Below are 60,240 nucleotides of genomic sequence, written 5' to 3'. Positions count from 1 at the left end.
TCCTTCCCTTTTCCCTCTCCTCTTCCTTCTCTCCTTCCATGGCTACTTCTTCAAGGTACTCATCATTTTGCAGTAATGTGTATTCCGGTACTACCAAAGACTACCTGGAACATGGGTTTTTCGTTGAAGTAGGGGTTCATAAGTATGTCAAGTAAACATTTAGTATACCTTAATTAGGCTTTTAAGATAGTTCAAGTAGGGGTTTAAGATACCTCAACTAGCCATTTTAGTATACCTCAATGTGCTGGATAATTTGTAATGTATTACCATCACCATTTCTAGTGAACATAGCAAACAATAATACTAAATAGTAAACATACAATAAAACTTAATTGCCTACTCGAGATACCTTTAGTGACTAATTTAATTGAAGTGTCCTTAATGCCAACATGTGATATTCTTAATGACTACTTGAAGTGTCCTGAACGCCAATTTGTGATATCTTTAATGGCAAAGTGTCTTTAATGCCAACTTGAAATATCATTAATATCTATTTGAATTCTCCTTAATGTCAATTTGCGATAACCTTAATACCTACTTGAAGTCTAATATTCTTTCATGACTACTTGAAGTGTCTTTAGTGTCAACGTGAGATATCCTTAATGACTATTTGACGTGTTCTTTATACCAAGTTTAGATATCCTTAATACCTTCTTGATAACTCTTTAATGTCAATTTGAGATATGCTATTTGACAACTTCATGTATCTTTAATACCAACTTAAGTTATCATATTAATGTCTACTGAAGTTTTCTTTTTATTGCTTACTATATATACCAACTTGAGTAATTTTATGATTGATTTACTATGTCAAGAAATATTAGATGAATTAAAAGAGGCGTAAGGACAATGCGCAAATTACACTACTCGGAGCTCTATAACGTTTTGAAACTAATCATATCGATTACTTAACTGTCCGAATTACCATGACGCAGATGAGTTACGGAGAAATGCTTGAAATATCTTGTACCAAATTGTTTATGGGTAAGGGAGAAATGTATCGATTATTCAACAGAAAAAATTGATTATATATATTCAAAGGCTTTATAAAATTTATATTGATGTTATCTTATTTAATAATATTTTATAGTGTTTTGAACAACCCGAAGGAATTGAGTGTGGCTATTATGTGATAAGATTCATGTAATAAATTATTAAATGATATTGTGATAGCGACAACTTACTCAGTGAGTTTAATTTTTGATTTTTTTAATTATTATAGTTCATATTCATCAAACAATTCTAAAATATATTATGTTTTTATAAGCGTTGTATTGTCCTACTGGATATGATGATGATAATAATATTGTCCTACTAAAAAGCTTTATTCGATAGTAAATATTATGGAGATATGTGTGATGCGGGTTAATTGCATCAATAGCGAATCTAGAAAGCGAGATTGAAGTAGAACTAAATTTGATACATTTTTTAACTTTGTTTATATAGATTATTGTTGTATAATTGGAGCATTGAAGTATTAGAGTATAATTGGGGATATTATTGTTCTTCATGTGTATAGTTGTGTATTATTGGCTACATATAAATATAAAGTAATAAAAAATGTGCTTCTTGTGTCCGTTCTTTAATAACCTACGCTAAATACCTACACAAGGCTTCAGATATAGGCAGGTTTGTGGCATTAGTTTTTAAGGGTTTGATGTCCCGAGAGCCCTTTCTTTCCTCTAGTTACTAGTGGAAAAAAATCTTATTTGCTGTGGTTTTTTGGCCATAACATGCTGCGGTTTTGGCCCCAAACATTAGTGATAGCAGCAGATGGCCTATTGTAAATGCTGCAGTTTAATATCGCAGCAGAAAAGTGAACCATATGCTGCGGGCCTCCCTAAAACCGCAACATATAGTGCATGTCTATATGCTGCGGGCTTCCACAAAACCGCAGCATATAGTTTTGCACTATATGCTGCGATTTTGTGGAGGCCTGCAGCATATATATATATATATATATATATATATATATATATATATATATATATATATATATATATATATATATATATATATATATATATATATATATATATATATTTGTTTGTTTTTTTCGGTTAATACTAATAAATAATCTAATAATGTACAATGTAAACAATGATTAATCCAATAATCCAATGATAATCACTAATTATCACCAATAATATCTTTGTAAACTCTCGATCATATATATAATAATATGTACATATACAAATTAAAGTCCTAAATCTAAACTAATTACATTATTAACCAAAAACAAAAATTAGCAAGATACGCGGCAATCTTGTCTTTCAATTGGCGCATTTCTCCATCTCTCAAAGGGCGTGTTTCCCTTGGAATGTCGTATAAAACCTATAATATAATATTAAATTAAATGATACATAAACATTATTAGATTTTACCAATAGTAAATATATAATATTATAATTTAAGAATGTAACAAATACTTACGGCGTCAATATTTTCGACTCCAACCTCTTTCATGGATTGTAAGATATCGTCCATGTATTTGAGAGTATAGTAGCCGCAATCAACGGTATTATCAGCTTGTCGAAAGCACTAAGAGAAAATAGATGTTAGTGCCAAAAAAGCTTAGAAACCCATAAAATCGCAACTTAGCACGTAATTTCTGGAATATGACTATTACTTTCAATTCTAAACACTTCAACACAATAATATATACCAAATAGTGTTGTGTGCCAAGTTTTGTGCAAAACAAACCAAGTTTGAGCTACTTTATGCGCGAAAGTCAAAAAAAAGCTTAAAAACCCATAAAATCACAACTTAGCACGTAATTTCTAGCATATGACTATTATTTTCAATTCTAACCACTTCAACACAATAATATATATCAAATAGTGTTGTGTGCCAAGTTTCGTGCAAAACAAACCAAGTTTGAGCTACTTTATGCGCGAAAGTGCCAAAAAAGATTTAAAACCCATAAAATCGCAACTTAGCACGTAATTTCTAGCATATGACTATTATTTTCAATTCTAACCACTTCAACACAATAATATATACCAAATAGTGTTGTGTGCCAAGTTTCGTGCAAAACAAACCATGTTTGAACTACTTTATGCGCGAAAGTGCCAAAAAAGCTTAAAAACCCATAAAACGCCTTCACTCCCACATCTTTCTCAAATCCTCAACGAGAGGTGCAAGATATACATCTATGTCATTGCCAGGTTGTTTAGGACCCGAGATAAGAAGCGAAAGCATAATGTACTAACGCTTCATACACAACCAAGGTGGCAAATTATAGATCACTAACAGTACCGGCCAAGTACTATGTTGAGAACTAAGATTGTCGAATGGGTTCATTCCATCCATATACAGTCCGAGCCTTAAATTACGAACCTCATCCCCAAAAGTCTTATGCAACCTATCAATACTCTTCCACTCCGGAGAATCAGATGGATGTGTGAGCAAGTGACCTTTCTTCACCCTATCTGCATGCCACCTCAAATTTAACGCATTTTTCTTTATAGAAAACAAGCGCTTGAATCTAGGTATTATTGGAAGATACCACAATACCTTAGCCGGTGGCCCTTTAGCATCCCGAGCCCCTTTACGCTTGTAGCGCGATAACCCACACCTAGGACACTCTTCTAAGTTCTCGTTTTCATTCCGATACAATACACAATCATTCGGACACGTATGAATCTTCTGGTACTCTAAGCCGAAAGGACACATGAGCTTTTTGGCATAATATGTCGACTTTGGAAGTTCATTTCCCTCAGGAAGCATCTCACTTAACGCTTCTAATAACATTGTGAAACTAGCGTCACTCCAATTGAACTTTGACTTAATGTTGAAAATTGTCAACACTGCTGTTAGTTTGGTGAACTTTGCACATCCAGGGTACAAAGGCTTTTGAGAAGCCTCTGTCAACAAGTCAAAAACACGAGGACGTTTTCCTAACTCATCCTCAACTCCTTCCATCATCTCATCAACACGATCCACATCCTCATCGACATTCTCTTCATCTGTCTCATACCCATCAACATGATCCACTACATCCTCATTGACATCAGCCACATTATTGACGTCCTCAACAACACTTTTCTCTTTGTAAACTCCCTACTCACCATGCCAAACCCAAATATGATATTGAGGCCTAAACCCACGTCGAAGTATGTGCTCCCTAAGGATATGAACACTATCTACCTTTGATACATTGCCACAAGTGACATATGGGCAATAAAAACCAACTCCCCCCGTCCTAACTTGATGTTCAACAGCGATACTACAAAATTCTAATACGCCATCAATAAATTCTGACGATTCAATGCTTCCATACATCCAAGAACGATCTTTTGTCATCTTAATTAGTGTGATTAATTAATTCAAAACAAAATTAATGCACAACTTTTAACATATATAATTAACCCAAATTAACCCTATTTAACCCTTTATAACCAAAAACATATTTTAATGACAAAACATATATAACCAAAAAAAAGCCATTTTCTTTAATCAAATACACATAAATCAAAATAATAAGAAACTAATAATATACAACTAAACACATAAGTAAATTATTCACATTCAAATATACAACTACATATATACATAAGTAAATTATTCACATTCAATCTACCCTAAAAATTCTAATTAATTAAAATTATTCACATTCAAATATTCAAGTACATACACAAGTAAATTAGACACATTCAAATATAAAATACATACCTTGGTAATGAGATATGATAATTTTGTTTCTACAATAAGATTATGTAACCTACAATGAAAAACAAAATCAAAATTAGTATAAAAAAGACTAAATCCTTATTAAAACACAATGAAGCTATTATTGAAGAAGTTAAACAAAGACTGAAAAATTTATACCTTGAAAAAGAACAAGACTAGCCCTAATTTCGTGGCTTTTGAAGGAAAAGCAACAATGGTGGGTTGAAGAACTTAAACAAAGATGGAGAAGGAAATTCGTGCAATGGGTGGTTATTGAAGCAACAAATTTCAACAACACGGGAACTTGAAGAACTTAAACAGAGTTGTGGAGTTTGGAAGATGATAAACGAAATGAAGAGAAAACACAGTAGAGTCGTATGATTTGAAGAACTTGAAGAACTTGAAGAGATTTTTCGTGGGTTTTTGAAGAAATTTTCTGAAATTGAAGAGCTTGAATAAGAACACAGTCGTCGTCGTGGGTTTAAGGAATACAACAATTATTTGAGGGTTTTAAGCAATTGAACGTTGAAGCGCGGGTTTTAAATTTTTTGGACTGACTATTTGCCGCGGGCTAGCAAAAACCGCATCATATAAGTGCTTATATGCTTCGGGCTTATTAAAACCGCAGCATATAAGTGCTTATATGCTGCGGGCATCAGGTGAACCGCAGCATTTGTATTATATATTTTTTTTTCTATTTAATGTTGCGTCTAAGGAAAACCGCAGCAAATGACACGCAACAAATACGTTTTTTTCCACTAGTGAGTTTAGTCAACCAACAAGCGACAACAAGTCATTTAATATCGACGTCAAAAGGGATAATATGTATTATTGTTGTTAAAACACCTAGTTTTAATCTTAAAACACTTAATTTGGATCTTTAAACACCTATTTATATTATTCACTTTTTATTTTTTAATATTAAAATAATTACTTTCATACTTAGAAAAGAATTGCAAAACACAAAATTAAACTTCAATATACTTGTTAAAACATCAACTTTGAATGTAAAAATTATAACTTTACACTTGAAACATTATAAACAACTTATTTAGTCCAACACTTTTACACTTAAAACTTTCAATTTACACTTAAAAATATCGAGGTTTTTTACTTAGAATTCCCACTTTGGTCGTAAAACCTTTACGTTGGTACTTAAAAACTCAACGTAATTGTTCAAATTTCTAGTTGTTAAAACCTTTTACTATATATACTTATTAAATACCCACTCCAAGCTTAAAACACATAATTAATGCAAATGTTATATTATTCACTTTCTACTATTAATATTACAAATATTACTTTCTTTCTAAAAAATCACTTTGTTTGATAAGAACACATTTTAATATTGGTCTTGAAATTACCATACCATCATACCCAGTTTCCATATAGTGGTAGGGTCTGAATAAGCGACAACAAGGGCTCTTGATTCTTAAAACGTACGTTGCTTGGATTGTCTGTTATTAGTTCAGGTGTTTCTCTTAGAATGCATGGCTTTTGGTTCAGCTTGTGAATGTTTAATGTTATTCTTTCCTATAAAGGACGCTAAAATGTTAATGTCAAGAAACTTCAGTTGAATTTGTTTATAACGAGAAGGACAAGTTGAAGTTGTACACGGTATTCTGTTAAATGAAGGTTGAATATATTCAACTGGCATTTGCAAAACGAGCAGACTTAGTTACTTGTCTGGGGGCGTCTCCCAGAAAGCCCATCTAACGATTAAGTCAATGATCCGAAAGTGAAGTTAAATAATGAATGCGAAAATTATTGATGTGAAAGTTCTGCAAAAACTTACTTCATGCAATACAGGAAAATTTGAAACAAATAAGCAAAAAATTATAAAAAATTCACATTATAGCAAAAGATAAGCAGTTTTTTCCCAAACCTAAGGTTTGACATGTTCACACTTAGTAACAGCGAACAAAGGCAGAGGGTTCAAAAAAGTCAAAGAGTCTATTCGCTGTTACTAACAGCAAACAAAGCTAAAACCTGGTCAAACAAGGTCAAAGCTCTGTTCGCTGTTAGTAACAGCAAACAAAGCTTTGACCTTGTTTGACCAGGTCCAGTTTGTTCGCTGTTACTAACAACGAACTAAGGCTTGACTTTTTCTTTTGGCTATTCTTTGTTGTTTTTGCTCAAACTAGCCGTTGTAGCTTTGAAATATAGCCATTGAGTGAAGATCTATAAATACATTACCCTTGTTCTATTCTATCCATCCTATTGCTTTTGAAGTTAAGTTGAGGTATGTTCTTGTAAATTATGTTTATTTTGATATGTTCATTTATAATCTTTATATTAAGTTATTTATTAATTTCAAATTAATGTTTTTATTTAAATTTAGTTATATATGTCAAAGCATCATTCAATGGAAGAAAACTGTCATTGTGGTCATAAAGTTAAATACGGTCGCGATTAGAGCGATTTTGATCCTGGACGTCAATATGTTGCATGTCCAATATTCAAAAATGAAGGTTTGGGATGCACCTACTTTAGGTGGGTTGATCCGGAGGGCACAAAATGGCAAAAAGACATCATTATTAAGCTTGACAAAGAGAATGAGGAGCTTAGAAACGAGATACATAACTTGAGAAGGGAAGCAACTGATAAGACGCGTAGGATTGAAGAAACCGAGAGGATATTGAAAAAGTTTAATATGCGTTCTTAAGTTGTAATGGTTTTATTTCATGAATGATCGATGTATTTGTAATCATTATTAATAAAACTATGTTGAATTATCGGCATCGTCTATTTGCAATGAATTCATCAACACAAGTCATAACAAGTCCAATCATGGATGATTTTTCGCCAAAAGTCCGAGCATGGATGAAACTATATACTAATGAGGCTTATCAACTTTGATTCATATTTAAAATATAATAAAAACGATAAACATATATACATACATTACAAACTATGTACAAATGTCAAAATGTCAAAATCCTACAAATGTTTAATATACACAAATGTTCAATGTATTACAAAATATATACTAATCCTCATCCTCCTTCTGCACCCTCTCTAACTGTGATGGCCTCTTACGCCTCCTACTATCGTAGGAGGCGTTCGTGTGTCGCTCGAGAAGTGGAGGTGATTGGTATTACAATTGCCCAACCTGCGAGGTCCCCGAACCATGTTCGGGGTAGGACAAGTCTCCTCTAAATGAACGTCCTGAGGAGGAGATGAGACTTGGACCTCACCGGCAGGAGGTGAAGCCTCTTCAGCCACTTCCTGTATGAAGTGCTGGAACTGCGTGCCAAGATGCATGCCCTGCGCAATCTCTCGTATGGGCTGCTCATGGCTCGATTGGATCACCGCTGCCACACCTTGTGCCAGCAATCAAATATTAGTTAAGTTAATATTACGTTATGAAAGTTGTAGTTGTAACCAATTAAACATGAAAGGATAATTACAAATTGGGTCATCACTGGCACGGCAGGAGCATACTGGGACACAGCTACGAAACCTCATCGTGTCATCCATCGCCAAGTGATGGAGAGGAACCACAACATGTAATCAGCACTGATAGATGCACCAGCAGCATCGATCGGCGCACCCTCAGCTAGCAACTCCAGTCTATGATCCCAACGGGCGATGTGGCGCCCGTTGATCTCGCTCGAGTGCTTGGGAGCTTGACCCTTACGCGAAGTGAGGTGCAACTTTACCTCAGTGTCGCAAGGTGGTGGGATACCTTGTACCATCCCGATTGTAGAAGCATATTAGTGGCACAGAAGCCCTCCACACCCCTGTCTATATCCCTGAATGCTGAGGCAAGGCAACATATGCCTCAGCGAGATGCGGGTCCCAAAGAAACTAAAAGTTAATAAGACATCAGTAAATGACTTTAGTTAGTGATAATAATAAGTGTATAGAGTGAAGCAGTTACCTGGTCAGCGCGTAATAGATCCAAATGATCCTGATGGAAACCGACGTTAGATCCAATATGAGTCCTAGTGCGCCGGGCAAAAGACCAACTGGATCCATACGGGAGCTCTTGGTCGGGAGTAGGTGGTGGAGCAATAACACCACGGCTAACCATTCTCATTTGTTGCCCAATGAAAATGTGCTCGTACGCCCAAAGCTATGGAATGTTTATATAAGTCAGTAATTGTAATTAATTTGAACATATAAAGAAATAAAAATTTAAACTTAGAATTACCTAGAGAATAATCAATGTCCCGGATATTTCCTTCACAGTCTTTCTTGAGGCAGTGCATAGCCTTCTGTAAAGGTAAAATAGGGCACCAGACCCCCAATTATACCCCGCAATACGCTCCCATGGCACATCAAGTAACGTCAAGTACATAATATGTACTTAGCTACTAGTCTTGTCGGCAAACAAGACAGCACCAATCAAATACAAGAGATACAACAGTGCCCTCATCAGCACCCTTAGGCAGATCCGAGAATGTACGTGCCAGCCAGGTGCACTTCAAACCGCTCCCTTGAACTGCGTCATTAGGGGGTCGCACCCCTAGAATTCTCTCTACTATAGTTGGCTAGCTAGAAATTTGGCATCCGCTAGTGGACAAGGCAACACCCTCAATAGGAAGCCGTCTCAGGACTGCTACATCTAATAGGGTGACAGTGGCCTCACCCAAAGGCAGATGGAAGGTGTGCGTCTCTTGACGCCAGTGCTCTATTAGAGCTGTGACCATCGCACGATTGACTCTATCGTATGCGACGAGGTGGAAGTCATACAACCTCACTCGCTGCAAGAATGGAATGATCCGTGCGTCTATCTCCCACAGGGTAGAGTCGGGATGCCTAGTGTATATTTAGTCTGTGTCTGAGACCTGTAACCGGAAAAGTTTCATTAAAAACCAAACATGAAATCAAAGCAATCAATTCATCATATCCAACTAACCAGGGCATCTCATAATACATTGCTCTGATAATCGTCCTGCATATACAGGACGCTAGGATTGTGGGATCTTGGAGCTATTGGATCCATCTGTAGCACTGTTGCAATGAAGAATAGTAAGTAACGATGTAAGTGTATGTTTGTGTTTATGAGTAAGTGTATGTTTATGTTTATGTTTATGTTTATAATAATAATAATAATAATAATAATAATAATAATAATAATAATAATAATAATAATAATAATAATAATAATAATAATAATAATAATAATAATATAGTGTTACTTGGATGTGCAAGTTCTAGTGTTGTGACCTTAGCTTCCACAATGCCAACAAGTAGTACGTTTCCTTCTTCCTTCATCCATTTCGTTAGCAATTCTCTTAGAATTAGGCCTTCCCTTACCACATATTTGATCAGGATCGTGTCTAACCTCCACACTAGAGTACTGATGCCATGACCTCTTATCAATCATTGGCATGAAACATGTTTCATATGTGTTTGCGTAACTCTGTGAGGTGTAGCAAGGGTCTACAAAATGCTCATAAGATAGGTGTCTTTTGATGCATACGGCAAGGACATGTGAACAAGGTAAGTGATATATTTCTAATTTGTTACATGTGCATTTCCTTTGTGTCAAGTCAATTGTTTGAATCTTGCCCCCTTAGAAATATCACCTACTTCACCAATCCAAAAAAGAGCCTCTAATTTCGCAGCCATAATTTCCCTCAAGCCCTCAACCACCTTAGTGTGTTGTCTTTGCTCAGCAGTCCTACCAAATAACTTCTTAAGTTGAACATTACCCATAGCACGGTGAAAGTTACTAACCAAATGACGTAAGCATATCTATGATGGGCATATGGTGGTTGCCATTCCGTCTCCTCCACGATCGCTAAAATGCCCGCATGTCTATCAGAGATATTACACAATCTCATCTTCTATGTTACATGCTTCCGAATACACGCCATAAACCAAGACCACGCAACTATGCATTCCTTCTCAACCAAGGCAAATGCAAGTGGAAAGATACCCTTATCACCATCCTACGCAATCGCAGTCAATAAGGTATGACGGTACTTACTATATAAGTGTGTACCGTCAATGGCGATAAGAGGTTTACAAAGCTTAAAGCCCTTTATGCTAGGTCTAAAGGCCCAAAAGACACGTTGAAAGGTTCTAATATTAGGATGTACATACACACCCGCGTCATTGTCTTCCTTGAAGAACCACTCAAGTACTGTGCCCGGGTTTGATTGTTGCAATGCTTTCAAAAAGCGTGGAAGAAGAGAGTATGAATCCTCCCATGTACCATAGATTGACAATAGGGCTTGTTGCTTAGCACACCCTGTTAGCTTGTACTTGACCTTTATCCCAAATCAATCTTTCACCATCTGTCGAACGAAAGACACCTTAATCAAAGGGTCTTTGGAAACACAATTCCTAATCACAGAGGACGTCAAGTGAATATGTCCAGCTGACACAGTGCCACTACCCAACACACAATTCTCATGCTTTCCATTGTACTTTGGAATAAACCATGAGGTTGAATAAGGATTTAGCCTACTCCTTAGTTTCCAAGAACATCCCCTCTTACACTTCAATAATAAAGAAGTTTGGTTAAAAGTCTCTGTTCTATACTCTACATTCCTACGAATATGATAGACTCTAACAATTTCCAACAAAGCTTCCTTACTATCAAAAATTCATACCCTTTTCAAACTCCCAATTTTTGGTGTAGGTGATATCACAAACCCAAGTCCTCCAAGAGTTGTCCTCTACATATTCATCCAGAGGTGGACATAAGGCATAAGGTGTAGGAGAAACGATTGTAGGAATGTTGCCTAGGTTCATGTCATTAGCTAGGGCATCCTCATCCACATCCACATCATCCTCAGAAGGATCATCATCAAGCTCATTACTCTCATTACCATCATCCCAAGGTACCAACTCAGTACTTTCTCCTAAATTAACAGTCGCATTATTTGGGACTTGAGTTTTAGGGGGTTTGGAAGGAGTAGAAGATGGGGAAGGAACAAAGGGATTTTGAGTTTCTTGAGTTAAAATAAGTATAGGCGTAGAAGGATTGGAAGTAACATTCACAACTTGATTGCCTAGGGGTACCACTTCTACGTATAACTCCAAAGAGGAAATAGATGTAGCCTTTGAATGCTCTCACATAGCATATATAGAATCATCATCCTCAATAGGAAAAGCTAACAATTGATCACTCATGTCGTACTTAAAACTTAAATTAACAGTACTTCGTGTGGTGTCAATTCCAATCTTAGAACATACAAGAAGGTTAAACTCATTTAAATCCATGTTCGAGTTGCATGCAAACAGTTTACGTTTACCCCAACATACGTAACCTTGTTACCACTTGTATGAATGGAACCATTCCAAAAACATGCAATAGTCACACGAAATGATGACATTTCTACATGAATACATACAAAATCAACTTCATCACCAATTACGTTCACGAATATACATAATTAATTAACTACATTTATATAATTATTTAAACTAAATCAATTAATTACATATATTCAATATACAAAACAAAATCAACATATATACATAATTAACTCCCTACATTTACATAAACTAAATCAATATAATCAACAAGTAACTAAGTACATTATTATTAATTCAAATAAGTTGTGATGAAATAACTAAGTAAAAAATCACCAATTAAATTCAATATATTATCCACAACAACAAACTAAAGTTAATGAACCATAATCAAAAAATGAATAAATAAGTAAAAAATAACTAATACATTACCGTAATCAGCTTAAATTGAACTAAATAAGTAGTGATTCCACAAGCAATCCCCTGCATTTGAAACAAATAATGAAGATTACCAAAAAAACCCTAATTTTCGTATGAAAAAAACAAAAAAACAAAAAAACAACGAAATTTATTCCTTAGAAAACTCAAAGTACATGCTAGACCACTTTACTAATGTTGGATTGGAAGAGGGAAGGATTAATTGAAGGTTTGAAGGTATTTTAATGGAGGAAAGGGAGAGAGTTTTTGTCAACTTTTGTTTAGGGTTTAATTGAATTGGGAGAAAATGAGGAAGAAAGGAGGATCTGCTGAATTTAGCTCAAGTCTGTTCATTGTTAGTAACAACAAACAAGGACTAAAGGTTAAAAATAGTCAAAGTCCTTGTTCGCTGTTAGTAACAGCGAACAGACTCTTTGACTATTTTTGACCTCCAGTCTTTGCTCGCTGTTACTAACAGCGAACATCCCCAAACTATAGCTTTGGGAAAAACTGCTTACTTTGGGAATTATTTTCAAAAAATCATTCAAATTGAAAATGTGGTATTGGGTGGTAATAAAAAATTTTAAAAAAAAACCTTTTTTTTTTAAGATCAAAGTTTATTACCATGGAAATGACATGATACATATCATAAAAGTTTACACTATAAAGCATATCCGTTACCAACAATTAGTAGTGATAACCAAACATACCGTTATCGTTTAGTATCCTATGAGTGTATTTAAGAATTTTTAAGTCTTTATTTAAGGTTCTTATGAAAAAGGATTAAGGTGGAGAGAGAAAATATATAAACCGGAAAAATTAGAATAGGGGTATAGAATACAAGTCAGGAGATATGAGTTAATCTATAGAGTGGTTGGAGAGGATAAATAATGTAAATAGATGAATGGTGAGATAAGCTAAATATGTGAAGTTCATGTCTCTAATAAGTAATGTAACAAACTAGTTGGAATGGAGTAAAATAATAAGTCTAGTAAATTTATGGGGATAGAGAGAAAGTATATTGGTTGCATAGTTTGTGAATACTATTGTTCAGAAAAAAAGTTTGTAAATACTACTAAAACGAGGTGGGGCAAGGTATAACTATTAATAGGGTCTTATTTGGATTTTTTAATAACCTGTCTTGACCCAACTCTTTAAAACTCATTTTGCCCATCCCGTTTGCACTTGTTAAATTTTGGTTCAGATCGAGAGATATACTCCTTCTATCCCTCTCTATTAACACACTTTTTATTATAGACCGTTCCATTAACATTGCACCATTTTCATTTTAGAAATGTTAAGGCTATTTTTTTAAAAATTTTATCACAAACTTACTATTTCTCTCTATTTTAACCTCTCATTTCTCCACTTATTTTATGTTTTTTATTCCCATTTGGACGAACTTTTACCCAAAAAGCAAACAATAAGTGGGTTTAATTGAGCATTAAAACGATTTTAGACTCTAAACTTTGAACCAAATTCATTTTTTTACCTAAAATCGAACCGATCGTTCTCAAATAATTGAATCCAAACCCCTAAAAATAGGCGTGGATCTGGAGCAGATCCATTAGAGATGGTCTCGCCGTGAGATCATCTAATTTGAAAAATAAGGAAGATTTGAAATAAATAAGCTTATTTTTTTAAAAAAATTCTCAAATAATCTTTGAAATTTTCAATTCATAAAATAAGCGTCCCCATGCCAAAATCGAGGTTACGTATTTGTTTGTTGTTACTAATAGCGAACAAAGAAGTTGGTTAAAAAAGTCAAAAATTTTTGTTCGTTGTTACCAACAGCGAACAAAGAAAGACAATATCATACCATTTGAAAGGACAAAAGAACGACACATGCATCAATGTTTGTTGTTATCAATAGGAGGTGATTTATTTTTTTCATTCTTTCAAAAGTTATGACATTGTATTTCTTTATAACAACAAACAAAATTGTGATAAATTATTTTCTCATGTTCTAGGCTTAGACATGAAAACACTTATTTTGGAAATTAAAAGATTAAAGTAACTTATTTTGAGAATATTGTTTGTAAAAAAACTCACTCTATTCACTTTTTCTAAAATGCAAATTCTTGTATGAGACAGTCTCACTGTGAGACATGACTTATAATTGGGTTTAGGGGTGCACACGGTCCGATTTTGTCTGGTCTGATACTAAAATCAGAACAAACAAAAAATTACGGTCTGAAAATTTTCATATCAGACTGTTTAAATCACCAGACCGAATCGGACTCAACCGTTCTACAACGGTGTGGTCTGGTCCGGTCTACGATTTTTTATTTATTATTTTTTTTCCAAATTAATATATGTGTTTATACAAATATTTTGCACCTACATGCACCAAATGTAATAATTTCTAATTAGTTGATTACATTAACATTATTCAAATATATATTAATATATAAGTATTGCTACATCTCGAAATATCTAGGTAGAAACATATTTATTTTTAAAAAAATTATGATTTTTGGTCACAGTATGGTTTGCGATCTGGTCTGGTATGAAAACTAAAATACCAGGATAAGACCATAAACTGTAATTTTTTTGAAAAAAAACCAGACCCGACCATTTAAATCATAGACCAGATCAAATATTTAAATTACGGTTTGGTCTGTTTTGATTTATGGTTTGGACCAAACTCTGCTCAGCCCTATTTGGCTTAAATAGGCCAATCATAAAAAGTTTTAACTTATGAGCTTCTTATTTTAAGGTCGTCCCATACAAGAATTTATGTTAAAAAATAAGTGGGTGTGATTGAGCAGCAAAACGTATCTAGAGCCCATACATTCTAAACACTCATAGCTCGGCCCAATGGTCCCTAAACCATACATAGAAACCCTGGTTGAGGATCATATAAATTTGATTATTCTGCAAGAAATGTTTTTGAGTCGTCTTCTTTCTAGGGTTTCATCACAGGACTTTCTGCTGCCGTAACAATGGTACAACTCTCTTCTCTTTTTAATTTATCTTTTATTTGAAAGACCAGATCCATAGATTTTTACTCGTATATGTCCTGTATTGTTTGCACTTCTTTACTGGATTATCGTTTACTAAAGCTGAAGAACAATTATTGGCGATTTATAAATAGATTAGATTTCGAGAAAGGACACTAATTTGATACTTATTTGATTTGTGTGTTTTCGTTGAATTTATTGTGCAAATTTGCAAATGCGATATGTATTGTCGATAACTTCGAATACTCATTTAGTCATTTGTCTGAAAATTTTGAGGAAATTGGTAGTTTAGGTATACTGTTTCGAACAATTGACCTAAAGGTTAAGATTTGTTAAAAGCTATTCTTTTGCGTTTGCTTTTCTAATTTGTTCTGAATTAATAGTTGATTAAATGGTAATTTGCATGTTGTGATTTTCCACAAATGCGAATAATTTTTAGTTGTAATTTTGCCTTTTATGAGAACTGGGGAAAACTGCTGAAATGTTGATTAAGTTTTGTGTGAAAGGTTTCGTATTTACCAAAAACTTCACTACTAATATGTTTATCATCTTACCGAAAGAATCTACAAGCTTTCAATAACACGATAGAGATGCTTGATTCGCTTTGAGATATCTCAGAATTAAAACCGAGCTTCTTTCTAAAACCCTCAATTAGGCGCCATTGAGGTTTATGGTGAAGTTGAAGGATTTTTTGAGTTAGAATGGTCATTGAGCTGGGATCTGCTAAAACATACTTTGTCAATTCTTTTCACTTACAACTTTCTCCTAAAACGGTGTTACATTCTTTGGAGGGATGTTGAAATCAACAGAAACATAGGAATTAGATTACATGTATTTGCTTGCGTTTTTAAGATTTTTGAGAGGTGCAACTTCATTAGATACACATGCCTTACTTCCATAAGAACCAAATATTTGTAACTTTTTGGTTCTGGATTATAATATATGTACTATACTAGAATAGTTCATTGAATCATTTGCACTACTTATACATGTAAAACTGTGTACATCCGATCCCCTAAAGTGCAAACCTCCATAGTTGGGGATTGTCAGAGCCATTTAATGACATTGGATCACGATTGTTTTATAATATAGAAACATATTTCATTAGGTTTGTGTTTCTGTGGTTACTACGTTTTTTTTGTTGTTTTTTCGTGCCATTCATTTGTTATCACCCTCTTATCTAAATTTTACTTTTGATTTTGGTGGTAGGTGAACGTACCTAAGGTGAAGAAGACCTACTGCAAGAACAAGGAGTGCAAGAAGCACACCACCCACAAGGTGACTCAATACAAAAAGGGTAAGGATAGTTTGGCTGCTCAAGGAAAAAGACGTTATGATCGCAAACAATCAGGTTATGGTGGTCAGACTAAGCCCGTCTTTCACAAGAAGGTATCTATTTTTATATTAACACATGATTAAGAATCTTTTTTGCTTTGTGTTTTGACTAATATCTTATTTGTTCCTCAACAGGCCAAGACTACCAAGAAGATTGTGTTGAGGCTACAGTGCCAGTCATGCAAGCATGTGTCACAGCACCCCATCAAGGTTTGTATATTGAATGTACTATTTCTTATTGGCTATGTATCTGCCTTTTGTGGTTTTAGTCACGCTCATTGTATTTATCATTGGTGTTTATTCAGCGTTGCAAGCACTTTGAGATCGGTGGAGACAAGAAGGGCAAGGGAACTTCACTCTTTTAAGTGTGTTATTGTTGTTTAGTTTATTTTGTTTACTGCTAGCATGTTTTATGGAAGATAGTTAAACGTTCAAAACAATTTATTTTGTGTCAATGTTTCTGTGAGACCTGTTTAGCCATTTTTGAAGAATGACTTGTCTAATGCCTAAGCTTCTATTTTCTGTGTTCTTTTTTAAGTTTTTCTGTTTTGTGTCAAATGGTTGAACCTTTTTTGACAAACTAGGGAGGGACTTTTCTGGTTTTTCTGGTTATTTGCTCTCAATCAAAACATTCTATCAACAAAATATGTAGTGCTCAACAAATTTGCTTTGAAGTTTTCTTTAGGACAAAAAAGAGAGGTTGAGAGCAAATAGAATTAATATTCGTGAATTGATAGTTAAACATAAAAATGTAAAATATTGTGATAATTGGCGTAAATTTAGTGTTAAGCAAATTAAAAATATTCTATTTGAACTTGGGTTAATTTTAACTTTATTTTAAAAGCAGTTTATAAATTAGTATTCAAATCTTTCAATACAATACTTTCATACTCGATGATATAGCTTAGGCTATTGAGATAGTTTCAAAATTTGGAACCAATAATAATTATTCATCTCCTCTTTTTCTAAAATTAAATTAAATTACATTTCAGAGTTCACTTTCTCTTATCGTAAACATTCTTTAACATAAAATCTGAAATTGAGAATTTATATTTATGATTTTTCAATTGTAATATATGATTTTATAAGAGTTAATTGTTTTTAAAATATAACTATACTAGTATAGAATTTCATACAATGCACGAAATTTTTTTATAAGAAATGACATATATATGTTATCGTTATCAAATAATAAAAATTCAAATTAAATGTAATAATAGATATAAATTACTTGTAACAATTAAAAACATAATTATTGCATGATTGAATAAACAATTTAATTTTGGTAAAATACTTGCTTATTTTATATATCTTGTGAGATAAATCAATTTGACTTCCTATTCACTTTGAATTTTATTTTATAAATATTTTATAAAATAATATGACACAATAATGTAAGATAGTAAAATCAACAAATTAGCCCAATATATAGCAAATGGTAATAAGTTGATTTTATAGAGGATTATTCACAAATTGTTATATGAGCAGTCTTAGAGATATGTCTCATATATAGGGTAAGCAACCCAACCTATAATTCAAGTATAATTTAATTATTGAAAGTGTCTATAAAATTAGAATTAAAGTGATTAAATTGTGCTAATAACCCTAAATTAAATATGCTTTGTTAGACTAATCAATAGAACTAGCTTGTGATATTAGGATCAACTTTGCTTAAGGATAAATTTTAGTTAAAATTCTTATTAAATCATTCAATAAAAATAGCTTGTGAGAATTGATTAAATAGAGTCTAAATCTAATAGTTGATTAACATAGCGATAATTTGAAATTAAAAAGATGCTATATAATCACATAATTTGTAACCGCCTCGAATTATGAAGGCAAACACTAATTGGAATTTAGTATTAATCAAGCGGAAGCTTACTTTTGCCAACACAATTAAGGGGTTACTTAAAGGTTAAACTAATATTCAAGTATAATTCTTGAACCAAACCAAAGCAATATAACGGAAGTCTTAACTGTCCAAAATATAGGAAAATTACAACCAAATCGAAATAAGTCCAAAATTCAAATTACATCCTTAAAATAGTCTAAATCTAAACTAATAATCTCTCAAATAAAATAAAGAGATCTAAACAAAAGGGGAGTCATACTCCAACTCGGGTTCAACTTCCGCTCGCATATCCATTCTCCGTCGAGGTGCCATAGGGGTTTACTCTAAAAACAAAACCATTGGAAAAACATACAAAGCATAGTATCAGCAAAAAGGCTGAGTATAAACACACTGGTGTCCGTCAAACAAGTTTTTAAAATCTTTCTTTTTTTTTTTATTTGAGTAAATTCATTTTGAAATATGCTTTTTCATTTGATAAATCATATTATGATTCAAATGAAGTTCAATGGCTCTATAGTAATTTAAAATTCTCATTTTTCATTATAAATCATAAGATCTCAATGGATCCAAATCAATTTCAAACTCATATCATAAGTTTACATGGGTACTCTGTGAGTCATCCTGTGACTCGTTTGGTAGTCGGTCTACCGTCCGCGACATGTCCGGCAAGTGTAACACAATGGTATTGTGAACAATACGCGCTCAGCATTGGTGAGCCGTTTAATCATGCACACAACATTTGCTGTGGCATATGTACCCGCCATTTAGGCTAAAACATTTTTTTTGTACATAATATATATCTTGTAATTTTAATAGCATTTGAAAGTCAAAAATATTAACTTTCTCCATATGATAAACATCTTTTATTTGCACATAGCAAAACATACTTTATTTGCAACTTAGCAAAATCAAATCATAATATTTCCCACATGGGTAAAACATGCTTAGCATAATCATATCATTAAACATAACCTTTGTATTATATTGGGGCATCACTAGCATGTATGGAAATTCATAGTAACAAAAAGTGATTAAAGATCAATACGATTTTTTTTAAGGAAACCACTAAAATGTTTTGTTCCAATCCTTCTTAAAGTAAATATAACTTAAAAGGGTTTTGAAATTCATTCAAAACAACTAGAATATGATTCATAAGTCTATAAAATCATTAATACAGAAGATTTCATAAAACACTATTTTCTTAAATACGAGATAGTTTTGCCGGTAATAAAATCGATAATTGATTTACAAAGTACATATTAATTCTCCAACAAGGCCCAAATTAATCAAGTCATTATAATACCTTATTTAAAATGAATTTAAGTTTGTCCCATCAAGTTATAATGGGTTATGCGTATTTATAACGATCTTACAATTATTTTCGACAATTTGGGTATTTACTGTTATTTAAATGGTCTCTTAAATCCGTAAAATTTATAAACCGTCTCATTTAAAATTAATTTATACTATGAGGCAGTAGGTTATTAATATAATTATAATTTTTTTTATATAGGTTTATTTTTACCCAAATTTAATTAACAATATTACACTTTCTAATAAATAAACATTTTCTATTATTTTGATAAATTAGTAAATAATTAATAATTTATTTTATAAAATTATACCAATGTTCCAGAAGTCATATAATATGTTTATTAGGCCATTTGAACTTATAAAACTCATGTATGATGTTTTATTATTTTGTATAGACATTTTATCGATAAATAGTATAAAATAGGTTTAAAATTATTTGAGTCCGAATAAAATATTATAAAAACTTATATGATATTTCAGAAGCTATTTTAAGGGGTATAAAATTTTAAATAACCATTAAAAATCATGTGGAATATTTTTAATAATTAATATCGTTATTTTACCGATAAATCGAATAAAATTTATTTAAGTCCATATATGGTCACGAAAATCCATATAAATTTTTGAACATGTATTTACTGCTTATATAAGTGCCTCATAAAATTTTCATGTCCAAAAGACGTCATTTAGTATTTATTTTGTATTTTACCGTTTTCAAACTTACCGATTATTAATAACCGAGTAAAAATTATTAAGGTCCTTAAATGTCAACGAAACCTTCCCAAACTCTTACCAATTTTACCTACTGTCCATATGAGTATGTGATAAAAATTTCAAGTCCATATGTCATTGTTTGGTAATTATTTTATATTTTACCATTTTACAATTTACCGTTAAACAATTTAACGATTATTCAAAAATTTTAAAAAAAAAATTCCAAACTAAATATATTCTGGCCAAATCTTGTTGGAGACATTATAATATATTTTTATTAATTATTTTTGATGATGAAGAGTTCATCTAATACCATGTTTTATAATAAGAGTATTTAACACCTTAAAATCCATTAAAATATCAATTTAACGAATAATCTCAAAAAAAAAATATCCAAGAAATTTTCTTAACATATAGCTACTGAAAATTTCTTTTAAAATGAATTTCAAATATTTTCAAATTCATATAATCATTTCCATCACAATAACTTTCACAAAGTAGTGTTAAACATGCCTTTAAACATACAATAATTTATAAAATCAACATGCATGATGCCCACAATAATAATACATGTAATAAATTATTTCATACTCAAATTTATCATTTTGACATCATCTTTCAAGATTTAAGAACTTCTCTTTGGGAATTTTTTTTTTTTTTTTTTTTTTTTTTAAAAAAAGTTTATACACAAACTTTCCCAACTTGTTCTTAAATCCTTTAAAAATCACCCCATGTGACATACCTCGACTCCAAGCCTATATAATTATTCCGTAAGCTCCCACGTAAGCTCCTACGCGTTCTTAGATGTGGTTCTAACTTCGGGTCCTTGCCCTTCAAGTCTCAACTCCAACTCTTCAATCTATACTTGGTGGATTTCTTCAAATTTGGTGTCTATGGAAAGCTCTTAAGATGAAGATTATTTTTATGGGAGATTTGAGTTTATAAACATAAATTTTCAGAAGTTTTAGATGGGTTTTTGAAGAACATTTGATGAGAAAAGAAGGTGTTTTAGTTATTGAATGTTTAGAGGATTCTAGTGTTTGTTCATGGATGAACTTGGGAGCAATTTGTTGGGATTTATGGCTGAATAATAATTCAGAAAATTGAGTGCTTTTGCTTCAAATATTTGCCTCTTGCATGCTTGTAATGATGCACAAGCTTTGGGTAGAACAAAAGGGGTTTTGGGTAGTGTGATTGGCTTGAGTGTGTAAGTGAACAAGGAGCTACTAAGGGGATTTGGGACAGCTATATTAGCTGCTGTTTGGGGCTGATTTGGAGTGTTTTTTGTCCTCAATTTGGTCTATTATGGTATAAGAAAGGTTTATCTAAGATAGTTTAAAGTTTGGGTAAAAATTGTTGTACATGTAACAAGTTATGTAACTTGTACTTCATGTTTAAAAATCACTTGTATATGTGAGAAATATTTAATTTACTCCCATCATGGTTATATAATATGCTTGGGTAATAATTAAATTTTTTTTGAACTGTTATGGGTAGTTGCTCAACTTTAAGTTTTACCTCCAAAGTTTACGTTACTTGTTACGATTCATAATCATGTTACGAATTAACAAGTTTCTTATCATCGTAGAGATTTTTCAAATTACTACCATCACTAATTAAATTATAATTAGTAACGAACAAATATATAAGAAAAAAAATTAGGCGCTAAAAACGACTAATGAAATCTTCTAACAATACGACTGTTTCATAATTAATCCGACTTTTTATAAACACTGATTGAAGTTTGATCATACAAGAATTTTTTAGGGGATTCCCGACACCCTAGATTTCTTCATCATATAGATATAATCCAATGTTCTTTGCATTCTTAGTTTGTTAGACAACAACTAATCAATCTTTTTTTCTCCTTGAGCAATATAGTTAGTAGAAATTAGGGAGTCCTTTGTCTTAGCCTTGTATTTGACCCGCATCCACAAGTACACCGTGTACTTACGGTTAAATAAAATTTGCACATCATCTAATACGTGCACTTCAATATCTCTCTTTTACTCGTCCTGATATCTCTAATGCGATGCGAAAAATTGGTCTTCACAAGCATGATCCGCATCATGAAAGTCATATAAACGCTGTGAAATATATTACTATAAGATACATCTAGGGTACTCTTCACTTTGGTCGCTACCAGACGGCTCCCGCCTCTTGTTCTCTCATTTGCTATACTAATGTTGATTGGGCGGGTTACCCTGATACTTGTCATTTCACATTTGCGTATGGTGTTTACCTTGGTGATAACTTTGTGTCTTGGTTAGCTAAGCGACAATCTACTCTGTCAATATTTAGCCATGAGGTAGATTATCGAGTTGTAGTTAATATGGTTGCTAAAACATGTTGGATTTTTGGCTACGTAATTTATTCCTAACAGTTTTAATGTCCTACTCAGAATAATACTCTGGTTTCATTGTGGCAATATTAGTGCTATATATCTCTCAGGTAATAATTTTGTGCAACATCAGCACACTAGAAATTCATGATGTGTGTATAAAAATATCTTGTCAATTTGATTTAGTTTTTTTATAAGAGTTATTTTCAGTCGTATAAAGTTATACTCAATTTTATCTAATCAAATTAAAGTTAAACAACTCTAATCATCTAATATAATTATTACTTTTGTTGTATATCATATATGGCACGAGCATATAAGGAGTTGTTAACTAAAAAAGCTACATTAGATGGCTCACTCTAAACATGAATGCATGATGAAAGATATCAAAAAACGTCTACCAACTTTTGTAGGCTTTTGAATTTGCTTTTTATCATGGAAAATATGGAAAATCCAAAAGTAGTAGATTCAACATTCAACAAACCATTACAAAGATTCGATCTCCAACTACTTTCCCTACTTATCTTGAATTTTCTCCCCAACTGCAAATATTTAAATAAAATACTGATTGATTTGATTATTTTAGTTTACAATTATCATTATTTATATTACTCGATGAGTCCCATTTGACTTTTTACCATTTTTAGGTGGTCAAATGAAACCTCATATGAAAGAAAAAAGTAAATTTTTATAGGGGTAAAGTGGGGTTAGTAGATGTAAAGTTGTGAAAAAGTTAAGTTTAGTAGGAGTAAATTAATAAAGGTAACATATTTAAAATAGGAATGACATTTAAGATGACTTGACCAAATAAGAAAATAAAACAGGTATTTTTATACATGGAGACTTGGAGAGACGGACATAGTTGTCATTTATTTAAACACAAACACCCCACACCCTTTGCAATTGACACATCACATCACACATAAAATAAAATCAAAAAAAGGAACAAATAAAAAGTCGACATATTGTAGTATAAAAACCTAGATCCCCTTTCGTCATTCAACCACGTCTCTGCTTTTCTTCGGGGATTTCGAAGCTCTTTCTATGCTTTGAAATCTCTTTCTTTTTTCTCTCTCTTCTATGGCGGATTTTAAACTTCTTCCTTTGTCCATTTTTCTGCTGTTTTCGCTGATTTTCAGCGCCGTTATTGCCAACTCTGATGCTTCGCAAGTCATCGAGGAAGTTCGATCGGATTCTAAGGATGATTCTTCCGCTCTTAACCTCCAATTCGAACAACTTGAGTCCAAGATCCAAATTTTAGGTTTTCTTTCGGATTCTTCTTTTTGAAATCTTGATTAATGTTTTTAGTATTCACTATTCAGTAATGTAGCCACTGTTGTACATAGGTTTGAAATTGTTTCAGTATCTGTTTGATTTTGATTCTTTTTTTGAATTTAGTCATTTGTAGATGTTTGATAGTATATTAAAGTTTAAATTTTGGTCTTTTAATGTTAGTTGCGTTTGATTTGAATCTTGCTGAATGCTAATTGTGTTTTCTCAATTGAACCAATGTTGAATTAATCTTGATGATTTTTTTTTGGGTTTTGAACCTTAATTTTAGATTGAAATGATAATACTAATTGATTTTTGTCGAGATTCAAGTTTAATCTGCATTATCATTATCGTGGGGGATCCCTTATCGTGGAGTGCATGATGATTGCTATTCCACGAGATTCAAGTTTAATCAGCATTGTCATTGTAATTTGAGTAATGTTCTGCATTTGTGTCCTTGTTATTTATTATTTGTGATCTATGAATGCTGCAGAGGCTCGCCTTGATGAGAGCAGTACTAATATAAAAAGAAAGGATGAGAAAATAGCACAATTGGAGACTGTTGTTCAGGAGAAGTCGGACACTGTTGCGTTATTGCAAAGCGAGATAGAGGCTGCTCAGGTCTGATATGATGTCTGTGGCTTGCTGTAGTTGGTTTGGATCATGCTGAGGTTATTTTGGAGAAATTTGAGCATATTATTTATTACTTTTTTCTTGTTTTGATTACTTTTGGTTTAGAAAAAGGGTACATCAGATGTTGAGGAACAGGTCGGGAAGGCGCATGCTCGTGCAAGTGAATTGCAGAAGCAGGTAGCAATTTTAAGGGAAATTCTATAAATCATTGGTCTTGTATCTAATACTTAACAAACAACACCTTGTGCTTCATAGTTTGACAAATTGAAGAGGGAAATTGAAGGACAGAAAAAGGAAAAGGAGGCCTTGGAAGCTCGAACAAAAGAATCTGAGATCAAGATTCAGGAGCTGAGTTCGAAATTGGATAAGGTACTCCTATTTTAGTGGCTAAATCGGACATGAAACAAGCACATATAAAACAAGCACATAGGTGAACTTGCTAATATTTTGTGATCCTAACTTTTTTGAAAATTACAGTATCATTTTCATCTTCATTTCATTTAACTAATTGTCAGCTGAAGTTTAGATACGAGTTTTTGTCTATTTTATTCCTTTTTTAAATGTGAAGAGTGAACAGTGAACATCGAATTAACTAGCTTATCACTCGTCTGATTCAGATAGCTTCCCTCAAGTATCCCCCTCTAAACTTTGAAACTCTTGGGTAAACTTTGGCCTTACAATTTTTTCTTCCCCACAATTTCAAGAACTAATTGAGGACTTTCGTGCTTGGCGGCAAGAGGGTTTTAGTGCGTGTCTTTGTAGAAGCTTCTGTGCTTCGTTCACCCCAGTTGATAAATAATTTTGATTTGTTTTCTTCTATTTTTTTTATTTTTTTTTTATTTTTAGGTGGGAATGTGGGATTAGGGTGGGAAGTTTGAATGACTTAAATTGTTTTTTATTTAGTGGAATAAATTGTGAGAATGCATTGAAGTAAGTTTCGATGAAGTAAATTTGGTTATTTTAGGGTTGGCTAGCATACCCCTACAATGAAAGGCAATGTTGTAACTAAATTGGGACAAATGAAAAAGAAATATGTGGACACTAAATTCGGACAACCAAAAAGTAATATGGAAGGGCAACTTAGTTAATAATCAAATATCACTTAGTGACAATCAAAAAAGAATATGTAGCTACTAAATTAGGACAAACCAAAAGTAATATGGAAGATCAACTTAGTTAATAATTAAATACCATATGGTGAAAATTTTCTGCAATGAAGGGGTTGTATTTTTAGAGAAAGATGAATCAATAGCAATCATTGATCAGTCGGGCACTTTACTTACTATGCTCAAGCTTTTTACTGGCGGTACTGTTGTAATGCTGTATATTGTCCATAGTTAAGGTTTCTTTCTCTCTGTTAATCAATAACAGGTTCATTGATGCTTTGGATGTGATTTGTTACCACAGTGTTTAGTGCTTGAGTTTAGTTCATTGGCTTCAAATTTGTCAGCTGCCTTTATATGAGTATACTAAACACTACAGATGAGACATTGGGCAGTTGTTTTTGATTATGAATGCTATTTGTATTTTTTACGAGGTGGGGAAGAAGCTTAAGTATGTTACTATTAATTTTCTACTACCTAAAGGCTGCAATCTTGCAACATACACTTGTTGCTTTGTTTGTCGTTTACTTGTGTGTTTTTATCAATCTTTTCATCAACTCTCTTTGACAATTAAAAATTCCTTACTGTGGTTCCAAACTTGTACTCTAGTCTTTTGGACATTTTACATTTCTTATAAACAAAGTTTTTTTTTCCAATATATTTTGTCCTTTTTATAAAAATGTTTTAAATCCTTTTTTCCAGATTAGGAAAATACTAGTAGATTAGTTGAACTGAAATAACTGCTCAAGTACGGGTTAAGACCTCCTTTTTGTGAACTTTTTAAAGGATGTGGTGTGCTCATATGTAGGATGCCAAATATTTTAAGTTACACATGTGACTCTTAAGATGACTAACTATAAGATGGCTGAGTACTTTAGATCATAGTACTTCTCAGGTTTGACACAGTTTTCTAATATTCTGTTTTATGTATCTTTATGCAGCTCCAGAAGATAAATGAGGAACAGAAGAGCAGAATACGTAAAACTGAGCGTGCCCTTCAAGTGGCAGAGGTTTCTTAATTCAATTTATAATTTATATTTTTGTAAATAGTTTTTGATACGTATAATGTTTCACACTTTTTTATTTATCTTGAACATGAGTTGATATACCTGAGCATGTTCTTGATTTGTTATTCTTTTGATCGGAAACGCTATGTAGGAAGAGATGATGAAGGCCAAGTTAGAGGCCACGTCAAGAAGTAAGGAGTTGATGGAGGTTAGTTCAGAATTTCTAATTATTATGGAATTGTTTAAACTTCAACACACTTATGCTTTCTTTGATAAACAAGGATTATGTATATTATAGAATATAGACCTTGTTCTATGTAGTGTTTAGTGTGTGTCAAAGCTTAGTTCACACTAGATTATTGTTGTGTGCCATTCTTTTAGTTTTTGAACCTCTACTACTAGCATTGTAAAGCTATAATAAATTGTGTTTGATGTCGGTTTAAGTCATGTCTCATGGTCTTGTCTAGTAGTTGGTGAATGACTACCCATAGTTTAAATTCTTGGATGCGGGTACTTTCGTGGTTTATGCAGCTGGTTTTGTGCCTTTGTGGTTGTCTTTGTCTATATTTCAGTTATAATTAGCTAAGAAACAGTTGCAATACGGTTTCGATATGGGGATGCGGGCGATGATTTTCGCTATTTGACAACTGCATCCCACTCGTTAGTGTATCACCTTGACCGATTCCATAATTTCCACCAAAATTGCTTTTTTGCACTATGTTTCAGTGCCTATAATGCTTACTGTAACGTGATCTTTGAGACAGTTCTCAAAAGTTCACTGTCTGTATAATATTTGCAAATTTATGTTATACCAAATAAGTGTGAGATAAGTTAGCGTGTTTTTGTGAATGTATAAACATCTCCATCTTTGATGAATTTTAAAGATACTAAAAGTTCAAGAGACTAAAAGATCAAAGCTACTGTGTGAGACCCTTTAAAAAAATTTTCTTTTTGGATTTAGTAGTATTGTATGTTTTGGTAATCACTTTTACAAAAAGTTCGACTTAGAGGAAAATGATCAACTATTGGTAACAAATAACTTCTTTATCAGAAGCTTTGACGCTGCAAATTGTACATGGTATACATAACATTTATGATTGTTTGGACCAATGATTACTGACTAATGAGTGTTATCTTTGGTTAGGTACATGGTTCTTGGCTTCCACCATGGCTATTAGATCATTTGCTTCGCTCATGGGTAAATTGCAATTTTTGGTTTGTCCTCATTCTACATAATATGTAATATGTTTTGGTTTTTACTAACTATTAACACTCATCTACTGTAGTCCTTCATAGAGGTGGAATGGAATGATCATGGAAAACCTGTCATGGAGGTTTTGATTCAGAAGGTAACACTGATTGATTTTTATTTATTTTTCTATAATCACTTGTTCTGATTTCCTCTTATAGTGATTTTGATAATATGTGCTAAAGATATTTATGTAATTATAAGTATTTGACGCATAAGTTTTATACAAAAACTGACTGGTTGCATAATGTTTTTCAAGACTTTGGAGAAGAAGGATCAAGCCGAAAAATGGGCTCAACCTCATATTGAAACTATTAAAACTGTAAGCGATCTTTTAATATACATGGAAATCATTGTGTTTATGACTTTATAAGTCTCATTTGTATAATTTCATACATTATCATAAATATTTTCAGTTCACTAACAAGTTTTATTCATGAGTTATCACGTTTGTTTGAGAAGTCTTCCTTCGTGTCAATGTGATTATACCTATATCTAAATTTGACGCTTATAACTTGACTTGAATTTTGAAGAAATTGGTCCCAGCTATGAAGGAGCAGTGGGTGCTGGTAACGGAATATGTAGAACCGCATGTGCAGACACTGACAGAAAAATCTGCTGAAGCATTTGAAGCATCTAAAAATGCTGTCAAGCCACACATCATTAATGTACAAGAGTTGGCAGACCCTTATTATCAGGTATGTAATACATATATTTTTAAAGTTTATTGTGCAGAGATAGGACAGGATAAAAAGAGTTTCTCTTATGACAGGAAGTGAAGAAATTTAGTAAGCCATACATTGATCAGGCTGCCACTGTGGCAAAACCTCATGTCGAAAAAGCTAGGACTATCTTGAATCCGTATACTAAGAAGGCAGTTCATGCATATGGGAAATTTCTTGAATCGGCAACTGTATATCATAATCAGGTACCTCAATGGAATATATGTTTGACTTGTTAGGTCTTTCAGGCAACTATTATTACTTGATATCATATTGAAGCTGGAAAGCTGCCTAAACATGCATGATGAGTATTGTTTCTTTAGTTATTATCCGATGTACAACTTAAGAGAAGCAATTTCCTTGGACGTTCATAATCGAAGTGATCTGTGGTTTTGTACTTTACGTTAATAGATAATAGATGAATTGTATTACCTACAAAATGAAATATGATGACTGACCCTCTGGACATATTTTGAAGTGAGATTGAGTTTGCAATCTGCCATTTTATATTACAGTTGAAGCACTAGTTGTGATATTGTGTAGCTGATAGTAGTCAATTTCCAGTAATCACTTGCCTTTCAACCGCCTGTGCTCGTTAAGCTTACTAATATTGTGTGCTTGTCATTTTTTTTCCCTATTTTTCCTTTTAGCGTGGCTGTATGATGTAGTTTGCTATTCTAATACTTAAAAGGGAAAAGGAGTTTCAATCAGTGTAATGCAATTGCTAGGTACAAACTACGGTTCATGAAAAGCTGAAGCAGCATGAGGTCACAAGACATTTAGCAACGAAGGAGCTGGTTTGGTTTGTGGTAAATATCATTCTTATCTGTTGTTTTCCCAGTCTGTCAGTCCATAATTATAATGTTTTGGTAATCCTTTCCTTTTAGGCTTCTGCTCTTTTGGCCCTTCCTGTCATTGTTGTATTTAGAATTTGCTCGGCAATGTTCTGGTAAGTTGCAAATAGTCTTTCACTCTAAAGAATAATCCGAGAAAGTTAAAAGCTAGATCAAATTGAAAATATACATTGCATAAAGCTGAAGTTTGGTTTTCCGTCAACTTTGACTTGTTTGGTGCAGCAAAAAATCTACAAAGCCTGCTCGACATTCCCACGGGCATCATGGACGTCGCAAGGGTAAAAGGGGACATTCAGACAAATAGATCTTTAGGGTCTAGTTTGCTTTGATCTTTGGCTTTTCTGAGGTATGCTGCTACTCCTACTTATTATGTGCTTTTATTGAAATGTAATGTAATTTGTATTGTTTGTTCTTTAAGTCCAATTCTTGTTGCTATTGGAAATTCTTCAAAAATACGCTGTTGTTGCTTTTGATGGCTGTTCCACCTGTTACCGTTCAAATTGATCAACTCAATTGAGCAATAGCCTTTAGCAAAATATATGGTTCTTCTAAAAATAGATATATAATGACAGTAAGTGCCTCAGAGATTCTTCAATTTTTTATTGGAAGCCTCAGTGGAAACAATATATTCTACAATTTAAGGGTTGGTAAGAAAAACCATCTCTTATGTTGGCAGGATATATGGGTCTTCTAAAAACTAAATGTATGAGAAAGACTCTTCGATCACAAATGGACACTTGAATGGCAAGTATAAACCCTGCATTTGAATGGGGTGGCAAGCAAAAGCATTCCTGATGCTATGCTGTGTCGAGTTCTCTCTTGTATCTTTCTCAAACTACAGATGTGTCTTCTGTTAATTTAGTCCTTTAAAAATAATATGAATTGGAACCTTCATGTTGGCTTCTGATAATTTAATGAAAATTGTCGAGATGCTCTCCATTGGCCCCTTGATGATGCTATTGAGCAGATTGGCCTCAAATATAAATATGTAAGTTTACCCATGCCCACTATCTTAGATTGTGTCCGCAAGTGTTGATTGCTTCTTTTCCCTTGTTGCCCGGACAAGGAAATATGTCGTGCTCTACTGTCTTTAACAGCCAATTTTGTCTACACTACTGAGTTCTGCAGTATTTTCATAGATAAGGGACGAGAAACTTAATACTATTGACAATGAAGCATTGACAAGAAACCTTCTTGAAAGAATGTAAAATTTAACAGAGTTATGGGGTAAAATAAATTATGGGTAAGTTAACAGGTTGGGTTAACAAGTCACTAATAAAAGAGGTTGATGGGAGTAGGGAGGCCCATGTACCTAGTGTATTTATTAGTCTCAACCTGTAGAAAGTTTACATTTGTTTTAGTGCTCTGCTTCATCACTTCATGTATAGTATCCACTAACACCAATATTTTGTTATTTGTCAATGTAAAGTTGAGGATATTAAGGTTCTTTTATTAAGGTTCTTTTAAGTTACCATTTGAGTATTTTTTTATCATTGGTTTAGGTGTGTTTTCTTATTGGACTGAAGGATCTCTTGGTTAAGGAAATGTGGATTCAGAGGAGGGCAAAGTGGAGGAGTGAGATCAAACCCTTGTTTTGTCTAGCCTTGATCTCACTCCTCATGGTCATCTTGATTTTCCTTGCCCTTTTTTGAAGCCCACGGACTTGCAACTTTCTATCGTATTGATTCACTAGTACATCGTGTTGGCATGGGTCCAAACTATTATAAATGGTTTTCTTTTGTTTTCTCTTTGATTTATGCGACTCTTAAAGCCCTTTTTATATCTTCGTTTTGAACTCAATGCCTCAAGTTATACTCCTACAAGGATCCTTTCTAAAAGCCCTGACATTCTAATTCATATAGTAGCGCTATTCTGATGGACATCCGATAAAACTTGCCTCTTAGCTTCAGGGGTACGCCTTATTCACATAATATTTCAGCAACCGCTCATATCTGCTACCCACACTTAATTATGTGGGTCACATCTTGGATAATCCCCATTTAGCAGCTGAGCAACTCCCTTATTAAACATGTTGGATTATTGTGCGCAAGGTCTTCTGTTCATGTCTGTAAAAATTCTGTCTACAACTTATGGCCACATCCATCTTCGCTCTAATATCATATTCATTGCTTCTTTACAAATTGTATAATTTTAAGGGGTGTTTGATTTGAAATGGAAAGGAAAATCTTTAATACGGGTGTTGATATTGTCAAGTACTATTATCATTATTAATTGTTTGGTATAAAGAAGAACAAGGGTATGAGAATGCGTTTTCCTGTTTATTTGTTACTTCCCTTGTCATTCTCGTAACAAAGTAAAGGAAGCGAAGTATGGAAACATTAGGTAATGGATTTGCTTATTTGATTCCATTTCCAACCTGTCAAAGAAGATTTACCTAACCCCCTCAAGTCAAGTTACTGCACCACTAAAAAGTTAAGGTTCTCAAAATTAAGGCAAATCTTAGCATTTTGGTGGAAATGCAGCAATATGAATAGGATAGAGGGAGTACGTTTTCCACATGAGGTTCCATGACTGTCCATTTTTCCACTGCCTTGAGAAGATATTACTTTTTTTACGTGTACTTGCTTCACATTCTTTTTCCTGATGCATAATCCACTTTTGTGTTTGGTTGATTTTGAAGTTCGAACAAGTCATCCTTTGAGGTATCCCACATCATATTAAGTATCTTTTCCTAATGCAGGTAGAAACAAAGTGTTTTTGGGAGATTTCAGAGCCATTAATGTATACTGCATCAATCATTTCCACGAGGTTTCCATTTAGGCAAAATTTGAGTTATCTGTCTTAGTTGAATTTTTTTGTGAATTATTGTCACGGCGTCGGTTTTTTTTTGCTTGAACGATGTTGTTTACCCCCAATATTTCAGGTTTTGAGTTTGTAAGTTTATCCCACAAAAGTATTAGATTATATACTAGTAGATAGCTGTGCTTAGTGATAATATTTAATTCCACGAGCATATTTGATCTGTGGAGGCCTAGATTATGATCTCTTGTACTATGATTAAGACTTGTGTTGCTTTTGGCCTGTGGGTATATTGTTTTCTTTTAATTATTATTATTCTGTTAAATTATCACGTGGCACCTTGTAGATCTTATGATGATGATGTATATTTTTGAGTATGTTTAAATTTCTACTATGGAAGATAACGAAGTAGGTCTTTTAATAAATTTGCCTTGTGTCATCTCGCAACTCGCAAGCTACTTGAGCCCCATTTGCACGAGGTTGTTTTGATACCCAAATGAGCCTAGTCAAACAGAAAAGTACAAAACCTTCAAGATGTCCATTATATTATACAGCTACTCTTGGACTGAATTTGGGATGGAAATTTTCAATGCAACGTGAAGAGATAAACTAGCCTTCAATCCTTCGCAATTTGATAGCCAACAAACCCCAAACACAATCAAAACAGTGAATGCCTTTACAACAAACAAAATAATACTACAAGGGTGATTTTTAAATCGAAAGACTAGGAGTTTTGATCCTCCAAGGCCAATAATTCTCTAATTACAACCAAGGAGTACTTTTAGTTGCAAAAGGTGATGATCTTGCACTACTCAAGATCGTTGAATGTACATACAAACTCAAGGAAGAACAAAGGAATGAAATCCATTGTGTTGTTATTTCTGAAATCTCAAAAGTGAGTTTTCACAAGGCTAAGGCCATCTATATATAGACTTGAGGGATGGGGGAAATACAATGAGGTTTCTAATGGCTCAAAAAAAAACTAAATATAACGGTCATTAATAGACACATGCAAAACATGTGCACATTAAAAAAAAGAATAGCTAAGCTAAATTATGCAGTATGATTATTTGACAGGCATTCGTTAACCAGGCGATCTTCCATCTGTTTTCTAGAGTCTTTGCAGAAATTGATAAAGTTGGTTGTGAGCCTTGGAGGAAAGATTGTAGTGCAAAGATTCCGTTTTTACCCTTGGTGATCCAGCAAGCCTTAAGATACGCTCTGGTCAGGCCTCGCTAGGTCTGTTGGTCAGTGGATGCCAACAGTTCTATTATGTTCTGTTTTGGACTATCTGTTGACTGGGTGACCTTCACCACTGATTTTCGTGGGTTGTCTGCGATGTACAGTAATGTTCTTGGGCCAAGGTACGAAGGTCCATGTACCAAGATTCCAATTTCACCTTCCACGGCTTCTGAATCCTTCTTGGTTAATTTGGACAAGGTCTGCAAGGTTAGCTGTTTGCCAGTTTCTGTCAGACTTTGTTGTGCTGATGTTTTGCCAGTTCCTTTGCTTTGTTCTGCAACCTTGTTTCTTATACGAGTTATCTTTGAACCATTCCAAATTGGTTCAACTCTTGTGAGAGACCGTCTCTCAAAGAGATAACTTCAAAACAAGAAACTCACATTCTTATTTTCTTTTTAATTTGTATTAATTAGACTATTTAGCCCTTATATCTAATGTGTTTTTCAAAGAGATCATTTGTCACAACAATTTGTGTTATATTATATACTGTATTTCTCTATGCTCTACATTTAGTTTTAGTCATACATTAATTTTGATTTGTACAGAATTTCTAATCCATAAGTTAAAATGAGAATTTTTAATTTGCCTTAATTCAAATTTCACTAAATTTAACTTTTTTATAACTTTTAATCATGTATAATTTACAAGATATTAATTTTTAATTATGTATAATTAGATATATTAAAGTTTGAATAATTCAATAAGCTATGAGCAATCTTCAAAGATATAGTAACTTTTAATTATGTACAATTAGATAAAATGTGCATTTTCAAATAGAAGGAAATATTTTTCTTAAAATTTCAATTAGCTATGAGCAATCTTCAAAGGGCAGAACTTATGAACTTGAGCAGACTGTTCAGTCTTCCAAGAGCACAAATATTTTTTCAGCTAAATAAGAAGAGATATTGTCCATGGCCTCGACCTGAAATAGTTAGTCACGTATCCGATAAAGGTCTACAATTTACAAGAGGTTGATTTGAAGTTACATTATGTATACCCTTAAGAAATTTCATTGAACTAAGATTACAAATAAAAATTAATGGGGAATTTTGGCCCCTTTTGAAATAATTAATCCTGCTTTATTATTAGAACATGTCCTTATTTCTTATACTAGTACAAGTACAAATGTACGATAATTATATTTATCAAATTCTCAAAATCCATGGTACACAAATCAAACCTTACGATGGAAATTAAAATTACCAATTACCAAATTAAGCATCCACTTCTAAATACTCCTAGATTTACTATTAATAACAATACTCCATTTAGAATATGCATCACACAACAACAACTATAATAACGACAATTTTCCCTGTTACAATTTGTATGTTCCACTTTGACCGAAAAGCTCTTATAGTTTTAATCAAAGTGTAACAAATAATTGAAACAGAGAAAGCACTATTTCTTTGAAATCATAATAACAACTACTTGAAGTAACTTACAAGCCTACATAGATTATTCAACCCCTCTAAATTTATGGCCTTCCTAGAACACAAAATTCCTTCAAGTACTTGGTTGACATAACAATTCACTCGAAATCGATAATCTCAAGGCCAAAGTCCGGTCACACAACTAACACCACTAATTGTGTTATTACTCGCTATGCTTCCACTCGTGGCATTGCTATCATGCAAATTTGCAATGTTATTTTCGTTCTCAATGCTGGAATTCGGCCATGGAAATGCCCCATCGAAAGATGTCTCTTGCCCTTGCACCATCATCGTTGGGGCAATAGCATTCACCATCCGAGATAAGTTTTGTGCACTAGCTGCCAATTGGGGTGATGGAGAACTAAGAGTTGTTTGTAAAATATGGTTTAAAGTGCCTCGAGTCACCCGGTCTTCGAGTAATTTCACCTGCAATATCATACATCATATATATGTTTAAGTAATTACTAATCTAATTAAAAAGTTAGTAATATAACATTAAACATAGTATGCTAATGAAACATATTCATATGCAACAATTGATGAGAGGTGAATTTGATGGTTTATAACATAAATTGGAGTCAAATTTTTGGTTGAAACAGTTTTTTAACATGGTATCAGAGCCCAAGCACAAATTCAATTCAAATGGAATTATAAAGCTAAGTATGAGAGACTTGTGCTGCATTCATATTTCTAGCTCAAAGGGCTTTTATGTGAGGTGCCGTGATAGAATATATTTTAAATATATTGAGGTCTCAACCATCAGCTTAGACTTTAAAGTTCGTTTCTTAACAGTATCGTATATATACCTTGGCTCTCATAGCTTCAACATCCGACTTGAGTACTCTATTGTTTGTTGTGGCTTCTCTAAGCTGCTGAGCTGCTTCATTCAACTGCTTAAAAAGAGAACTATTCTCCACATTGAGTTGATCAACCTGCAAAAAAGGACTCAAATTCAGCAATGTTTACTTCAATTCAACACCATAAAGGATAGATTAGATGATGAGCATGTAACCTGCATCTCCAATTCTTGTTGTTGTGCTTGTCTCCTTTTTCTAGATCGACGAGCTGACTCCCTATTTGAAACCATCCTGAAATACACACACATCATCAATCATCATTCCAATGAGTTCTGCCCAAGCCATGGTCTGGGAAGGGTAGAAAAGAAGGCAAATCAATACCCTCATCATGAGAAAATCTCAATTGAAAGTAGCCCCTCAATTTGAGTGAAATACACGCACAATTATAACCAAATACGAAAATTACACACACGCAGTTAAAAATCATCACAATTTTGCGTTGATCTTATAATAAATCACCTTCGAAGGCGCTTTACTTGAAGAGGATCATCACTCTGCTCACATTGACCGGCTTCAAGCTCGCCTTCATCATCCTCTGATGAATAACTTCCTTGATTATCTCCTACTTTCGGCTTATAAACAAGAGTCGAAGTTGGACTACCAGCTGCACCAGTATAACGAAAATACTATCAATGCCAATGAAATTAAATGTCACACCGGTCATGATCATAGTCATTAGCCCAATACCCTGCACAAATTCAGGGTCCAGGGGGACAGATAGCGGATAGATGAGACCATTGCACTTCACTATTTATACATACCACATATAGATGATTGGGAATCAATAGTTGCAGATGGACATGACTGTTGTGGGGTCAAGTTCTGATGCCATGAAACTGTTTGCTGATCAAATGTTCCACCACTACCAAAGCTATTGATTGTGTCCTGCTTTTTTTGTTTATGAACACACAACTAAACGTCATAAGTTTACTTCAAATCACCATGATATATATATATATATATATATATATATATATATATATATATATATATATATATATATATATATATATATATATATATATATATATATATATATATATATATATATATATATATATATATATATATATATATATATATATATATATATATATATATATATATATTTAATCATTCAAATCTCATTGTATTAATTAAGCACACAAAAGAAAATCAACAAGCCAAGATAGTATCTATGTATAGTGTTTCAGAATTCGGACCATGTGCACATAACTTCTAAATTGAGGTGCCTTAAATATTAATTTATAGTGTTTTAGGCCCCAAGATTGCCAAAAAGTGAAAAATAAACATTTCCTAATAAATTATTGTGTATCTTTGCCAAAAACACAAACCCGACGATTCGATATTTACCCGAGTTTGTAACCACGCCCCACTTAATCCAATTTCAAAATGAATTTCTATTATATAAAATCAATGTGGACAAAAAACCCAATTTTAAAACGACTTGAACACTTGATTTGAAATTGACCCGATGACCCGAATGAATCACTTAACTCCGCCCATGATTATAAGCTCATTCAATTTAGAAAGTAAAATTTATAAACATGTGTTGAATACATAAAAAAATTATTCTTATAGAAGTATTAAGGGTCCGATCCATACCTGAAGGCATTGAAAAATCTTGCAATAATATGAAAAAACAAAAGATCTAGCACAAACTCACATATTAACCCAATGTATATGGGAAGGTTCTTTAAATAGAGTTGGATGTTTTGTGTACGCAAATCATTAGGCTAAGGCTGACCCATTTAACGTGGTCGGGTCCAACACAAAGAAATACTACTTAGTAGTCGTATAATTATAACTCTTCAATCATTACAAATTTATATCATTTGTGTTTTTTCATTTCATTTGTAACTTTATGCTTTACGTCCTATTCATCTTAAGAGTCTATCCTTTTCAAACTTTCCAATTTCTTTGTTTCTTCATAGCTAAGTATTCAAGGGCCAACCTTTATTAAGGCAACCCAACTATTTTTCATAATATTTATTTGATAAATGATCGTTAGATAAAGTTGTTGGTTAAATTTTTGACTAATTTGACATCATAAAGTATTGATCGATAAGTTAGCCGTTTAAACAAAGTTGTTATGGAGATGTTTGACGAAAACTATTTAGTAGTTGTCAGCTGTTTATTAGGACAAAAAGTGAGTAAAAAAGCCAAAAGCCAATGTAAATGCTACTATCGGTTTTTTAATTTGGCTTAAAAGCTATTAAAAGTCATTTACTAAATACTTTTTGCTGTTTAACCCAACAAAAAAATCAAAAATTAAAAACTAAAAAAAATACAAGGAAAAAGTCATCAGCAAAATATACAACACTTTTATATATTATATAATAATGATTATGTTAGTGACAAAATTAATGTTTTTATTACTAAGTGATCAAGAATTGAAATGTTTGGTTACTTAGTATCTAACCCCTAAATTTAGAGTAGTTTACTTTAAACCTTTATAACTCCTCTAAAATTATATCTAAAAAAATATTTGGTGAAAATAAAAAGGAATGGAAAAAACTTAGTGCTATTATAGCCACAATCAAACATTTTACTATAAATTAATTTTTTTTTCTCAAATATAAATGAAAAAAGATAAAGAAACAAGCACTAAGATATAAAGAAACTTGAAAATTATATCTACTTTAGACTTTAGTCATGTTTACCTTTGTATTCTTTGTTTTATGTTGAAAGAGCTTAAATAAGGGTTATCTTATCTCTACACACTTTCTAACTGTCGCCCATATTCATCCATCAAACTCTACGAATTTGATTTTGCAAACTTATCGAAATAAATATTTTTAATCTATTTAGTTAAAAATTATCAAGAAATATAATATTAATAAATTTTATATGAGATGAATCAAATAAAATTTTATTTGACTATATTTTCACAATAATATTAATAAATATTTTAATATATAAATTAAAAATAAAATAAATTTAGAATAATTAATAAATAGTGCCAAAAACAAATAAAACAGTAAATTAGTATATTAGAGAGTAATTTATAACTGTGTTTGGGCAATCGTAGAAGACGAGTCATGCTACTTCTTTTTCTATCCTTTTCTTTTTTGTTTTGTAAAATATCACTTTGTTTTCATTTGTTCTTCTCATTCATCTTTTTTACAAATCTCAATACAAACTTAAAAATCAAATAATTTTAATTGTAAACTTTAAAGAATTTTAAATAATTGATATTTAAAAAGCATATTTTGAGACGAATTTATCCAGATAAATATGTTTTTTACATAAATCGACGCAAAATTATAGTTAAAGGTTGACACTAAAATTCATAAATTTTATTTGAGAATAACTAGCATGACGAAAAAGTTACTTCTCCGTTCATTTAAATTGCTATTTTTTTACCAAAAAGTCTCTCATATTAAATAGCCAAATGTAACAATTCTTGTGAGATAAAGAAGTATTGTTTACCCTCTTCCAACTTCAAAAGACTGGATTATATATGCCGAACTTATGCGGTTGATATAAAGATTTGATTTAACACAATAATTTGGATTTATTGACAACTCTCTTTGAGAGAAATTGTTCAACAAATTATTATCATCATATTTGATATATCCAGCTTATAGAAATTAAACTTAAAAATATGTAAATAAATATATGTCCCAAAAATTGAAATTTTATGGGAATTTAAAGGCAATCAAACAAACATCCTATATTTTCTTAAACTTTCAAAAAGATAGTTCTCACCAATATTGATTCTTATTAGTTTTTAACCTCATGTAATACTTTTGAAACTAATCTGGTCCATAAAAATTACACAAAAACTTATATACAAAAACTTATATTCGGCCTCATGTGTGCGATTAAAAAAATTTTGTAGTTGTCGAATTTAAGCTTTAAAATACACATTTTAAAACTTAAAAAGCCAAATCTAACACTTAAAACCCATACTCCAAGCTTCAATTTTCCTTCTCCAAAGTCTTAATTTAATTTTTTAAGCTATCGACTTCAATCCTTAGAACACTCATAAATGAGCCAAATAGTTCAGGACCCAATTAAATTTTTTTTAACACTTCTATAATAAAAATGACTTAAAAGATCAAATTCAAAACCTAAAATGTCAAATCTTAGAATTAAAGACCAATTTCAAGACTTAAATCGATTTGGTTTTAATTTGTAAATTTGGTATGCTAATTTTTTTATAAAAAATTTTCCAATTTCAAGACGTAAAAGACCAATTTAAACCTTATTTTAAATTTGGCCTTTTAAGTTTTAAATTTGGATTGGAAAGAATTATATAAAAAAAAGAAAATTATTGTATGAGATAGTCTCACAGAAAGACGCATTATACCTGAGCTAAATGGTTCATTTAATACATACTATCATCATCATCATCCTACCCAGTATATCCGGCTCTTAGAAAAATTAAGGGCAGGGTCTGAGGAGGGAAAGACGGCGGCAACTCATACCCGTAAAGGAGAGCGTGGCCAAAAATAAATAAACACTTTAATACATACTACGAGAATATAAATACATTATAGACTCTTTGTTTGAAATGTTAAAAAAATAAATAATAGATTAATTCTTAAAATTGACAATTTAAGTACTAAAATAGTCATTTTACATTAGAAAACGGGCAATTTAAGATTTAATTTTTGGTAATATTGAAAAACTTATTAGGTTGGGCTCATGGAGGTCTCATATATGCTACAATTGCGCTGAAGAACGACCGTAAAAATTATCATGCTCTTACTTGTGAGTTTTTAAAATCATTATGCTCTTCATAAACATTATCATACTGTTAATAAATTTGACTGATTTTATTATTTATTATGGAACATAGAAGTATATCATATCATATTATATGAATTTTAAAATAAAAAAAAGACAAAAAAGAAAAACCAATGAGCATGTTAAATCATGACAAAATTATGTGTTAATTGGTGAACATTTTATTTTTATTAATGTATAACCTTTTTTGATGATGAATATCATTTTATATATTTGATACACATTAAATTTGATAATTTGTGTCTCAATATGTTCTTTCATAGCTACATAAAAACAATTTTGTTGGAACGTTTACAAATTGATATTCATAGCTACATAAATAAAAATAAAGACAGGATGATCAGCACTTAAATTTTTTAGTTACAGGGATTGATCACAAGTGGTCAGATAGATATTTATTGAAAAGTGATATAATAAATTAAAATAAGTAATTCTAACTTAAATTAATTGCGTACAATATGAATATATTATTAGAATCTAGAAAATGAATTTAAATAAGAATGAAAAAAAGATAATTCACGTGGCATACTATTTCCTATTCCTCCTTTTAAACTTGTATTATAAATGAACATATACTTTCTCATACATATGAGGCTAAATATTCAAATTTAAAATAAATGGTTCATAGAATTTGAGTTTGTGGCTCTTATATTATAAGAAACCGTCTAATCAAATAAAATAAAGTTAAACTGATGGTGGAGGTTTCAAAATATAAGATGAAGATTAAACTCTGTGTAATTCGCCTAGCAGAATGATTTATCAATGAACTTAATTGAGAAAAATTGATATTAATAATCTAACTATTTACCAATTCACTATGAATAATTTTATCAATATATTATTTTTTAATAATCTAACATTTGTCCCTTGTTTACTATCAGCACATCTTAATATTTAATAATAATTCAACCTTTGCCCTTAGTTTGCTATCAGCATACTCAATTAGTATACTAACAGTAAATTCAATTAGTATGCTAACAATAAACTAAAGGCAAAGATTAAATTATTAAAAAATAATTTAAAGTTAGGATTATCTACGACAAATGGGGGTAAAAATTTCCTAATAATTAAAACTGTTTGTTAGAATAAGGAAAAATGCATACGTTAATTATAATTAACGATATAAACATGGAGCGCTCTTAATTTAGTATTTAATATGATAAAATTTCACTTAAATTTATTTGGGTATAATTGCGTACCTTTTTAATAATAGTGTTTTATAATTTTTAGATATGTATAGATATACTTAATTTAATATAAATAAATAAAAAAATAACACATTAAATTGCATATAAAATCAATATAACAAATACTCATACCATTTCTTAGAGAAGTTACTCTAAGAAATATTCACGATAATTTAAAAAATAAAAATTTTGATACAGTGATTAAATTATTTTATAATAATAAATTTAATTAAAAATAATAATCATTATAAACATTAAAGAAATTAAAAAAAGTTACTAAAAAATATGAGACTATAACTATTAAAAAATATTTTTATTAGAAAGTTATAAATAATATAAAAATATTAAAATGAAATTAGTATAAAATATATGAAAGCATAAATATTGTTAAAATATTAAAATATTATTTTTTTAAAAAATTTGTGATAAATAATATATGAAAATAACTTTAAATAACAAAGAGAGTATAATTTAGCAACTAGCAATTACTTTAACAGTTATTAAATACTTGTCATATTAGATTTAGTGGTATCATTTATCTTTTAAATTTATTTTATAAATTACGATTAATATATAAAAAAATAGTTAAATAAAAACTTATTAAAATTATTTAATCGTATATTTTATAATATTTTAATTTTATAAATTTTATTTATTGTAATCTAAAATATAAATAATCAAAATTATATTTCATGACGTAAAAAAGTGAATGTACCGACTATAATGAAAAAAATGAACTACTCCTCCAAAGAAATGAAGGAAGTAAAAAAATAAAATAAAAAAGAACGTACTTTTATTAGGCAACGTAAAGTTAGGTACCACATGCAAGACATTAAGCGTTCAGAAAAAGTTACTCCACTCGTCACAAAATTAATTATTTTTACCTTGAAATCTTTTCATATAAGATAAATTAAATAAATATAATAAATAAAATAAAATAAAAATAAATAAAATAAAAATAAAGTTAAAAATGAAAAGGCAAGAAACTAAAAGTAGAAGTGTAAGGGCAAAGAAGACAATTATTATAATGCCATGCACTAAAAATATACTCCTATAAATATCCGATGTTGTCTTTACAAAAAAACGTTAGAGAAAATTCACAAAGAAAAACAGGTTATAAAGAGAGAGAAAGAAGAGAGAGAAATAAACCTGAGTCTTAAAGTCAAAAGTAAGATGCTCATCAGCTGATGCAACACCAGCCGTTGGATCAAAAAAATCGGCTACATCATGCTGTTGATGATTATGATGATGATAATAGTTATAATTAGTGTCAAAGAGAGGTATATGATAATCATGATGATGATCATGATGATGATCTTTGATAGTAGCCATTGATTTGTTATTGACAAGAGCCTCTAGGACTAACTCTGATGGGCTGCGTTTCATTGGATTATTGGCGGCTTTGAATAGAGTTTGTTTATGGGGATTCATGGAGGAAACTTAAGGGAGACGGAAGGAAAAGAAGGGAAAGTAAATGAAGGGGGTTGAGAGGTGAGAGAGGGAAAAGGGGAAAGAGGTAAGGTGGTGAATGTATTCTTATAGGGTAGAGTATGGAACTTGGGGGTGGACAAGAAAAAGAAAAATTAAAAAAAGTAAAAATTAATTAAAGTATGTAAAAACAAAGTTAACACGTAAGTTTGGAAAAGGAGATCATGTTGTGGGGTTCACATGATCATGCCACTTAGCAGCCTTAATTAAGTTTAAAATACTCGCTACATAATGGTTTTTCACATTATTTATAGTTTAAGCTTATTTGATATATTGTGGTTAATGGGTATGAGAAAATATATCAAGATCTCGTTTGAATCATCTAACTGCATGCTTTCATAATAATAAGTTTTTATAATTTTTATATGTGTGTATTTTAATATATAAATGAACAAATTAATATAGTGAATTGCATAAATAGTCAAATTTAACAAGTATTGCGGAACGGAGGAATTACTTTTTTGTTTCCATTATGCTTGCTACATTACGTAATTTAATGTTATTTTGATTCTTGATACTTCCTTCGCTTTATTATACTTGGTACATTTGATTTTTTACGAAATCCAATGTGTTATTTTGTTTATTTATATATTTAACTATACATATTTAAAAATTATAAAAAGTTAATTTTATGAAAGTATGCGATTAGATGATTTGAACAAGATCCCACTTGACTATATTTTTGCTTATACATTAGCGCAATATACAAATTAAATAAGCTAGAACGATGAATAGTGCCCATAACAAAAATATAGCAATTATTTCAGAACGGAGGAATTATATTGAATTATACATATTATAAAAGTTAATATTATGAAATTATCAAATAAGATCTTACTTGACATTACTTTTTCTCACACATTAGTCGCAATATATAAAATAAACTTGAACGATGAATAGTGTCAAATAACATAATGTTGCAAGTATTTTAGAATGGAGATAAAAAAATTAAATTATCTTTTAATGGCCTATTTGATAATAGAAATTAAATGGTGAGAATTATAATGAAAAAAAAAATTGTAGTTTTTGTATGAAAATTTCTTGATATGTTTAACTGTGATAGTTGTGCTCTTTCAATTATTTTTTTTTATAAAATTCATTTCAATGCATTGCTATTTTAAAATGTATTATTTATTGGTAATAAATTAAGATTGTGAAAAAACATATTTTTATGATCAAAAGTTCATTAATTACCATAAAAATAAAATTATAATATTTTATGGAAATTTACATTATAAACTCGTTAGCATCATTGATAACAAGAATCAAGCGATAAGAATTAGTTGTTTTTTCTGTTTTATTTGACCAAATAAGCTTATCGTGTTAGAAAGTCAGAGTCAAAATCATCAAATCAATATCCTATATAAGTCAAAGTCTGAGACAAAAAGGATAACAAACAAATCATATTTCTACCTCTTTCAAGAAGATGAGAAGGAGAAGTACGCACCCTGAATTTATAAAAAAAATAAGTTTTTTATAAAGAGAAGATTAAGTATATAGCTTTTAATGTTGGAAGCTACGTTATTATCGTTCATTTATTTTTTTTGACGTGCTTGTTTAGTCAGCGATTTGGGTTGGGATGGGAAATTTACTTCTTTTGGAAAGTAGGGGATTAGTATATTTTAAAAACAAAAATTTTCAATACAATCCTAAAATTTATTTTCTGCAGTTTTTGGATTTGTTACAAAGACATTGTTATAATAAGAAATATCACTATTAATAATAAATTCAAATAATAAATATTTTTTAAAAAATAAGAGAATAATCTTAAAACAATCGACAATTTTTAAAGTCACTCATTAAAATATGGGTGGAAATTTTACCGATGAAAATATACTCTACACATTCATCTCACTTTTTCATATAACATCGCTTTTGTTTACCTTTTACTTAGTTTATCTTCCGATTTTCCATAAAGTAAATTTAGTGTGACATATTTCCTCCGTTTTGAAATACTTGCTACATTTCGGTTATGGGCACTATTCATTGTTGAAGCTTATTTTATATATTGCGGCTAATGTGTAAGTAAAAATATTGTTAAGTGAGATCTTGTTTGAAACGTTTAATCGCATACTTTCATTATATTAATTTTTTATAATTTTTAGATGTGTATAATTCAACATATAAACGAACATAATAATATATTGAATTTAAAAAGTCAAATATAGCAATTATAATGAAATGAAAGAAGTATATGAGAGAAAATCATAATACCATAATGTATTTGCCACTAAATGTCTTCTCCTCAATTATCATCCCTCGCCACAATTTCAATCTGAGGTAATATAACATCAAAAGTGTCGCAAATCTCAATGATAGATTGAGAACGTGATTTTATTTCAGTAAATCAGGTCAGACCATTACAGTCTGATGTTAATTAATCTGAATTAAAATTTCTGATTTGATCTGATTTTAGTCTCAAACCAGATAAAATTAGACTGTATACACCCCTATTTTTTAAATAATGGAAACGAGGCTACATATGCAAATGACGCCTGTAAATAAAAGGCAATAATAAAGAGAAGGAAGGGAGTAGGGATGGATCCACTTCCACATGATGGAGCACTATTACAAAAAGACGTTTGATTTAGACGTACCACCGACCACATACGCAGCACACTTATGCTTTCTTCAAAAGTCATTTCGTTTTAAACATTCAACCGGTCCAATTCTTTCGCCCCAAATTTCTAGAGACCTTCCATTTTGGTCCTACTACAAAATTCCCTATATTTTATTTTTATCTAAATAAATTTTTTCTTTAATTATTATTTACATACTTCATTTGATTTTTAATAGTAGCTATATTTTTATTTTTCAGTATAATTTTAATCTTTTATATATCTTTAATTTTATATGATAAAAAATTTCTAAAAAGTTAATATTATGAAAATATGCATTAAAACGGATCAAACAAATCCCACTTGACTATGTTTTACATTATTCATTTAAAATTTATGTCAAATAAGATCAATTGATAAATAGTACTTTTTCTGTTCTTTAATAAAGTTCCATAAGGAATGTTCACAGATTTTAATAAAAATAAAAAATTTTAAATAGTGGAGATATTACTTTAAAGAATAATAAATTTGATGGGGAAAAGTAGGGACCATAAATTTTAAAAAATATTAAAAAGAAAGTTAGAAGGAAAAATATAAGGATCACAACTAATTGTTATAGGAAAATGGAAAGTGAAAACTTCTACAAGGAAGGGAGGAAGTAGTTGCTATAGGAACTATAATAACTATTAAAATCCTGAGAAAATATTTAAATTACCTTTTCATTTCATCTTTATATTTCTTCTACTTTACAACAAAATTGAGTATCATTTATCCTTTTTTCTTGGCATCTGAATATGCAATGAACGATTTAGAGATGCTACATTATCTCTTGGGTATTGTTGTTCGCTCTCGGCCGGGTGGTTTGTTTTTATCTCACCATAAGTATGCTGCTGATTTTAATGCTCGTGTTGGTATAATTTCATGTAAATCTACTCTTACTCGATCATGTTGATACTTCAGCAAACTGAGTGCCTCTGATAGTCCTCTTTTGGCCGACCCTACCTTATATCGCTGTCTTGTTGGTTCCCTTTAGTATCTTACTTTTACCAGACCTGATACCTCCTATGTTGTGCAACAAATATGTCTCCATATACATGCTCCACGTGAAGCTTACATAAATGCTCTAAAACACATTCTTCGATATGTACAAAGTACTTTGCATTTGGGTCTTCATCTCTCATCTTCTGCCTCTACCTCCTTGGTATTTGATACTGATATTGACTAGGTCGTGTGTCGTGATACTCGATGCTCCATTTCTGGTTATTGTATGTTTTTCGGAGATAATTTTATTTCATGGTCTGCAAAGCGTCAATCTACCTTGTCCCCTTCTAGCACTAAAGGCAAATATGGTGCTGTAGCCTATGTAGTTTCTGAATCCTATTAGTGCAATCTTGGTTCAACATCAACGCACTAAATATATTGAGTTCGATATTCATTGCCCCCTTCCTAAGGCTACCTTAGTTTATTGTGATAATGTTAGTGCAATCTATCTGTCTGGAAATTCGATTGAACATCAGCGCACTAAATATATTGATGAGTTAGATATTCATTTTCTTTGTGAAAGGTCCATATTATTTATATCCGGTCGCGGTTTATTATTATCGATATACTTACCAAGGACCTTCCTCGTGTTCTGTTCCATGAGTTTTGCTACAATCTTAGCATCCATGCTCCCCCACGTCGATTGGGGGGTGGATGTATTAATAAATATGTATTTGTATTATTATTTGAATTATTCATTAAGGGTAATTATGTAATTAACAAGCTCTAGGGTTTGTGTTGTATATATAACCTCCTTAATTAATGAATGAAACAAGGATCACAATATTCATACACTTTGAACAAAAGAACAAGTATGTTTATTTGTAAAAATGTATCAACTAACACATAACTATTATTTATTTTATTGTTTAATCAAAACTTATTTCTTTGTAAAAAGAGTATAACTAAAATATGACCATCTTTTAGAAGAAACAAGTTTTTTAATTATAAAAATATATTTTAAAATAAAAAATATAAATAACATTATTTAACGAAATAAAGTTGGATATAATAATTTAAAAAAAAGTGGTAAATCAAGTCAACAATGTAGTATAATATAGGAAAAGCCAAACCGAAAGAGGAGAAAGTCAGAAAGGAATAACGATCCCTTCTGCATTATCTTTCTTTAGTTTCTTTTTCTTTTTTCTCTGCTTTACTTCAATAGTTTGGAAAAAAGACACCTGATATTTCTGTAATGTTAATGCCTTCAAGCTAGCATGCATATAGTCATATAGACCTACATTTTCTACTTTATTCGTTAATTTCAAGTCGTATTATTATATGATTTATAAAACTTTCAAACATTGGCAGATTCAAAAATTAAAGTTTTGCAAATGAATGTTTTGCAATTAGTAATATATGTACATCATGTTCAATAACCGTAACTAAATAGAGTATGTAATTAAATTTTGTCTCAGTTGGAGTATATATTATTTTTTTTTTAAGTAAAATTTTAGGTTTGTTTTTCGCTGGCTCTCGCCTAACCTTCCGATTCACTCAACCTACTCTGTAGTCAAAAAGTTATTCAATCAAGATATATAAATAATTTGTGCCTAAAATAATATAGTATTTTTACAAAAAAATAAATTTATTTTTGCTCACAAACTATTTGTTATTTGATACAAAAAAATTCATATATAGCCTAATAACATTAATTTACAATCATCAAATTGATTAATGATATTTGTCACTATATCAAAGAGACCGACCAATTTTAGATATTTGGGATCGATTATTTAAAGTAATGGGGAGATCGAAGGAGATGTTAGTTATCGAATACAAGTGGGCTGGCTCAAGTGGAGAACAACCATCGAGGTGCTATGTGATAGGAAGTTTCCAAGTAGGTTAAAAGGTGAATTTTACCGAGTTGCAATCATATCTGCTTTGTTGTATGAAATAGAGTATTGACCCGTAAAGAAGACTTTTAAACATAAGATCGAAGTTACAATTTTCCCACAATAGGATAAATTATTGAAATTAACTTGCAGTTCTCCCACAATCACAATTGGATTTAATTTCTATTTGATTTTAATCAAAAAATTGATAACAAATGTAGATTATTAATCAATGAAATTGTTCTATTTTTTGTATAATTGATACATAGGGATAAAAGTGTTAATTGAATTTGTTTTATATTTTTTGATCTATTAATTATAACTTTAAGATTTGTTGTGTTGTATAATTGGGTACTACGTTTGAAAGGTTATAATTGACTTTTTATGAATTTCTATAATACATGTTCAATTAAGTTTCACAATTCTTATTTCAAATCTTGGGTCTAACACTGGTATAACATTATAGAAGTACTACTTTTAATTTTAAGTACATTTTATAATTATATTTATGTTAAGTGTGTATAATGCAATAGTCTTATATTTTATTTTTCTTTCAGTATGTGGCTCTGCCTCTATTTTTAAATATTTGATTTTATAATGCAAATTCAATAGGATAGATAGAAACCCATTTTAAATTTCTTGCCTTTGTTTGGTAATACCTTTCTTCGATCAAAAAAGTTTATTTGACCACGTGTTAGCCCTTTAACTGATTACCATTTTAAAGTATGTAGAGTTGGTAGAACATTAAAAACCACATGTAAAATGGAAAATCAATAACTTAGCTGCTAAGAAATGCATGGAAGCATTATCATCTTGGCAAGTGACACATGTTTGTGTCTTTATTAGCTGGCTTGTTTGATCAATTAAAAGTGTTGACTTTTAAAATTATTTGGATAAACCAACTATTTAAGAAGATATTTGATAAAAATTATGTATTGTTTGTTGGTTGTTTATTAAACTAAAAAATGAGTCAATAAACCACAATTCAATGAAAAAAATCAACCAAGTTAGTTTTTTCATTTTGGCTTAATAGCCAAATGAATTTTACCAAACAAGTTTAATTTTTGGCTTTGTAACAAATAAAAAAAAGCCAAAAGTCAAAAACTAACTAAAAAGCCAAACTAAAAGCCATTTACCAAACACTCTCTAAAAAGTTAGCTTATTTAAGTAAAGTAGATAGAATTAGTCCATAAAATATACCAATCTTGAAAAGTCGTCACCTTTTTCATTGTGTTGCCACCTTTTTTTTAAATTTCTAAAATGCCTTTAAATATATTTTTAATTATAAAATCAATCATTATTCTTATCAAACTAAAATTATTAATAATAATTAAATTAAAATAAAAAATTATTAATTTTAAAAAATAATTTTTTTAGAATCGGAAAATATACCTAGTCACACGTTTTATGCTGAAATTTAATATATGTTCACTCTTTTAGCCATATCTTTTGATAGAAAAGTCACATTAATGCAATGTTTGCGGCATTAGAATCTAGACTTCAATATCTTTTTAATGATATATTATATACCCAATTTTGATAACTAAGCGAAAAATGATGATTATTTAAAGTTTGCTTGTGGCGAAATTTGATACATGTTTAATCTTTTGGCCATAAATTTTTATAGAAAAATCGCATTAATGTAAGGTTTGCGTCATTAGAAACTATACTCAAGAGCTTTTCAAAAATATATTTTATGCCCAATTCCGAAAAGCAAGCGAGAAATGACGACTTTTTAAAGTTTGCAATGATTTTTAGTACATTCAGTGATTTTCGTATCAAGAGTTATGGCCAAAAGAGTGAACATGTATAAAATTTCAACACAGGCAATTTTTTTTTGAAACTAATGATTTTTATCGATGCTTACCGAATTATTTTGGTGATCGTTTGCATATGCCATAGTGTTTCGATATTCAATTTTAGTTCGGTGATTGTTTTTAGAAAGATGTTAGAGAGATAAAGTTATGAAAAGTCATTAAGGGCAAACTTAAATATTTATTATATAAAGGGTGGCGACACAATGAAAAAGGTGGCGATTTTTAATAATACCCAATATATACTACCCTTGTTTGTGTTCTTTATGTTTCATTAGAACATAATTTGCTTTTAGTGGGATATATTTAGCGACATTTAATTTAAATGTCACTACTTTAAATTTCTAATAGTATATATAGTGGATTCAGTGATATTTAGTAGAGCCTTTAGTAGTATAATAAAAAATCATACTAAAACTTTTCGCGACATAGGATCTAGTGACATTTCTCATAAATATCACTATAGAAATGTTACTATAGACTATAATAATAATTACATATGCCATTAAACACCAAATACAATGTCACTAAGTCACTTTATAGTAGAATTTAATACAAAAACCAACAATTATTACATTAAAAATATAAATCAGTAATATTTTTTTAATATCGCAAAATCCAATGTCACAAAAATTAGATCTGTTATAATGATATAAACTAGTTGGTGGGCGTAGATGCTAATAGTGAAATGCTATTTTTTTCTAAATTATTCAATTTAAAGAAATTTTTTTTACTTTCACTGGTTCAAGTATTATATGTAATAAAGTTATATGAAGTGAAATATTAAAACAATTAGAAAGGGTCAATGTAATAAAAAACAAGAAATTCCAAAAACACTTTACAAGTCTCACATTCAAGAAAATTTTGAACTTTTACAACCTTCCCTACTAACCCAAATCTTCAAGTTGAAGCACATACTAATTGAAGTTTCATGATTTAGCAAAACATATCAAAACATCATAATCTAGCAAAATATGAACACATTGCAATAAAGCTTATATCTACACAAAGGTCAATCATATACTTCCTCCGTTCTTTTTTACTTGCAACATAGTTGACTTCGGTACTATTCATCAACCAAATTGACTTTTATGCTATAAGTTAAAATATAGTCTTATGAGATCTTGTTTGAATTGTCTTGATTTAAAGTTTATTAATTTTGAGTTTTCATAATTTTTTGATATGTATAATTAGAGATATTAACGATTGAATTCGTATATAGGAAGCGTGAAAATGCAAATGGTGCAAGTAAATAAAAACGGAGGAAGTATATTGCAAAAAGTTCCTAATTATCTCTTTAGTATCAAAGATTACACTACCCTGGGTGGAGTAAATATTATGTGAGTCCTATTTTTTTTTTCAATTTCTTTTGAAATGGGGTCTATATGCCCTTTACGAATAATTAAAGAAAATAACATGAACTCTAAAGATATTTAACATAATGTATAAAATAAAATAGTTTATGCTTGAATATTCGTTCATAAACAGCATGTACAACATAAAATTAATTACATTATACAACAAACCTATTAAAGGCGAAATATTAATTAAGAACAATAAAACTTAATTATATACAAAAGCATTTTAAAATTAATTTGAAAAACCTAATTTTCAGGGGCCCCAAGGGGTGAGACACTCGAAATGGGCTAAAACCACCCATAAAGACTACTATCATGTCTATTAGAAAACAAGACTCATTAAGTGATTTGTGCAAGTGCTAAATGAAGTGTTTATTTCAATACTTTGTCAACTGAAGTGTCATCTGTTTGCCATAACGTGAATAAGTTTGAAAAAAATTGTTTTTTTTATAAAAAAAAGCAAACAAAAAACAATATTAAAATGCAAAAAAATTGAAGCCATAGCCCATAATACCCGCAACGCAACCAATCGTGGCTTCCAAAACCTAAATATCATTGTTATCGGACCTCGTACCTAATTAATCCCACTCATATATAGATATTATGCTAAGGTTCTGGGGAGGGATGGAAGACGATAGCTTATACCTTTTAAGGAGAATGCAGTCAAAGAGTCTCTCGACTTGTGACAGACGCCTATATAGCGAGATTCCTATAATAAGAGAGTGCTTGTGGTTGGACCCGCAAGCCTGTATCTAACAACACAAGCTGAATCATTAACATTAAAAATAATAAAAATAGATAAACAAATAAATAATGCAGTTTGAAAACAATATTCACACAATATAACCCATTATTATTTCCACTAATACTAAATACCTATTAACTAAATCCACTAATTAATTAATGATGCACCAAATAATAAGATAAGTAAGTACACTACTCTCATCCACTTAAAACCACTAATTTTGAAGCACTAATTCAACAATATTGACACCTAAGAGTGAACTATTAACCAATCGTTGCTTGTCATGCCCATTAGACAAAGTTACTCACGGCTCGTTTGGTAGGTGGTGGTAATAAATGGTAGTCATGAGAATGAAAAACAAGTGTAATATTGGTTGAAAAATCTCTTGGTTACCTTGATGGTCATGCTTGTCCAACTTCAATCATCTCATTTTCTTCATAAAATTCATTCCAATGCATTATCATTGGGAGAGGTGGTATTAGGTGGTAATGAAAATTTGTAAACAAAAAAACTTTTTTGTGATCAAAGTTTTATTACTATGGGAATGATATGGAACTGTTAATGAAATTTTACACTATAAATTATTTCCAATACCGCCATTTAGTACCACTAACCAAACGGGCCGTGAATGCTAATTTCATGATAAGCTATATTTTATGTTAGCATTGAGCAGCCTTTTACAATATTTATTTAAATTATTTGAAGTATTTTATTCACAATTTTATAATCATTTAATTTGGTATTAGGGATATGATTCTGTTCAAATGTAACTTTAATGTTTTAAATACAAATTAAATGAGAAGTTCAAGCCTAGATTAAAGGATAAAAAATCATTATTAAACAAATCTAGACCGTCTTACCGTGAGATTACTTATACAAGAATAGCCCAATCGGTTCAATTTCAATTTTTTATAATGCACGATCACTAAATAGTTCAATTTAAGGTCATAATTGATGTTTAAATTGATGCATTTTGTTAATGATTATTTATAATTTATTACTTGAAGGTTATAATTGACCATTTTAGGATTGTAATGGACTCATTAGAAACTATAAGTTATAATTGATCATTATATAAATGATGACTTATAATTTAGCACTATAAGCTTTAAATGGATCACTTAAAGGTTGTAATTAATCATTTTTAAACTTGTTAATTATCAAGTTAAAGTTGTCTGCTCTAATGTTATAATTAATTACTTTATATATAACTTTAAAGAGGTCATAATTAATCCATTTAAAATTTTATATAATTTAAGTCAAAATTAATTACTTTTAAATCTAAATTAAATGCGGATCAACGTGCAGTATGTGTTTGGTCTCCCTATAATACAATCTTTCTTATAGTTTGTGATCATATTAAGTTGAAGTGAAGAAATAAATAAAGTAAAGCCCAAGAGGATCACAAGAGTCCAAGAGATAAGCCCAGTTTTTCCCACTTTCACTTCACTTTTGTTTGATTTAGAGCATTGCGTTTGGCAAGTTTTTGTAGGTTCTTCCAACGCAATCAAGTCATTTCAAGTTCCATAAATGTCACCCATTGCTTCACCGAGATTTTAAATGCCTTGACTGCTTTCAAGACGTATAGGAGTGTTTGGTTCATGCATTTTTGCTTAGCTTTTTGATTGATTTTTGATTTTTGGTTTGTTAGTTGGTCAAACAATTAAAAAGTATTAGATAAATTTTAAGCTAGCTGAAAAGTTGGCTTTTAAGCCAAAATAAAAAAACTACTCCAATTAGTATTTTTGTTGGCTTTTGGCTAGTTGACACACTTTTCCTCTAATAAACAACCAACAATCTTATATTTGAATTTACCAAACATCTTCATAAATAACTAACTTTTTTGGCCAACAAAAACAACAAATATTTTCATTTGGTCAAACAAGCCAATTAAAAAAGTATTTTTTGATAACATGGTTGTTGAAGATTGAAATTTGGTCTGTTAGCTTCCAATAAAGAGATTGGACCGACCAGACCATCTTTGGCCGACCTAATAGGTCTAACTTGTTAGAGTATATGTATCATATTCTTGAGCCTCAACCTACTACTTAAATTAATGTTTGAGACTCTAGAATATGCTATATACTGTAAGATAAATTCCCCAAGCCACTCGAGCACACCTGTTCAACAACAATATTTCACGGAGTTGTTCTGATTGTCCACCATACGCTAAGGCCTTACCTGGAAAGGTGAGGCCGCCTTTCAGTCCATACTTTAGCGTTTTAATGTTTCTGTCCAATTGGTCCGCCATTAGAAATTCTTAATCAGTTATCGTGATTTGTAAATTATTATAAAAAGACAAAAAAAAATAATAGTAAAATAAACAAATTTAGTGATTTGTAAATCACCACAAAAAGACGATTTCTTAACTTTGCAAATTACCGTTATTTAATAAAACCTTCTCATTCACCACAAAGCCATTAATAATGTGTCTAAACCACTCATCGCGAGCCACCCATTTGGTCCATACAAAGAGCTCATATTTGATAAAAGTGATTTAACATCCAACATGAATTCTCATTTAAGATCTCGTTGTGAGATAGTTTTAAATTAGTATAAATAGTCCAACTAAATTAATTCAAACATCCAATTTCATATTTAAAATATTCTTTTTAGGGAGAATTACTTTAAAAACTCCCAATTATTCGCGGTTTAAATATAAAACTCCCAACTATTGATTATTATTCAAAACTCTCAACTTTAGGCTCATTTTAAATTTAAAGCACTAATGCAATTTTATAACCTGTTTTAACCGGTTACCATTTTGTTAATTTAAAAAAAAATTATCTTATATTACCTGTATTTGACCATCTTCAACTCCATTCATTGTCTTCTTCACAAATTCATTTCATTTTGTCATGCTTTTTCTCTCAATTTCAGTATCTCTCTCTTCATTCTTCCTTTAACCTCACATCTTTATTCTTTCCTATTACTCTTTCCCTGGTCTCCAACACCTGTGTTCTTAAAATAATCTTCACAAGTACACCACATAACTTTCATAATGTCATAACATCATAACAACAATTTGTGTTGATGCAAAAGATGGTTTCTCTTTACAAAATAGTAAAAGATCATAACTTACATTCACAAATCATAACAAAAGATTATTATCATAAACATCATAACTTACAGGATAGTTTCATGTTAATAACATCATAACATCATAGATCCTAAGTTTAAGCTCTTAAGTAATCATAAGTGAATGGTATTGAAAATAGTTAGGTAATGAAAACATTGTAACTTTAATTACTCACCCTTCCTCTACCTCTGTTCTTACCCCCTCTTACTCCTTTAGAACCTACCCCACCTCTTATTACCCTTTCATTTCTTCCAGATCTGATGGGTTGTGATGTAGCTTCTAGGTGTTGTTGTGATTGTGAAACCTGGACAGTAGGAGCCCCATGCTCTGTTGTCATGTCTTGTGATTCCTGTAGTGGTTGTGATGATTTCGGAGGTTGCCCATCCTTCCTAGGTCTTCCCATTTTTCTTCGAGGTTGCTCTGGTAGTTCTTGCACAGTAATGGTGTCTTTATGGAGACATCCCCTCTTGTTATGCCCCTTAAACTTGCATAAGTTACAAGTCATTTCAACTTCATGCTTTGTTAATCTCCCTGGCTTCCTAGGACTTTCATGTGGATACTTTATTAATCTAACCTATTGAACTCCTCTTCATCAAACTCAAAGTTCTCACTTGATTCTTGTTCGGACGCAATATAGTCTTCGTCTTCTGATGAACTCCCTGAACCATTGAACTCCTCATCATCAAACTCAAAGTCCTTATTTGATTCTTCTTTGGACGCAACATAGTCTTGGTTTCCTGATGAAATCCCTTCTACAACACTCTCTAAACCAGATACATGGGCTACTTCACCAACTACAAAAATTTGGGTAGATTTTTTGGTTAGGCCCCTCCTAGGTATAAGCTGTAACACCCCGGCCCCTCTGGCTGTTGGTGACTACTCATAGAGACTGTAGACTGGTCTCACAAACCAACACAAGTCTTTTCAGGGCACTTTGGCCTCACTCGTGCACACCAGGGAACACTTCCCAGAAGGTCACCCATCCTAAGATTGCTCCCCACCAAGCACGCTTAACTGTGGAGTTCTTAGTAAATAGGCTCCCTAGAAAAGAAGATGCACCTTGTTGATATGAGTAGTCTATAAATCTTTTTTCAAGCTAAATCTAGGGTATTACACTCACCCCCACTTAAGAATACAACGTCCTCGTTGGACCGTAACTTCAGGATCTTTTCCCCCACTAGTTGCACTGAACACTATCAGCCACGATCGTAGGGTTGCTCTGATACCATTTGTAACACCCCGGCCCCTCTGACCGCTGGTGACTACTCATAGAGACTGTAGACTGGTGATGTAAATGCTAACTCAAGACTTCCTAAATGATTAAGGAAGGAGAAGGACAAAAGAAAAGAAAGAAGAAGTAATTTGGGCAGAATGTATATTTGAATGAAAATAGGACAACCAAAGCACAAGAACAAACTCAATGCAATAGTATTTAGGCTAGAGACAAGACAAACTCAATCTCCCCTAGTTTAATACTCAAGAACACACTCAAAGTATTAAAGAACTCTTGTTAACCTTGGACAAACACAAAGATAGGCAAGAAGAAAACACAAAGGTTGATTCATAAAACAAGTCTGAACTTTCATTCATGAATAGCTCTCTTTAAATAGAGTTACAACAGCAAAAGGAAGCTAAAAAGCAAGAGAAATTAAGGTGGGACGTCCAAGCATGGGGAACAAGCATTGGAACTCACAAAACAACATTAAATAGCCTCCAAAGCATGCATTAGGCTGATTTAAGTTGTTCCCTAAGCATGCAGTAGCTAATTAATCAGATTTAAGTGGTAAAAAGACTTTAAAAAACATAACTAAACTTGGACCTATCAAAGTGACGTCCAACCAATATATATGTAGCTTCACTTAATCTTCAACCCAAGTTAGACATGTAACAAATTCAGATTTAAAAGGATTAAAACCAAGTACTTCAAGAACTAAAGCAATCGGCTCATGAGATAACGTATTTGATCTTGGATCAGAAGACAATATTGTCCAAAACCATACTTGAAACTTAAAATAAACCATATCCATATGTTAAAAAGATTGACATGTGATTTGATTTTGAATAAGCCGATTGCTATTGCATCATCTTGCATCAACTGGCCCCACAAACCAACACAAGTCTTTCCAGCGCACTTTGGCCTCACTCGCGCGCACCAGGGAACACTTCCCAAGAGGTCACCCATCCTAAGATTGCTCCCCACCAAGCACGCTTAACTGTGGAGTTCTTAGCAAATGAGCTTAGGTGGGCATTCATATTCCCCTACACTGGCTTCAACAACTAAAACTGAAGAGGGCAATTGATGTAACACATACAAGACCAGTGATCTGTTTTCCATTGCAATTTTAGCCAGCTAAAAAGCCCCAGCCTCATCATCAACCTTCCTTAACCCATCCCTCAATGACTGTCCAGGAATCAAATAATTCACATCTGCTATTTTCATACCAAGACAACATTTTTCAGCTAACGCCCAAATAAAATCCCAACACAAATCATTAGGATCAACAAAAAAAGTTCTTCCAAATCCTCCAACATATTCAATTTCACCATTAATTGACTCCTTACACTTCCCACCATGCCGAAATTTCAAGCAAATATTGGAATTCATCTTTAATCAACAAATATCATATGAAACCCTAAATTAATCAATGAAATTTAGAACACAATTAAAACACAAAGAACATACACAACAATTAACAAACGACATAAACTACATTTTAGTATCAAAATTCAAAAATTTTAACAATATAAAGTGGATAAAAAGCTGTGTGAATTCGAAATTTAAAGTGGGAAAAGATTTATTATCACATAAAAGTAATAGTAATAAGATTTATTTTAAAAAAATTACCTTGTCTTGATGGTGATTAAGCTGCAACATGCATCTACAAGACTCCACAACAATAGAATTTCGACACTGTCGAAACAAGTGGGTATAAAGATTTGTTAATTTGGGAGGGAATTGAAAAAGATGTGTAAAGTAATAAACGGTAAAAAGAGAATATTTTAAATATAAAAGTGGATATTTTGATTAATTTCATTGGGCTATTTAGCTTAATTTAAAACTGCATAAGACTGTCTTAACTGAGAATTTTTGTTCAGCTAGTCTTGACTGAGACTGTCTCATCCTGAGACGAACCTATATAATTAGCCTGTTTCTCTACGCAAGTTCTCAAATGACACGGTCCCACAATGAGACTACCTCTATTAGATCGGCCAAATGTACACTTACTATCTTAAAGTGATAATCTATAACCTTAAAGTATTCATTTTATAATATTAAAGTGATCAATTAGATAATCATGTTGATTATATAGATTTGTATTAAAGTGAGTCGGTCTCTTACAAAACTTCTTGTTTGTAATTTTTGTTTGTTAAGTAGTTTATTGGTCAAGCCCATTTAAGTTTATATTTTGTTTTTACAAGGCTCGTCCAATTTTTATTTAGACCCCTGCTCTATTCACTACAACAAATTGAACTTTTTGCGACATTAGATTTAGTGGCATTGAAAAAATGCCACTGATTCATATTTTTAGTGTAATAATTATTGGTTTTTATTTTAAGTTCCACTATAAAATGATTTAGCGACACTTTTTTTGGTCTTTAGTGGCATATGTAATTGTTACTATAATCTATAATGGCATTTGTGAGTAATTGCACTAGATCCTATATCGCAAAAAACTTTAATGTGATTTTTTATTATGCTACTAAAAGGTCTAATAAATATCACTAAATCCTCTATATATACTATTAGAAATTTGAAATAGCGACATTTAAATTAAATATCGCTAAATACATCCCACTAAAAGCAAATTATGTTGTAGTGATTGAACATATTATCAGCATAAAGTTCTCTTAAAACATCTTATTGTAAAATAGTTTTAAATTGGATTGAAAAGCTTAACTAAATTGTAATTAAAATATCTTCTATTGCATTTAAAATTCACTCGATTTTAGTAGTTTAAGTTTCACACGTCATTTTGAATGTCAAATTGATGCTTTGCTGATTATTTGCTCACTCAATTTTATGATCTTAAGGTTCTTATATTGATCTATTTCATCATGAGACAATCTTATAAAAGAGTTTCTCTATTATATAGAAAGTCTAGCTAAATCACAGCTTGACAAAATAAAATGAGGAAATAGCACGACAACTTGACAAAGAAAATGAGGAAATAGCACGGTGTATGGCACGAGTGAGGTATGCGGGTTAGGAACGCACATTGAACCATTCAGCATGACACGTTGTGCGATATATAAAATTATTATTAAAATATAGTTATATATTCGTCTGAGTAATAATTGATACAAAGAATTATATACAACGTTTAAATATATAAATAATACATGTACGACATTCAGTCAATTATTTAATGTATCATAGTGGTAAAATTGCAAAAAATTTGAGCTGGCACGTGACCCGACAAAGCAT

At 31.4% G+C, this 60,240-nt stretch overlaps 3 protein-coding genes across 4 annotated transcripts; 2 read left to right on the top strand and 1 right to left on the bottom strand.

Moving 5' to 3' along the window:
* Positions 1 to 15,136: 15,136 nt before the first annotated feature.
* LOC130797785 (60S ribosomal protein L44) lies at positions 15,137 to 17,118 on the top strand. The gene is made up of 4 exons (XM_057660532.1): positions 15,137 to 15,251; positions 16,476 to 16,655; positions 16,737 to 16,811; positions 16,907 to 17,118. The coding sequence occupies exons 1-4, from the start codon at positions 15,249 to 15,251 to the stop codon at positions 16,964 to 16,966; spliced, it is 318 nt and encodes a 105-aa protein (XP_057516515.1). The 5' UTR covers positions 15,137 to 15,248; the 3' UTR covers positions 16,967 to 17,118.
* A 6,618-nt stretch (positions 17,119 to 23,736) lies between these two features.
* LOC130797783 (uncharacterized) lies at positions 23,737 to 32,753 on the top strand. The gene is made up of 15 exons (XM_057660531.1): positions 23,737 to 24,083; positions 24,588 to 24,715; positions 24,833 to 24,904; positions 24,983 to 25,096; positions 26,772 to 26,840; positions 26,989 to 27,045; positions 27,982 to 28,035; positions 28,124 to 28,186; positions 28,346 to 28,408; positions 28,620 to 28,784; positions 28,859 to 29,018; positions 29,541 to 29,617; positions 29,696 to 29,757; positions 29,885 to 30,008; positions 32,364 to 32,753. The coding sequence occupies exons 1-14, from the start codon at positions 23,903 to 23,905 to the stop codon at positions 29,964 to 29,966; spliced, it is 1,347 nt and encodes a 448-aa protein (XP_057516514.1). The 5' UTR covers positions 23,737 to 23,902; the 3' UTR covers positions 29,967 to 30,008; positions 32,364 to 32,753.
* Positions 32,754 to 34,700: 1,947 nt separating this feature from the next.
* LOC130797782 (bZIP transcription factor RISBZ4) lies at positions 34,701 to 43,556 on the bottom strand. Of its 2 annotated transcripts, none has more exons than XM_057660530.1 (6): positions 43,046 to 43,556; positions 36,716 to 36,839; positions 36,414 to 36,558; positions 36,110 to 36,185; positions 35,904 to 36,029; positions 34,701 to 35,523 (listed from the first exon to the last, which is right to left on the bottom strand). In XM_057660530.1, the coding sequence occupies exons 1-6, from the start codon at positions 43,325 to 43,327 to the stop codon at positions 35,215 to 35,217; spliced, it is 1,062 nt and encodes a 353-aa protein (XP_057516513.1). In that variant the 5' UTR covers positions 43,328 to 43,556; the 3' UTR covers positions 34,701 to 35,214. The 2 variants fall into 2 exon arrangements, with proteins under 2 accessions (XP_057516513.1, XP_057516512.1); XM_057660529.1 differs by having other exon boundaries at positions 36,716 to 36,842; positions 43,046 to 43,413.
* Between the last annotated feature and the right edge of the window lie 16,684 nt (positions 43,557 to 60,240).

Source organism: Amaranthus tricolor, chromosome 13 (genome assembly GCF_026212465.1).
Source record: "Amaranthus tricolor cultivar Red isolate AtriRed21 chromosome 13, ASM2621246v1, whole genome shotgun sequence".
In the NCBI taxonomy this organism is placed as follows: Eukaryota; Viridiplantae; Streptophyta; class Magnoliopsida; order Caryophyllales; family Amaranthaceae; genus Amaranthus; species Amaranthus tricolor.
The sequence above is the reverse complement of the archived record's forward strand: the minus strand, read 5'-3'. Positions and strand labels throughout refer to the sequence as shown.

What these genes read in the sequence shown, in the direction of transcription:
- LOC130797782 (XM_057660529.1), bottom strand. Translation starts at nt 43,327, where the DNA reads ATGAATCCCCATAAACAAACTCTATTCAAAGCCGCCAATAATCCAATG. An exon ending in CTTTTGACTTTAAGACTCAG is followed by an intron (nt 36,843 to 43,045) that starts GTTTATTTCTCT and finishes AAACAAAAAAAG; the next exon opens with CAGGACACAATCAATAGCTT. An exon ending in TTCCCAATCATCTATATGTG is followed by an intron (nt 36,559 to 36,715) that starts GTATGTATAAAT and finishes ATACTGGTGCAG; the next exon opens with CTGGTAGTCCAACTTCGACT.
- LOC130797785 (XM_057660532.1), top strand. An exon ending in AGCCCGTCTTTCACAAGAAG is followed by an intron (nt 16,656 to 16,736) that starts GTATCTATTTTT and finishes GTTCCTCAACAG; the next exon opens with GCCAAGACTACCAAGAAGAT. An exon ending in TGTCACAGCACCCCATCAAG is followed by an intron (nt 16,812 to 16,906) that starts GTTTGTATATTG and finishes GTGTTTATTCAG; the next exon opens with CGTTGCAAGCACTTTGAGAT.
- LOC130797783 (XM_057660531.1), top strand. Translation starts at nt 23,903, where the DNA reads ATGGCGGATTTTAAACTTCTTCCTTTGTCCATTTTTCTGCTGTTTTCG. An exon ending in TGAGTTCGAAATTGGATAAG is followed by an intron (nt 25,097 to 26,771) that starts GTACTCCTATTT and finishes ATCTTTATGCAG; the next exon opens with CTCCAGAAGATAAATGAGGA. An exon ending in TGGAGGTTTTGATTCAGAAG is followed by an intron (nt 28,187 to 28,345) that starts GTAACACTGATT and finishes ATGTTTTTCAAG; the next exon opens with ACTTTGGAGAAGAAGGATCA.